At 36.9% G+C, this 72,089-nt stretch overlaps 3 protein-coding genes across 7 annotated transcripts; 2 read left to right on the top strand and 1 right to left on the bottom strand.

The window, feature by feature from the left end:
• The first annotated feature begins 4,669 nt into the window (after window positions 1-4,669).
• On the top strand, window positions 4,670-10,712 carry LOC104112172 (nuclear transcription factor Y subunit B-10-like). 2 transcript variants are annotated; one of them, XM_009622021.4, is made up of 7 exons: window positions 4,670-4,853; window positions 5,013-5,253; window positions 6,000-6,129; window positions 6,246-6,251; window positions 6,346-6,423; window positions 6,535-6,585; window positions 10,430-10,712. In XM_009622021.4, the coding sequence occupies exons 2-7, from the start codon at window positions 5,015-5,017 to the stop codon at window positions 10,466-10,468; spliced, it is 543 nt and encodes a 180-aa protein (XP_009620316.1). In that variant the 5' UTR covers window positions 4,670-4,853; window positions 5,013-5,014; the 3' UTR covers window positions 10,469-10,712. The 2 variants fall into 2 exon arrangements, 1 of the variants encoding a protein (XP_009620316.1); XR_011409931.1 differs by lacking the exon at window positions 10,430-10,712 and adding an exon at window positions 9,264-9,920 and having other exon boundaries at window positions 6,246-6,423.
• Window positions 10,713-11,544: 832 nt separating this feature from the next.
• Window positions 11,545-40,868, bottom strand: LOC104112171 (subtilisin-like protease SBT6.1). Of its 4 annotated transcripts, XM_018776307.3 has the most exons (12): window positions 40,580-40,868; window positions 38,370-39,275; window positions 36,856-36,984; window positions 34,659-34,811; window positions 17,777-17,865; window positions 16,432-16,558; window positions 15,272-15,456; window positions 14,516-14,779; window positions 13,367-14,435; window positions 12,291-12,782; window positions 11,968-12,028; window positions 11,545-11,878 (listed from the first exon to the last, which is right to left on the bottom strand). In XM_018776307.3, exons 2-12 carry the CDS (start codon window positions 38,982-38,984, stop codon window positions 11,796-11,798), a joined length of 3,267 nt encoding a protein of 1,088 aa, XP_018631823.1. In that variant the 5' UTR covers window positions 38,985-39,275; window positions 40,580-40,868; the 3' UTR covers window positions 11,545-11,795. The 4 variants fall into 4 exon arrangements, with proteins under 4 accessions (XP_018631823.1, XP_009620313.1, XP_018631824.1 ...); XM_009622018.4 differs by lacking the exon at window positions 17,777-17,865 and having other exon boundaries at window positions 16,432-16,548; window positions 40,580-40,867; XM_018776308.3 differs by lacking the exons at window positions 17,777-17,865; window positions 38,370-39,275; window positions 40,580-40,868.
• LOC138895055 (ABC transporter G family member 31-like) lies at window positions 24,850-25,658 on the top strand. Its single transcript, XM_070179788.1, has 3 exons — window positions 24,850-24,990; window positions 25,076-25,220; window positions 25,414-25,658. Exons 1-3 carry the CDS (start codon window positions 24,919-24,921, stop codon window positions 25,656-25,658), a joined length of 462 nt encoding a protein of 153 aa, XP_070035889.1. The 5' UTR covers window positions 24,850-24,918.
• Window positions 40,869-72,089: the final 31,221 nt, after the last annotated feature.

The raw sequence follows: 72,089 nt of genomic DNA on the forward strand, positions 1-72,089 counted from the left end.
CACTGAGCATGGGGAACAGAAATAGGGGTGGGAGAAGCTATTGAAAGGGGTAGTCATGTTGACAATGTTATTCGTAACTTGTACAAGTGGAACGTAGCAGATATACGGTGAAACAGTTAAGGTGCGCACAAATTGGTTAAACAGGAGAGCCATGTGATGGGAATATGCAGTTAGAATGAAACAGTCCAAACTCAGTCGGACAATTGTTATAGTAGATAGTTCACTACTCCTAGTATTATTGATCCGTGATTGACCCCATGTCCTACCATTGCTACTGTTGATAATTGCTGCAGTGTTGTACTATAGCTGATTACCCTACCTGCAATTTCTGCTACTAGAATAGTTCAGCACTACAATGGAGAAGACTAGTCAATGTACAATCCTTTTGTTGCTAACATAAACTTAAAAAAAAGAAAGACATGTAGCTACTAGAGTAAGTGGTCGTTTAGTTTATGGGATAAGGATAATAATTCCTGAATTAGATGCAAGATTATTTTTTCCCGTGTTTGCTTGAATTCTTGAATTATGGGATTACCAATCCTATGATTAATTAATTCCACAATTGGATATTATTCTATCCCATATTGAGGGTGGGATAATAATCCTGGAATTAATTAATCCCGGAATAAATACTAAAATGACAAAGAAGTCATTTTCTAAGGCTTTTTCTCCAAAGTTTTTTAAACAATCCAAGGTTAAAATTGAAAATAAAAGTTTATCTCAACTTATCTAGTATACACCAAATACATGCTTATATTATATCCTGTATATCTCATTTTTAGTCCGATGAATCAAACATCTTTCAATAAAAATATATTTACTAAATAATTCTGTCATTATTAAATACCCATATTATAATCCCATTATTATAATCTCGTGATAACTTGTTCCAAACAACCCTAAAGGATATGATCTAGTGATATTCCCTGGTCATGTGCTAATAGCCTGGTATTTATCTCATTGTAAATTGGTTTAACAAGGTAGAAATAGCGGCCACTATAACTTTTAGACTTTATCTTTGAAAAATAGTCATTGTCCTATAGAAACTGCTAAGACACGTTATCCTGCAGTTTCACCCCAAACGTCACAAACACTCACATTTACATGTTCAAAACCTGTAGAAACTTCTAATTTGTTACTCCTATATAATGTGATGTTTGGCATATTTCGATATGTGTTAATGTTACTTTACTCATGCTTTAACCACTTTTTGATGTTATTTAATCTTTAAAACACCCAACATGGTGTAATTATTGGTTTGATGACTAATTAAGTTATGTGTGACGATTTAAGGTGTTCGGAGTACAAAATATGAAGAAAAGGTGGTTTAGCTAGAGGAAGAAGGGTTGGATGCGTCGCATCCAACCTAGGAAAACATCATCCTGCATGCAACCTTAGCAGTGAAGTTGTGCCATCGCGTCCGCCATCGCGTGCGAAACTGGGAAGTAGAAGTGAAGCTGGATGCGTCGCGTCCACCATCGCATGCGAAGCTGAGAAATAGAGGACAAGGTGGATGCGTCGCATCCGCCTTCGCAGGCAAAAAATTGAAATGGAGGACAAGGTGGATGCGTCGCATCCACCTTAGCATCAATCCCTGAAGCCGAATTGGACTAGGAATGGGAGAGCTTTGGCCCACGACTTTTGTACGCAATATATAAGCTAAAAACGCCTCTTTTAGGTTATCTAACATATTGGGAAGAGGAAAAAAACCAGGAAAAAGCTGTGAAGGCCGGAATTCATCAAGTTTCATCTTTCTCCCACCAAACTTAGTAATTTTTATGTTTCTTTGTATGATTTGTTGTTTGGCTACCATGTCTATGTGGAGCTAAACTTCACGTTCTAGGGTTGTGGTTCTTTCATGACTATTGTTATTCGGATATTGATTTTGACTTCTTGATTTATCATATTAGTTTATTTATTCAATCTTGCGCTTAATTATTTAATTGCTTGATCACCAATTGAATATTATCTACGAATCTAGAATTGAACTCGAAAGTGGGAATTCTATATTGCATATAGGATTGAGTAGGGCAAGTTCTTGAACTCGGGCATCGGGGAACGGATTCGTGGTTAGGATAGACATATACCTAATTACCTTGCTTGGTTGATTTACAGGAATTATAAATGCGTTCTTGTTGATTCTAACTCCATAGACATATAGGCGTTAGGTTAGCTTGAATAGGCGAGTAAGAACTCGACAGACTCTTATGAGCAATATTAACCCTGTCAACCAATAAGCTAGATAAATTAGTCGGTCAATTCAATTGAAGAATACAATAGGATTGTTAGATAGACCATAACCCTAGATCGTTTTCATTACATTGATATCATTAAAATCTGCTCTTCCTCTGTTCAAAGTTTATTATTTATATTTTTCTTATTTAATTAGTTAGAATAAAATATTTTTAGATTTAATTCTTGTTTAGATAATTAAGATAGGCTAATTTAGTTAATAGTTAATCATAAGTCCTCGTGGGTTCGACATCCGACTTTGAGTCACTTTATTACTTGACGACCGCGTATACTTGCGTGAGTGTGTTTGGTTGCAACATAATGTAATAGCAAGAAATAACAAAGTCAATGTGTCCGATTAGCTAACAAGCAACAACTACAAGAAAGGCCTGAATATACAATAATCGAATTCCTTTGACCAAATTTCAATGGCAGTCGAAATCTCAGTTTGAATTTCAGTAATCTAACTATAATTTTTCCTTGCTTCACAACTAATAGAAAGTAAATCCCCACTCTCTACTCTCTATTATGCGGAAAATATATTTAATTGCGTTATATATATTCAGTAAGTTAGGTGGTAAAATAACATGAAAATGCAAATCAATTAACCAGAGGTGGACCTATCCTTTATGTAGGGGGTCGCCGGGCTGCGTTAATTTCGGAAAAAATATATGTAGATATATCTTTTATATATATATATATATATATATATATATATATATATATATATATGGTTGTCATTTTAAGACTCAAAGGTTAAGCAGTTATATTAGTTGATTTGGGAGGGGTAGGGGGCACAATTTGACTTTTAGTGCATTGCCAGGGTTCTATTCTCGCTCCAACATTTGTTCAATTTTTTATTCTATAATGGTGCCCCACTTTAAAACCTAAGTCCGCTCTGCAATTAACTATGGTTAGTAATATAATCGAATATGCAAAACATATGTCATGCATTTATTCGCCTAATGCAAATATTGAGTACAAATAATTATTTTCAACCACGCAACCTCATTGAGACTAACAATACCATGGTTAGGTGATAAAATAAGGCAAAACTATATAACTATCAACTATGATTTTTCAACCATGCAACCTCAATGAGACTGGAAATACCATGCTTAGGTAAGCCTCTGCATAATTTGGTAAATACCGAATTATCGCGCCGAAATCGAAAATTTTAGTATTTGGTATTCGATATTTGGTTTAAATTTTTTTTTAAAATGGTATTTGGTATTTTAAAAATAATGTCGAAATACCGATACCGATACCGTACCGAAATATATACTAAGTTACATAAACACATACTCCCTCCGTTTCAATTTACGTGAACCCATTTGATTGGACACAAAGTTTAAGAAAAGAGATAAAACTTTTGAACTTGTAGTGTAAAATGAGGCACATATATACTGTGCGGCTATAAATCATTGCATAAAGGTAAATTGTTTCAAAATAAGGAAATACGTCATTCTTTTTGGCACATGCCAAAAAGAAAATAAGTTCACGTAAATTAAAACAGAGTGAGTATTATTGAGTATAACGTATTAAGTTACATAATATTTTTCTTTGGCATTCATGATGAGGTTGACACTAAAAACCATAAACTTCTTCAGAAAAATAAAGGAACAAGTTAGTCTGCAGATTCTGACTCTTATTATTCAGGTTGCCAAGCAGGTTAACATAATGTTTTTATGATTTTAGGGTATTTCTTACTAGTGTATTGATGTTGCATTTATTAGATTAGTCCTTGTTGTATTCTCTAAGTTCAACAATTATCTCTAAGCAAGTAATAAGACACTTTCAATGATTAAATTTATTCCTTTATGTACCTTTTTTCTCGCTATGGATTAATACTTGCTAATTTTGGACAAAAATTTTGTCAACGTTAATATTCAAGTCGAACAAACCGAAGTTACTGTACCGAATAAACCAAAACCGAAAGGAGAAAAGCCGAACCATACCGAATTGAATTAGGTACGGTATTGGTATATCACTTTAACAAATCGAATATCGAAAATACTGAACTGAAATATCGAATTACCGAACCGTACCGATCGACGAACACCCCTATGGTTAGGTGATAAAATAAGGCAAAAATGTATAACTATCAACTACGATTATATGATAAAAGTTCTAATATTTGTTTAGTGCAAACACTAAGTACGATGGTGAATATACAAATACTATATATGTTAAGTATTTTTTTTTAAATTTCACTCAGTATCTAATAGTATTTAATTTAAATTCGCATCGACACGTTTAAACCGCCTCATCCAACCGCTTAACTAAAAATAAGTGGTATATATGAATCGATTGACTATTGTGTAAAGATCCTAATTCTTTTTCCAACCATGTGACCCGAATGGGACCGACCAACCAGAACACAGAATGTATGTGGAAGAGTCGAAGACGTGTCTACTTTCCCTTTTATTAATAAGCAAAAAAACCAAAAGGGAAAGAGTTAGAAGTTAGAACCAAACCAACGGTGTTGATAGGGCAAACTCCAAAACTCTGCCTTCATCTCAGTCGTCTCCCTTTTTCCCACTTTCTCCAGCGTCCGATCTTCCCTTTTCTCCTTCAATCTTTCATTCCCCTCTCCTCGCGCCCAAATTACAAATCCCCAGGTTTTAATTTTATTTTCAAAAATTCCCCCTCTCTTTTTCTCTCTCTACATTTCAATGGCAGAATTAGGGTTTTTTCTTCTCTTTCTTTTTCCTGTTCTTCATCTTCAGCTGACTTACTGTGTTTTTATTTTTTATTTTAATTTTGTTTTGTTTTTAAAGGTATGGCGGATGGTCAAGGATCGTCAAGGTCACCAGCGAGTCCAAACGGAGGAGGAAGTCACGAGAGCGGTGGAGACCAAAGCCCTAGGTCTAATGTACGTGAACAGGACAGGTTTCTTCCTATCGCTAATATTAGTCGAATCATGAAAAAGGCGCTTCCTGCTAATGGAAAAATTGCTAAAGATGCTAAGGAAACTGTTCAGGAATGTGTTTCCGAGTTCATTAGCTTCATTACCAGCGAGTATGTTTTTCAATTTCCTTAATTCCCTAATTACGAATTGATATGATCGTAACTGATTTGAATTGAGATGTTGTTTTATTGATATATTCATATATGCTACTTGCTGTGTTAAACTGTAGTCTTTTACTTTGCTTAGACTGTAAACGGTGCGATTCATTTAATTGATTATGATCAATTTTCTTTCGTGGCTTCTAGAGATTGACTTTAAATGGTAGAAATTGGTCTTGTTCTCCTTTTTTAAGAAAACCTCTCATTTTGAAGGGTGTGGCCGAGTGGTTAATGAAGTGAGTGGAGAAATATGATGTCTTAGGTTCAAGTCTCAGCGGAGACAAAAAATATTAGGTGATTTCTTTCTACCTACCTAAGCCTTGGTGGGCCTAGTACATCTGCTGCTGGGGTAGCAGTTATCCGGTGGATTTAGTCGAGGTGCACAAGCTGGCTCTTCCACCACCGTCATAAAAAAAAACATCTCAGTTTGAACTATTACCTACTTTATTAAAAAATGCATCTTATTTTTAACTTTGTGAGTTAGTATTACTGCGTTATACACAAATTTTCCATCTTCCTTTAGTGTATGTTATGTGTTGTGTCTGGATATGCTATATGCTATATGTCATGGATATTAACTATTTCTTTTCTGTTTTGTATTTTTTGGAGAAAATATTTCTGGTTAATAGGATGCATTTTTATTGTAAAATAGTTGATTTCCTTAACAACATTGTTATTTTCCTGTTGGAATTGTCTAGGGCAAGTGACAAGTGCCAGAGAGAGAAAAGAAAGACTATTAATGGTGACGATTTGCTATGGGCAATGGCAACTCTAGGTTTTGAAGATTATATTGAGCCACTCAAGGTGTACCTTGCTCGGTACAGAGAGGTAATGATTACTACATTCTTTATGTCAGCTTTCCCCTGTGACCCTTTCCAAACAGAGTATAAATTGATGGATTTGTCTTTTTGTGGTGTACCTGCTCGATGAATGGGTTGTTGCAGATGGAGGTAAGTGGATGTCTAATACAGCGGCTTTATAGTCATTTCCATTTTCTTCCTTTTTTTTGTGTTTTGCTTTGGGAGCAACTGATTCATTTGGTAGGGTGACACAAAGGGATCTGCCAAGACTGCTGATGGGTCTGCTAAAAGAGATGGGATGCAACCTAGTCCTAGTTCACAGGTACTCTTTTGTGTTCTTAGCTTTTTGTTTTTTTATCTGATTGGTGTCTCAAATTACAAAAGGAAATTGTTGAGTAAAATTCCATTAATTTGCTTGTGCATCTTGTTACAGCTTGCACATCAAGGTTCATTCTCGCAAGGAATGAATTATGGAAACTCTCAGGTACCTTTTTCTCTGTGTGTATACATGGAATTTAACTGTTGTATGTCATCTTCCAAAACACGCTACAATGCCTCAAAGTTTCAATCTTCACCTGTTATATGGGGGAAAGATGTTTCAGTCTTAACCACAAAAGGGGTTGCTTTGATGCATCAAGTTGGTTATTAGCCTCATGAATATGCAACTATAGCTTTCAGGAATTAGTCAGAGGTTTTGCTTGACAGAACAAACCATTTCTTCTCATGGGATCGACACAGATATTATTCAACTTGTAGCTAGATCTTTTATTCATCAATTGTTGCTCTTAGATCATTTTGCTAGCTTAGTGATTTTCTTGCTTTTATAATATCTCCTTATTGCTGATTTAAAAAAAAAAAAATGTTGCTCTTTGATGATCTATTTGAATGTATAAGATTGTTTTTATTACTATTCTGAGATGTGACTTACGTTATATTTTGTAAATTGAGAGAATCATGGGGGGAGGGGTTGTTAAGGTTTGGTTGCAAATGTCGTTAGAGGAGAAAGAACTAGAATTTTCGGTACATCAGTGTGTTTGGATAGAGTTACAGTACCACAACTTGTGGAACTGGGATGGACTATAGCCACATTAGGAGAAAACATGTAAAAGTGCACCCAAGGATTTGACATAGCGGTCAATGAAGTGAGAAAGGCCCTCAGAGACCAAACTACCGGCGAGACAAAAATACCGGGTTATCTTTCCTCCCTGCCTAAGGCTTGGTTGATGGTGTTTCTTGTATGTGTGCTAGTTGGGAGGTAACATGTATGCAAGTTGTTCCAAACACCACCATTATAAAATATCATATAAAAGTTGAACATGAGAAGAGTATTTTGAAGATTTTGCAATTTATCAAGTTCTTTCTAATCTTAAGAAAATAGACCCTTTAGAAACTTTTGTGGATGACCATTAGTGAGAAATGCTATTGGTAATTTGATAAGTTCAACCTAAAGAAATAAATAAAGCGGAGAGTGTGATTTCCTACTTTAAATCCAAGTATTTTGTGCCTTTATTATAATCATCCAATGATTGGTAAAGTTATGTAAGGCCTTTGAAAGATTCTGCTGGGGAGGTGTGTATATATTCTTTCAAGACTTGGGGCCTTGATGTAATTTACTACTCCCTCCGTTTCAAATTAGATGACACACTTTTCTTATTAGTCTGTTCCAAAAAGAATGATATGTTTCTACAATTGAAAATAATTCAACTTTAAACTCTTCATTTTACCCATTTTACCCTTAATGAGAAGCTTTTATAACCATGCAAACGTCATGGCCCCACAAAGCTTTTACCCCTTATGTATTTAAGAAAACAAGTTTCAAAAGTATTCTTTTTTTCTTAAACTCCGTCAATGTTGTCAAAAGCTCATTTAAGGCCCGCTTAAGCCCTGAAGCTCAGAAAAGCTCAGGGATGGCGCTTCGCCTTGCTTAAGCTGTGCTTCAGTGTCGGCAAGGCACTAAGGTGTGCGCCTCATTGCACATGAATTCTATCTTGAATTGATCGGTACTAAAACGACAAATATTATCGGCAAATAAGTGTATTAGTTGTTAACGAAAACCTTAGGGCTTTTTAGAGCTTTTCGCTTTTGACAACAGTGGACTCCGTGCTAAGTCAAACTACATCATTTAAATTGAAATGGAGGGATTACTTTAGAAGATGCCGGAATTTGGCCGAACTGCAAAAGGTATTATCATAATTTATTCATTAAGGGGCTGAATTGAAAATATTCTTCTTGAAGAGTAAAGAGTAAAAGGAGAAAAATAGGAGGCAAATCCATAGATGATTTATAGTATCTCATGGTACTCAACTAATGAAAATTACCTTATCTTCTCCAACAAAAAAGAGAAGGCAAATCCTTAGATGATGTAAAACAAGGGTGATATGATATAGCCTTTTTGCACTTGCCCTTTTTTGTTGAGAATGAAACTTAGGTATCTGTATTTGTCTTATTAAAACCATTGCAAGTAAATAGTTCAGAGTTGCGCTCATTATTTCTTCCGGCTTTAATGGTGATCATGTTGCTCTGATGGATAAAGGATGAGGGTTGTGGTAGGCTGGTAACCAGTGTAAACTAGCTAAATCACGATGAATCCTCACAGTAATGTTGGTCTGAGGTGATTTTAGATGGAGAATAATGTTCTTTGAGGACTCATAAAGCCCGCTCCTACTTGTTTGGGACTGTTATGTAGTTTTTTTAATGTCAGAATTTGCTGAATAGCTGGAGGGTTGGACATGTGTAACTGTCATATGAGTGTCAAGTGCATTGTGGGCATAAGTGGGAAAGTACAACGCTTATTGAATAGTTATCCTAGATATATGTGATGATTTGAAGATGTTGCTTTGCTACACTTGTATTGTTGATTATCTGATAATTGATAGATGGAATACATTGCTCATATATTTCTTGACAATTAATCGGTGGTAATATTTGAGACTTTAAGTATGAAATCAATCCTTCCAAAGGTATGAAGGTGGGTGATACCATTGGAAGCAAGTATGGTCCTAATTGAACATTATATCGGATGTGCACTAAGCTCGTCAACGTTGATCAAAGTACATAAACTAACTAGCTTGACCCTCAAATCATTTGCTTTTTGAGTATTTTTCTATATGTAAATAGATACAATGTATCGTTTTGAGATGGTTTGGTCATTGTCCTCTGTAGGCCTACAGATGTACCGGTTAATAAGTGCAATAACTGTGAAATGGTGAGTGATGGTGTTAAAAAGGGACGGGGTAGACCTAAAATCACATGGAAGGAAGTTGTCTGGAATGACCTATAAATCCTTGGAAACAACACAGACTTAGCTAAAGATTGGACTTCCAGGATGCATATGGTGGACCATTTGGAAAGAAAAACAGTAGGTGATTTGAAGAAAACAACAATTCCTTACAGAAGATCACGATGAACTGTCCTTTTTTTTTGGGTCTCACTTTTGGTGTAAGGAAGAGTAAGCACATGATGTTGATTCATTGCTAGGTATCATAGAATCCCTGTAGTAGGTGGCAGAAGATAGGCATGTTGCTAGTTTCCTTGGAATTTTACAGATGGCTTTAGCACAGTCAGTCTTTGTGCTGCACATATATAATATTGTTACCATTCTCAAAATCAAAGGAAGAAACAGATCCATAAAGATGATATCTACTAGTTGGGAATAGGTTTTTGGATTTGTTATAGAACTTTTTTATATACACACACATTCATAAAACTTATGTTTCATCTTTATTTTATTTGTTATGATGATAACATGAATTGAGCTTAAATTGGAAGTGAGGATTCAGATAGCCGACCTCAACTTGTTTGGGATTGAGGCATAGTTGTTATGTTGCTATGGAAGGCTCATCAGATTGCTATTCTTTTATTTTAAACCAATAAATTATGTTGGTGTTTATCAGACTTAAAATATATAGATTGGCAAGTGGTAGGTTTCTTGAAGGAATTATTTCGCAATGGTGCAATATAATGGTTCTCATATTTAGTTGTGATGACAGCAAAAGAATCAATCCATATATAATGGTTATCTGCAAAACTTATCAGTCAAAAATATGAAAAGCAGTAAAGGTTTCTGGGTGTTGAGTAATTTGTTTCTTACCTGAACTACTTGATCAATCCATATATAATGGTTATCTGCACTGGGAGGGACAGTTGCTTGTTAATTCGCCTGCTGGTTTTGTAATGTTGGCCACTTTTACCACTTGGCATGGAGTGCTCCTACTTTTACCGCTTGGCAATGTTAGACTGTTAGTTGACACATTGATTGTCGAGATTCCACCCAAAATATTGTATGTCAACCTGATGCTTATTGTCTCTCTTGAAATTGCTTTTTGCAGGGACAGCACATGATGGTCCCGATGCAAGGAACAGAGTAGAATCAGTTCTTCACTCTGCTTTTGGACTTAAAACATGTTCTATATATAGATCCTCTGCAGTAAGCTCTGTATCATGGTTGATTTATTTTAGGGCTCTCAAGTCAGGGCCATATGCTATTTAAGTTTGTAAATTTAGGAGATGTTCAAGTAAAGACCTGATTGTTTGTAGTAATAACAAGAACCATTACCTAGTATTTTAGGATATTGTTTCTCTTTGGATGAAATTAAAATTTGCCCTTTCTTATTCTCTTTCTTTTCTTTCTGAAGAAAACAAATATGCCTTTTTTTTTTTTTTTTAAAATTTACTCTATTGGTATTTTAACCTTATGCGAGAGATAGGATTATGATACTCGTCCGCGCATACACACATGCATGTTATGATATCACTTAACATGTTTTGTCCCTTTGGTCATGGAAGAAATGCAGTGGTCCACTATATTATTACTAGTCTCAAAACATTTTATAGACTTCTTTTTTCCAGTAAGAGAGGTTGGCTTTGCAATGTTTTGTTGATTCTTCATTCGCGTGAAAAATACACTGTAGGTAGGTAAAAATTTTCGGGTATGTTTACTTTTATATATTTTGACATTCCCTTAATAAAAATTCTGGCTCTGCCACTGAAGAGAAGTGAATCATTTCTTTTAACTGCGATTTTCTAGTACAGTTTCTGGTCTCTGGATACTTGAAACTATAAAGTTTTACAATAACCCAGTATAATCTCACTAGGGACAGTGTGTACGCAGACCTTACCCCTACCATGAGGTAGAGAGACTGTTTCCAATAGAAACTCGGCATCCTTCCCTCCAAGAACTCTCCACCTTGCTCTTGGGGTGACTCGAACTCACAACCTCTTGGTTGGAAGTGGAAGTGGCTTACCATCAGAACAACCACTCTTATCAATTTTAAATTCACCAAAAAATTAAAAGAAAAACTAATATTTGAATTTTCAACTTTGTACGTCAATCCTCGCCCTTGAGGGAGGACAGGAGTAACATTGAGTTCGGGAAATTTTTCTTTCTGATAATCTACTGCTGTAATCACATGATTATGCTCTCTGTATTTAGATAGATGAAAAATTATCAGGCAAACTAGTAAGCCAAAACTCCCACCAAGAGAACTAACTACAGTTCGTTGCATCTTTTCTCTAAGAGAGTTTTTGTGATTTACTGTCTACAAATCAATCTAATGAAGAAAAAACATCTTAAAGAGCTACACTACTAATACAAAACTCACCTTTTCGATGATTTAGGCATTTCTGTACGATATTACACAAAATAACCTACACGAGTATAATAAACTTAAAGAACACACCAATTCATGATTAGGACTATAAATTAGTAAACCGACCAGAACCGGAACCTCTCCTCCTCCTCCGACGCTTTTGCATGCGCCAGAATAGTATCAATAGACCTGACAGTAATGGTGATAAGTTTGTAAGAATGATGAGAAAAAACTTCTGAATTCTTCCATCAATAGGATGCATAAATGTTCACACTCACCTGTGATGGCAACAATTGCTGGAACTAACCAGTGAGTAGCTACAAGCACGGGCATGTCAATCTGCAGTCAAGTAAAATAAGATGTGTTGTTAGGATGTATACACTGACAGTTCTAAAAAATTTTACATTGTAGCACGTAACCTGTCTTATCTTTCAGGTTACAAATCTCACTTTATGGATGGTTACCTGTAGTCTATCATCTAGGTGACCTGATGGTGTTCGCAGGTAGTAATATTTTAGTCTTTTTCAATGCAGTGTACAGAAGTTAAACTCGTGTTATTAAATGAAGTTTCATAAACAAATGACTAGCAAGAGTTTCTTACATCATCTCTGTAAAAGAAGCCCCAGTACTTTCCAGGAGAGTCGTCCATGTTCTGTGTTGTGTTAGTTAATACTGAAACAGGTGTGTCAACTGTAGAATTTAAACCTCTACCCAAGTCAATAACAGGATAGCCAGGTAGTCTACGGTTCCTTCCTCTGACCTGTAAATTGTAACCCTTAGTTCCCCATACTTCAAATCTAGAATCACGCCCGCAGATCAACTCCTTTCCAACAACTCTAGAATAAGTAGAGAAATTCACATCTGTTCTACGGGTTGGTAGCTGGTTCTTATCAGCATATAATGATTTCTCCTGTCTAAGTGAATCTGAGAAAAGCACAGGATCTTTTATATTCGTGCTTGTAAAATCTAGCATTTTCTTCAGAAGCCCATAACAATTGGTAACCATATGGCTGCTGTCCAAGCAATTAGAGTCGCCGTATACTGCAATTCGACTCCCACCAACCTCCAAAAGACCAAGAATAGGTGTATCTGTCTGCATTCATCAAAATAAATTGCAAGTTAGACCAGCAGCTCAAACACCACCTAAAATATTGAAGAAACTGTCATTAGCCTAAGAGTTCTTATTGGAGTGAAATGAACATTTCTTCCAGTAGTAACTTGGGAAACTTAAAGTGATACCAAAAATTTATTCTACAAATATATTGACAAGTAAAAAACATTCCTTTACCATAGGATCACCAGTCTCCTCTCCCACAATCCCCTAAAGTAGCAGTATATCTACACTCATTTGTATTTTCCACGTATCTCTCTTTAGTTTTTAAGTGAAATGTTCATTATCATAATAAGTAGACGATTAGAAGAGCTTTGATATTGCAGTATAGAGTATACTCTTCCTCATGTTTCATTAAAGAGATTACACTTTGTGCTATATTAGACTACCATATCTCTCCTATTCTTTAAGTTCTAGGCATCAGAGATACTCGGCATTCAGGAATAAGCGAAAAGAGAAAAGCTCAAAAGTCGACTTTCTGCTTTTAGTAAAGATCTTGTTTTTATGAACTTAAAGAAGTTCAGTAGGTGGAAACAAAACTATATTATGATAGCCTTCCAACTAACCTTGGTCATGCCAGATAAAAGGAGATTCTGTGTGGCCCCACTCTCTGAGCTATCCATGAAGGGGAAGCTGTGCAAGTATCCACCTCTTGGGAACTTTAGAATATCAGTCCCAGATGCATACCGACTCTGTTCACCGTTGAGAACAAAATCGCCATTCAGAATTTTATTCCCAAATGCAATCCCAAAGGATGCCAAAAGATCATTTAAGGCGGGAATATTGGCACCTCCAGTGACTGGAGTCCACCAGCTACGTGTATTGTCATCAAAGAACCTCATTTTTACCATTGTCTCTACATTGTACCAGTCAGCAAATACAACTACACAGAGACCTGAATTAATGACATCATCTCTCAGTTTCTTGATCTCTTCAGGGAAGTATTCATCCTCAAGATCCACCAGAAGAAGTGTACCATACTGGCGAGCATCAAAGCATGTAAGAGGAGAGCCAAGAGTCTCAATATAGTATCCAGCATCTCTTAGCGTGTCAAACATTATGTGAAAATTTGTGTGCAGATGATCCCCATGCCAGTCAAGAATGTCATTCCGAACATCTAAGGAGTCCCTTGGAATATAACCAGGAGGATATTTGATACTGTGAAATTGATCCCACAATATCCGCACAGATCTTGGTGGAGTAGGAACCACTTTTAATTTCAATTGAAGGACACAGGTACTACTTCGACGACTCTTTTCACCTAGAGCAGGTGGGCTGTGGATCTTGACAGTCACATTACCTTCAATTACCCCTGAAAACTGAGCTCCTTCTTCTTTGATTTGCATGTGCAGTGCAAGATAACCAGTCCAGGGCCAAATGACATCTGAATAGGTAAAATGGATGCTAAGAAGGTTGCCTTCCTCATCAAAGGGGTGCCATGTAGGTGGGCTTTCGACATAACCAATTACACCCATTCCATTTAAAATAGTGGCATTAAATATGACTGGCATGGCACCAGCATAAAGCGGTTGACGGCAAAAAGGCCAAGAGTATGGGCAGTCGGTGAAATCAAGAACACCTGGAAAAATACTTGCTCGAGGTTCATAGCTCTTCAAAATTTCAAAGGACTCCAACCTGTCATTCAAGTTAAATATTGAGTAGAACATGATGCATGTTGATTTAATGTTCAAACTATAAGGATATAAGGAACTCACAAATTAACCCTGCCTGCACCCTGCTCGTATATGTTGGGACCAGGAAGCTTTGCAGCCCCCTCAACCAGTGCTTGTTTGACACTAGCTGGATTTAGAATGTCCTTTCGCTTGTTTTCAGGTATTATGCTAACAAGAAGGCATACTATACCAGCAACCACAGGACTCGCCACGCTTGTGCCGGATAAACTTTTACAACCTGTACTAATTTTGGATCCCATTATCTCACGTCCATACGCAACAATGTCAGGCTTTACACGACCATAACTGTTAAAGAAAACTTACATGGTTACAAGTCTATGAGAAGGCTGGAAAAGCATAAATTATCACTATAACCCAAAAAAAAAAGGACTAGTTTTTTTCTTTCATATTTACATATCATCTTTCTCTTCATTTTTTCCCCTTAGCAGAGGAAAGAATTGCATAAAATTGGCATTCTGCGCTAATTGTTTTATACCACAGCATTTATCATCAAACAGTTTTCCGTTTCTGAACTTGACTAAAAACATCAAAACCATGGACACAAAGCTCATAGACTACATATATGCTTTAGAAGAGCTGATCTTCAAGGCATATGTATTTCTTTTATTTCCTTTTCCCTATAAATGACACTTGCACATCCAATCAGACTTCTAAATATATTCGTGCTCACGCATAGAATGGTGAAAATAATTCCAAGAGGTGCAGGGAGGCTAATAATAAGGAAACCTATACTCCAGAGAAAATAAAAGTACAGAAAAACAAAGGAGGAACTGATACCCATGAGGAATCTCCCAGGTACTCATGCCACGAGAGGAAAAAGAAGCTATGTGATCACTGTAATCAATGCCACCAACACCAATAACATCACTTTGATCTGCTGGATTGTTTAGAGTACCATACAGTGGTCCATCATTCCCAATAGCTGAAACCATGATAATATTGTTTGCTGTAAGCTCCCAAACCTAGAGATATTTCAAATGTCATTAATATAAAACTAAAGCTTCCACCGCTAATCCTTAATCAGTATCCTGCTGAGAATATTGGTAAATTCGACAATATGACAAGCTTAACAACTCAAAATCTCTACAACTAAATTGCATGCTAAAGTAAAAATGCAACCGTCATGCTTGAGACCTCCGTGAACAGATGCAGTTTGCTGAACTAATAGACATGTGCACAGAATCAACTCAGGAAGAGTGCTACTCTAGCTAGTGAAGGGCCAAATATGTAAATACATAAAGGAGCATATCACATATGCAATTTGCACCTGCATTGAAGGTAACTAAACAAGACCAGAATTTACACACAAGTTATTTTTGGATCCCGATTATCCTTTACAGTAATGGCTATTCACTTCAGTCTTACATGCACTATGTCAAGCAACAATGGACACATATCATTCACATGCTGACAGTTGAAACCAAACTTCTTAATAATGAGACTACGAATGACATAAAATCTTAAACCAGAATATTATATTGATTAATGCAACAGAAGAAAAATGCATTGATTGCCTAAGGAGAGGATACACACCCCGAGCATCATACACATTTACAAGTACTAGCTCCATTTGCATTTCATAAGAGGTAGTTTAAGTGGGGGCAAAATTAAAGTTTAATTTTACATGTATATCAGTTATCATATTGGTAATAGAAGAAATGTTATTGTTGTTGTCTTGTTAAAAACATATGATAGGGAACATTGCAGCAAAATTTAAATTTGAATGGTTAGATGATTTTGAGTTATTCGTCATCAAAAGATGACTCTGAAGTATGTCCTATAACTGATTTTGAAGTCTTGATCTAAGTGAAAGTGCACAAATATTATGGTAAAAGCGTGTCAAACATTTTGAGGTGCTCCGAAATGTAATGTGCAGTATGTATTATGACAGAGAGGGTGCTAATTGCTAAAACAAGCCAAACGATCAGTGACCCCACCTTTTCCACAAAAGGGAGATCTAAATAATCAGGTCCACCGATACTCAAATTCAGCACATCCATGTTGGTTGCAATTGCGTAATTGAATGCATCAAGAAACCATGATGTGTAAGATACCTGCAATGAGCTGAAGACACAATTATCATAACCTTGCAAGTGAACTTTCAAATATTAGAACTAGAAGATCTATCTTTTTCTTTTTCCTAATTGATAAGTGATAACATAATAAAATCTATCTTTTCGACAGATTTAAGAAGTATCTAGTCAAGAAAGTGAAAATGAAGTCTTTCTCATTTTGCATATGTTTGGACTTGGCTAATTGCTTCATTTAGTTTCTCTAATTATGTGCTACCTCTAAATTATAAGCTTCCATTCAGCATGCAACTCTAACTAATGGATCATAAAAATTGGCTGTAAGGTCCAATGATTCATTCTCAGAATTTCTTTATGTATAGGTTCGGTTTTGAAGAGACTTTATCACAAGATTAATCAAACCCCGATAGTTGAACCTGAACCAACTTTTACTCAGTCCAGTGGAGCCAACTGCTTTCACACTGGAAGAACAAGAACGAAGCAATGACTCCCATCAGTTTGGAAGATATCTTGAGAAAAGGATTTTAGCACCGGCATATTTTTATATGTACAGAAGTTTAAATATTCCAATAGTATGATGCTGTCAACTTCTTAGATTTCTTCACTGAAGTAGGTAAGATACTTTATAGGAACCCTCTGTAGCCCTAAATTTTTAAAAGAACCCATGGTTGAGTTATTATAGACTTCTGTCCTTTTATAATCTTCATTCTGCTTTTTATCCTTCCTTGCATATTCTCAGTTTCTGAAGGAGTGGCAGCTTGTGTCTCTGGCTCAGGGAGAAACTTTACCAATAGTCAACCTACAAAGCTTCACTTTAAGATAGCTCAGACAGGCACCTGTTTCGGAAAAAGAGTTGCTTGCCTCAACACACCAACCGCCAGCTCATCCATGCTTAGAAACAGTTTCTTGAATCCTTTTAAATTAGTTATGGTAAAGAGTTTCGGAGAAGTATATATTATTATTGAGGAAATAGATTTTTCCATTTAAAAAGCAAGTCGTCTACTCTACCTTGAATGTCCTCAATTGAAGAAATAGACTTTCTCCAATCGCCATTTGTACTCATAAAATCAAAAGCTTCCGAAGAATGGAGGTGGACTACAATGATTTCGTTGTACAAGAACAAAGGCGACATCATTTTGAATACCACTAACATCTTCCAAAATTAAACCGACACGTATATACAAGTGAAAATTCTATACATAAAAGGAGAAGGCAAAAAAAAATTATTATTACTTTCCAGGTTTAAGAATACCATTGGCATCTTGCAAAATTGTATGACCTCCTCTTGAGATTGTTACATTCTCGTACCGGACTTCCACTGTTGATTTCTCCAATTGAACCCTTAAGGAGAAAAAAATTCCGAAATTAGCAAAAGCATAAAATTACTTAGTTATAGATACATTTATACAAATTTTATTTCTCTCCATTTTTTGGCGCAGAATAATTGCTTGTATTATTATAAACACAAGAAATTTGACTAAACAGACAATTAGTTCATATATATATATACAAACGTTACGTTGTTGCTAAATTTATAAACGTGGCGCCAACTTTCAGATCTGATCTTAGAGTTAACTTGACAATATACAAATTTTACTTTCTCGTCTTTTGGCGCAGAATTACTTACTCCTACTACAGAAGAAATTTGACTAAACAAGTTTTTTACCATATATAGAGAAGATTCACGCATGCACAGACACGTTGTTGCTAAATTTATAATAAATATTATAAACTCCAAATTTTCAGATCTAATAGTAGTAGGGTTAATTTGACAATTAATATATACATATTTTAGTTTCTCCTATTTTGGCGCAGAAATCTGACTAAACGAAAGAAAAAAAAAATCATCCAGTACTCATGAACACGTTATCTAGACATAATAAACAAATAGATACTACTCAATATATATAGAGAGAATTCAGAAACCTATGGAGGCGCGTGGCCATGGCATTTTCGTTCTCAGTATTGACCACCTTCTGATTAGCCGGTACCTCCTGAATCTCATTTTGAGTTGCGGCTGCCTCAGAGTTGTTCTACCCATGCATGGCCCCCAGATATTTGGCAGTGAGGTAAGCAACCCAGGTTTACCCATGCCGTTCAAGCTCTTCTGCATCACTAGAATTACGATACGTGGGGGGAAATATTTACCACCAAAGGATTATTACCGCGAATATTTATCACCGTCTGATTATTACCAGGAATATGTACCACCGGCTGATTTACTATATTTTCCTCAACCGGTACCTCCTCATTATCATTTACCATCTCCTCATTCGGTATCTCATCATGATTCTCATTTTCCAAGTTAATCGAAAATAAAGAGCCATCACTGTCACTTTCCCCCGCCAACTTATTGTAGAAATCAATCTTTGCACATTCCCAACCGCATTAGGGTCACCCTCAATTGAAGGAAGTCTTGTTTGAAATAGAAAAGCTAGTAGTATAACATTGTGAAGTAGTAGGTATTTTTAAGCCAGTAATGGGAGTAGTAGTAGTACTGGGCAAAGGTGAACATATAGGAAGACTTGAGGATAATATCTGATGAAATGTCTAGCTACAATATATGTGTGTCCCTTTTATATATCTGTCTTGCTATCCAAGCCAACACCCTAGCTAGGTATACAACAAGTAATGAGAGGTACAATATTGGTGGATGGCTAGGGTTGGGCGGGTGGTGTTCGAGGGGTGAGTGGGTTACCTTTGAAGAGAAGTGGAGTGTGTGGGACTGGGAGTAGTAGTACGTACTGGATTTGTAAAGTAGTTTTCGTTAGTGGTATAGCGTACATGTGCCAAAATGCTTTCTATTGTGTTTGTTTGATTTTCATCTAAATGACTAATTTAAGAGTTACCAAACTAAAAACGAAAGAATAAAGCATATATACTCCATTATATCTATAGGCCTTGTATTGTATGCATGTCGTACATCCTTTAGTTCTAAGACCGTCTGACCATACGTGTTTGTGTAAATAATACTCCATAAATAAATTGCATGTCTATTATAGTACTTCATTAATTATCAGAATTTGGTGTCAAAAACTTTGTGACGTTTCTTGATGAGATTAAATAGAAAAATTAGGTGGCATGACGGAAATATTAATTAGTAAATCATTTAGTTATAGATCTAACTATAAATATTTAGGGCTTTTAGGTGTTGCTTTATAACTAAATGATTTACTAATTAATATTTCCGTCATGCTACCTAGTTTTTCTATTTAATCTCATCAAGAGACGTCACAAAGTTTTTGACACCAAATTCTGATAATTAATGAAGTACTATAATAGACATGCAGTTTATTTATGGAGTATTATTTACACAAACACGTATGGTCAGACGGTCTTAGAACTAAAGGATGTACAACATGCATACAATACAAGGCCTATAGATATAATGGAGTATATATGCTTTATTCTTTCGTTTTTAGTTTGGTAACTCTTAAATTAGTCATTTAGATGAAAATCAAACAAACACAATAGAAAGCATTTTGGCACATGTACGCTATACCACTAACGAAAACTACTTTACAAATACAGTACGTACTACTACTCCCAGTCCCACACACTCCACTTCTCTTCAAAGGTAACCCACTCACTCCTCGAACACCACCCGCCCAACCCTAGCCATCCACCAATATTGTACCTCTCATTACTTGTTGTATACCTAGCTAGGGTGTTGGCTTGGATAGCAAGACAGATATATAAAAGGGACACACATATATTGTAGCTAGACATTTCATCAGATATTATCCTCAAGTCTTCCTATATGTTCACCTTTGCCCAGTACTACTACTACTCCCATTACTGGCTTAAAAATACCTACTACTTCACAATGTTATACTACTAGCTTTTCTATTTCAAACAAGACTTCCTTCAATGGTGGATGAGGGTGACCCTAATGCGGCTGGGAATGTGCAAAGATTGATTTCTACAATCAGTTGGTGGGGGAAAGTGACAATGATGGCTCTTTATTTTTGATTAACTTGGAAAATGAGAATCACGATGAGATACCGGATGAGGAGATGGTAAATGATAATGAGGAGGTACCGGTTGAGGAGAATATAGTAAATCAGCCGGTGGTACATATTCCTGGTAATAATCAGACGGTGATAAATATTCGCGGTAATAATTATTCGGTGGTAAATATTTCCCCCCACGTATCGTAATTCTAGTGATACAGAAGAGCTTGAACGGCATGGGTAAACCTGGGTTGCTTACCTCACTGCCAAATATCCGGGGGCCATGCATGGGTAGAACAACTCTGAGGCAGCCGCAACTCAAAATGAGATTCAGGAGGTACCGGCTAATCAGAAGGTGGTCAATACTGAGAACGAAAATGCCATGGCCACGCGCCTCCATAGGTTTCTGAATTCTCTCTATATATATTGAGTAGTATCTATTTGTTTATTATGTCTGGATAACGTGTTCATGAGTACTAGATGATTTTTTTTCTTTCGTTTAGTCAGATTTCTGCGCCAAAATAGGAGAAACTAAAATATGTATATATTAATTGTCAAATTAACCCTACTACTATTAGATCTGAAAATTTGGAGTTTATAATATTTATTATAAATTTAGCAACAACGTGTCTGTGCATGCGTGAATCTTCTCTATATATGGTAAAAAACTTGTTTAGTCAAATTTCTTCTGTAGTAGGAGTAAGTAATTCTGTGCCAAAAGACGAGAAACTAAAATTTGTATATTGTCAAGTTAACTCTAAGATCAGATCTGCAAGTTGGCGCTACGTTTATAAATTTAGCAACAACGTAACGTTTGTATACGTTTATAAATTTAGCAACAACGTAACGTTTGTATATATATATATGAACTAATTGTCTGTTTAGTCAAATTTCTTGTGTTTATAATAATACAAGCAATTATTCTGCGCCAAAATATGGAGAGAAATAAAATTTGTATAAATGTATCTATAACTAAGTAATTTTATGCTTTTGCTAATTTCGGAATTTTTTTTCCTTAAGGGTTCAATTGGAGAAACCAACAGTGGAAGTCCGGTACGAAAATGTAACAATCTCAAGAGTAGGTCATATAATTTTGCAAGATGTCAGTGGTATTCTTAAACCTGGAAGGTAATAATAATTCTTTTTTTTTTGCCTTCTCCTTCTATGTATAGAATTTTCACCTGTATATACGTGTTGGTTTAATTTTGGAACATGTTAGTGGTATTCAAAATGAGTGAACATGATGTCAATGAATTTATGCATGTTCGTGTATTGTTTGCTATACTTTAATTTGCTAGTACGAATGAAAATGAAGAAGGAAATTACTTATATAATTAATATTAATAGTTATTGGGTGTAAAAAATCTTCAGTTTTTTTTTAACTAGTTTTCTTTTCCTGCAATGATTTATTTCTTAAAGACACAACATATGTACGTTTATTATGAGATTGATCACTCTTCCAACTGAGACTATCCAAAAGTAATTGTCAGATGTAAAAGGGATTACATTATGGATTTCGGCATTTTGTTGAGGTTTAGAACACACAATAGCGCCTAGGGAATGATGATGAGAATTGCTAATCAAAAGACTAAGATTAATGGAAAATTTTCACATAAGAACTACTGGGCTCCCTACTTTTCAATTTTATAGCCCATATTTCAATTTACAACCAACTAGCCCAAAAATCATAGGCTAAGATTCAACATTCAACTCTAATAGGTTCTCGAAATTACTATTTAATTTTTAAAAAAGATTGCTCAAGCTTTTAAGTTAATTTTCGAATCAGTAACTGTGACTCAAATATTAGTTCAACAAACCAAATACATTTGGGTGGTGAAAATTAGATTTTTAACAAGTTTAATTATGTGGGTTTAAATTTCGAATTTGATTTTATGAGAAATTTGGAGTAGGTGTTATTTAGACTTATTAGAAATAGCATAAGGAGGTTGTATAGAAAATTTGAAGTCATTTAATGGAGATTTGAACTGGTTTTGAACAAGAATTGCAACTGAAAATCGTGGAAGAAGTTCGTCTACAGACGTTTGTATAAAGGTGTATAAAAGTGTATAAGATGTGTTTATACACTATTATACAAGATTATACATAATTATACAAAAAACTGACTTCTTCCTTGCGTCTTTTCTGAAATTTAATTCAAATCTTGCTCAAATCTACTCCAAATCACTTCAAATTTAAATTTTGAACTCCTTTTGATATTTTCAATCAATTGAAACAACACCCAATCCAAACAACTAACAAACTCAAAAAAAATCCTATTTTCGAAAGCAAAGCTTTGAATGGCCTTCAATGATGGACTTCTACTCTTCAATTTTCTTATATTGCAACCAAGTGATACGGGGGGGGGGAGCAGTAATGGCGGACGGCCCCTTGAAGCATATGTAGAAGATGTGAGAAGAAGAGAGAGTGAAAACAATGATTGTGAGAACACAGATTTAACTCCATAGCTTTTAGAAGCAATGGTTGTAAGAACACAGATTTTGAATTTGCTAGTGCTTTCAAAATGTGTACAATATGGGCTAGGTCGGGAAACTTAAAAACATGGGCCATTTTTTGTTATGGTGTGAAGTCACGTGTATTTTCTTGTAATTCTTTCAAGATTAATAAGGACAGGCCTATACATATTGTGGAATGAAGTGATGTTTGAGATAGTAGTATATCTAGTAGCAAGTTACACTTGTGGATTTTATGACAAGTGAATATTATATTGATTTTTAATTTGTTTGTATTTCTCTCAGTCTCTCCCTCTTTCTCTCTCACACACACACTAGGATGACACTGCTTCTGGGACCATCTGGTTCTGGAAAATCCACATTGCTTTTGGCTCTTGCTGGGAAGCTTAATAATGAACTCAAGGTACGTTAATTAGTCCTTCGAAAAATCTTCTTTTATCACTATTTTATTCTTAAGTTGTTTTGTTGATAGTCACTCTAATTTTTAGTTTAGCCAACCATATTTATTCTTAAGTTGTTTTGTTGATAGTTACTTTAAATTTTTAGTCTAGTCAATCTTATAGTATTTGTTTTGTTTGATAGTTTGCTCAAATATTTAATTAAATTTTTTGAATTGTGAGCTTTAAAATGGAAAAAAGGGAGGCTCTAGTCCTACTTTCTAGGAGAAAGTGAAATTGCCTTTTTAAGAATTGTGTTGACTTTTTCGTATGCCCTTTGTGTTAATTACAATTATAGCCTTCACTACCTTTCTTAATTTGTTTTTGTTTTAATAATCTCTACTCTGTGCTTTTTAATTTAATTCATTTGTTTGAAGAAGCTTTTAACTTCCATTGGAACTTTGTTTAGATAGAAAAAGAATACTAGCAAGTACCAGTACTTAATAGTATATAGTATAAGACTAACATAATTCTTCTTGGTTACAGCGAACTGGGAATATCACCTATAATGGTCATAGGCTGGACGAGCTTTGTGTGTAGGGGACTTCAGCTTACATTAGTCAGATGGATAATCATATCCCAGAGCTTACTGTAAGAGAAATAGTAGATTTCGCAGCTAGATGCCAACGTGCAAACACAATTTTAAAGGTAATTTGCTCTTCACTTTTTCTTCTGATCCTTAATCGATATTTATGTTTTACATAAAATGGTTTCGTCTTTTAAACTGCTTATCATCAATGATGTAATACTTGTTTTCAAAAACCTCTGATTTCCTAATGCCATAGAAATAAGCTGGCTGAGACGCTGAGTAGAGCTAGTCATGTATTGTGGGTGAGAGCAATTTCCTTTTTTTTTTCTTCTTTTTGATAAGCTAGAAATCCACACTAATGAAACCCGATGGTAATGACCAGGCTTTTAATTTTTTTGCCGCAAGAGTGCGAACCCGTGACGTGCGCCTAACCCACACATCACGCGTTCCCCTCTTACCACTTGATCAGAGCCCTAGGATCTTTATTAGTGTTACTTTATTAACCTTGTACTCTATGTTTCTATATCATAAATGAATTCATTACATTAACACGCTTAAAAAATGTTGAAGTTGAAGTAGCTAATTTGTCAATCTTTGGAAGTTAAGCCACTATCATTTCTGCATTTTCATTTGATAATGAGCTAGAAGCAGGAATAACTAGACTTTTGCAGATATAAGTAGACTAATTAAACTAGTATTGGAATTAGGCTCTTTTGGAACTTCTCTCTTTTTGTGCTTTCGAGAGTTGTTGCACCGTTGATAGAATCAGTCCGTACTTCTGATTGAAACAGGGCGATATATACCCCAAAGAAAGATGATGATAATAATAATAATAATACGGACCTAGGTATGTACGACCAATTAGGCCTACAATAATGGACAAGGGGAGGAATTCAAGATCTATAAAGAGAGTATATAGCTTAGAGATAAGGAGGACATTCTAATTTATCCCATGAGAATGTTTGCTTTCCTGAACTTGCCCTGTTATTTTTGCTGCAGACTATATGAAAGAGCTTGACCATGTAGAGAAGGAAGAAGATATACGTCAGGAGTCTGAGATAGATGCATATATGAAGGTTTCATTATGATCTTTCATGACCTTTTTATTTCTGGTTGTTTTCATGTTTGACTTTTGATCAGGAAACCAATCTAACCATTCAGGCATCTTCCGTTGTTGGAACAAAGCACAATGTGTGGACAGACTATGTCTTGAATGTTCTTGGACTTGGTATATGTTCAGACACAGTAGTTGGTAATGACACGATAAGAGGAGTTTCAGGTGGACAAAGGAAGAGAGTTACAACAGGTTTCTCTCTCTCTCTCTCGTTGAAATATATATATATATATATATATATATATATTCTAGTCGAGTTGATCGTTTGGGGATTATCCTAGAAAAAGAAATATCTTATTTTTGGAAGTTAATATGATCGGAGAAGGGCAATGGCCTCATGAAATTTAAGCTCCAGCTTTTGCACGCTAATATTTCCAACCTGCAGGAGAAATGATTGTTGGTCCCAGGAAAACACTGTTCATGGATGAGATTTCTACTGGACTTGACAGTAATACAACTTCCGAAATAGTCAAGTGCAGACAAAATTTTGTTCATATAATGGAAGGAACTGTGATGATGGCTCTTTGTCGTCCTTCACAAGAGACTTTCGAATTGTTCAATGTTCTTGTGTTACTATCTGAAGGATATGTCGTGTACCATGGCCCTCGAGAAGATGTTATTCCAACTTGACATAACTTTTGTTAGAAAGGTGGGGAGGTCGAGAACTAGAGTGGAAGGTTAGTGGATAGTACCGTATTTTTCCTTTCTTTATCGGTTGTTCTAGTATTATTCTTGTATTTCCTTATTCTTAGACTTCTATTATTATATGATGCTTCCTCTGCTTCAGTTTTGTTATTAGCCTGTCGTTGTTAACGCTTCTTTGCTCATGTCTTCTTCGCTATCGTATTTCTTTTAAACTGCTATGTTTTTGTTCCCCTAGAGCCGAGGGTCAATCGGAAACAGTCTCTCTACCAGCACAAGGTAGGGGTAAAGTTTGCATACATACTACCCTCCCCAAACCCCACTTGTGGGATTACACTGGTATGTTATTGTTTGTTGTTGTAAAATCAAAAGCTTGCACAGGGATTACCAGGCGAGTTCCTAGCTTTTGTAGCCGTAAAATAAGAAAATATCCCCCCAAGGAGCTGGAAGTCATCATAACATCCTAGAAGATATAATATTATCCCACTAAGCAAGCCAATGGTGCCCTGAAATTCAGCTTTTGAACACAACTATTTTTGAAAATTCTAATTTTTACCAAAAAATAGATTACTCTTTTCTTTCAGCTTCTGTTAAAAATTAGTTGGAAGGTATCTCAAGGCACGCCCAATTCTGTTGAAATTACCAAACTAAACAGTGAGCTATTTTGGGTTTATGACATTAACAAAAAGCTTCTTATGGCCTCAGAAAAGGATACAACGCATGCGAACATATCTAAGCCTTTCCAAATTTCAGGAGTCAAAATGCTATGAAGTTCGCCTTAGGCATCAAAACAGTGAGTTATCTTCATTGGAAGAGAAGGACAAATAACGAGCCAGATAACTTCCAGGGTTTTCAAATCGAATGATGACAAGTAAGAGCTTGCAAAAAACCAAGCTCTCATTTATACGTCTGTCACAATTCAAATCTCATCTCATAGAAGTTTCAATGAGATTTTGGTGACTGAAGTTGATCTTTCAAATAGCAACACGAGTGCAAGGATTTGCAGTATAAGATTTGCCATCCATGTCCTTATGTGAAACCTTATTTTTTTTGACACCTTATACTCTCAGAAAACTACTGGGAGATCTTAAGACGGCTAAGTCTGCTATATTCTAGCAACTGAATACTGAGAGGGCTTGCTTCATAGTCATGGGAAACCATTAGCAGCATCAATCTCCCACGAACATAAATCCAAGCTATTAGATACATAAAAGTGTTAAGTCTCTACCTGCATACATGGTTATAAACCTGGATAAGAGCTTTATCTTTCCTGTTAATAAGGTTGAAGGTTTGGACAGTCTTCTTGGTAATCTGGGATGTCATGTGGGAAAATTTTCCAACTAGTTATTTGGGTTTACTTCTTGGTGCTGCAAAGAAAGCTCTTTCAATTAGGCAAAAAATCATTGAAAAGACGGAGAAAAAACTTGCTAACTGGAAGAAACAATATCTATCTTTGGGTGGTCGAGAGGTTCTAATTAACACTGTTTTGGATGTCTTTGTTTCCTATCCCAGCTATGGACACACGACCTTAGACAAAATTAGAAGAAACTTTCTATGGAAGGAAATAAAGAAAAAGAGCATACAATAATGTTAAGAGAGGATGGTAGTATGGGGGTAAGGACCTTAAAGCTTCATAATTCTAGCTACTCACTAAGTGCATGTGGAGGTATTCTAATTGTTAGTTATATAGTAGGAGTAGAGTGACAAGAGTGGGTTGCTCTAGTGGTGAGCACCCTCCACTTCCAACCAAGACGTTGTGAGTTCGAGTCACCCCAAGAACAAGGTGGGGAGTTCTTGGAGGGAGGGAGGGAGCCGAGGGTCTATCGGAAACAGACTCTCTACCCCAGGGTAGGGGTAAGATCTGCGCACACACTACCCTCCCCAGACCCCACTAGTGAATTTATATTGGGTTGTTGTTGTTGTTGTATAGTAGGAGTAGAGTAGAATATGTCCTAGTTCTATATGTAGTAGGAGTAGAATATATCCTAATCTCATATATAGTAGGAGTAGAATATGCATTATTATAGGGCTCATTGTATCATTATTAAAAAAATAGATTTTTCTCCCGTGCATTCTCATATGGTATCAGAGCTTCAGCGAGAAAATTATCGTTGTGCGTCATTCCAGCGACATCTGGGAAGAAAGATCTCATCGCCGTGCAATTTTCCGACAACTTCGTCTTGTTCCCCGGGTTCATCACTGCTACAGTGGTACTGAGCATATACCAGTACCACCATTAGATCTGAAACCCTTGTGCGACCAAACCCTAGAAATTCCAGTCCCATCTGAACAGAAAAGTCAGCCACTGTGCGTCTTTCCGGTAGACGACTCAAGATTGATTTGCCTTATTTCCTTATCGGTAAGTATTGTGCGAAAACCAACACTACCATCTTGTTTGAAAAAATCAGGTAACAAAACCCCAGTCAATCGCTCCGGCAGAAAGTCATGCGCCTCCACGCGCCGCCAAAACTAGGGTTTCGGCGAGCTACAGTAACTTTTCCGATGCGTGTAAGCCATTCCAGCCACTTTTTAACAAAACTTCTTCAGGACAACTTACTCGTCTAGTGATTCCGAGCCTACCCATATAAAGTACATCAAATTCTGACAACTTTTTTTTTCCGGCGTGAACAGTGATTTCCCAGTGTGAATAGTAATTTCCAGAAAAATTTACGTGTTTTGGTGGTGCTTTAGAACCTATTTTGTAGTGTGGAATTCGGCTTAGTCTCGCTATTTTCAAAATTTTCCGGTAACTTTTCGGCCAATTTCTGTTTATCAGCAACCACATGGTTTTGTTGCTCATGGTGTGTCTAGTGGCCTTGTATGTCGAATAATCAGCTTGCAGATATTTTCACCAAGTCTCTCACTGGTCCTCGTATTAGTTACATATGTAACAAGCTCGGTACATATGATTTGTATGCACCAGCTTGAGGGGAGTATTAGTTATATAGGAGTAGAATATGTCCTAATCCCATATGTAGTAGGAGTAGAATATGTATTATATATAGGGCTCATTATATCATTATTAAAAAAATAGATTTTTCTCCCGTGCATTCTCACACTAACGAAGATGATGTACTGTGGAAAAGGGTGGTGATGACCAGAACAAGATCCCTGGGCAGCCAAAGAAGTTAATGGGCCCAAAGGGATCGGGATTTGAAAAACAATCAGAAGACATGGGGTTTCCTGCATAACATCACCTGGATACAAGGCATTGAAGTAGAACCAATATTTGGCATGATGTATGGATTGGAAACTCTCCTCTAAAGTTGAGATCTCCTGCTTTTAATCAGTTTTGGTGTGGACAAAGAAGCTACAGTTTCACAGCTAAGAAGAGGTAATGATTGATCTTTGAATTTTAGAAAGGGGTGTTTTGATTGGGAAGTTGAAGGTTCGCAACTTTACTACTAATTCTGGTTTCACTGGATGCTGATAATTTTGATCTTTGAATGGTATGTTCTCTGTCCATCTTGCTATAAATTTCTGGTATTATTGGATAGTTACCATTTGGCCTTTGTTAGTTAGTTAGCTGTTATGTAAATAAGTATAGTCCTACATGGAATAGGAGTAGTGTAGGTATTGTGTATTGTTATAAATAGGGGTACTTGTATTATAGTTAAGACACATGAATAATACATTTTCCCGTGCTTTCTCACATGGTATCAGAGCAACTAGTGAGAAATCCCCGTTGTGCAGTAACCAGCGAGTCCGGGACAGTCACCGTGCCTTTTTTCCGGTGAATTTCAAGCAGTTTTTTGCGTCATCCCTTCTCCGGTAGGTTTTTTACGAAAAATAACACCAGCAGGTGCAGAATTCTTAGGCGACCAAACCTCAAAAACCACACTGACAGAACACCAGCCACGCGCTCTCACGCGCCTCCACAACTTCTGACGCCGGCGGCGCGTCAGACCCACGCGATGGCGCGTGACCATTGTATCGACAACTTTTTTGAAAGGTTTCTTCAGGACAGTCTTATCGCCTAGTAATTCCGACCAGGCCCATACTGTTTTCTTTTTAATCCGAGCAGTTTGAGATTTCTCCGGTGACTACACTGATTTTCCGGCAGGTACAGTAATTTTTCCAGCAAATACAGTGTCTCGCAAATACAGTGTCTCCTTCGTCTGTTTCAGCGAGTTTCAATTGATTCTCTCTGTTATTTGGTGATAATTTTATAGACCTCTTTTCAATCCAACGATGTCTTTAGGAGTTGATGTTTTTGGGTCTAAAAACACGGGCGCTGGCAGTTCCGGTGTTATGATTACCTCAGAACCTTTAATGGGAAGTTCAAACTACTTAGCTTGGGCTTCGTCTATCGAGTTGTGGTGTAAAGGTCAAGGTGTTCAAGATCATTTAATCAAAAAGTCTAGCGAAGGAGATGAAAACGCCAAAGCACTTTGGGAGAAGATCGATGCTCAGTTATGTGGTATTCTGTGGCGATCTATTAATTCCAAGTTGATGCTCTTGTTTCGTCCATTCCAGACATGTTATTTGGTTTAGGAAAAGGCTTGCACTTTATACACTTATGACATATCTCGTTTCTAAAATGTGATATCGCGGATGACAAATTTAAAGAAACAGGAATTAGATATGTCTACTTACTTGGGCCAAGTACAGACAGTCACGGAGGAATTTGAGAAGTTGATGCCAGATTCTGCTAGTGTTGAAAAGCAACAAGAGCAGCGACATAAGATGTTTCTAGTTCTTACCCTCGTTGGACTTCCTAATGATCTTGATTTAGTACGCGACCAGATTTTGGCTAGTCCGATTATCCCCACAGTTGATGAATTATTCTCTCGATTACTTCGCCTCGCTGCAGCAACAAGTCACCTAGTGATCTCATCACAAACACTTGACTCATATGTTCTCGCATCCCAGACAGTAGACAATGCCTGAGCATCTCAAACTATGGAGAATAGACGAGGAGGAGGTCGTTTTGGAAGATCTAGACCCAAGTGTTCTAATTGTCATAAACTTGGACACACTCGTGAAGTGTGCTATTCTTTACATGGTCGTCCACCCAAAAATGCTTATGTTGCCCAGACCGAGACTATAGGTAACCAGGGATTTTCTTTATCTGAAGGGGAATATAATAAGTTCCTTAAATATTGAGCAAGTAAGCAGACATCTCCACAAGTAGCCTCGGTTACTCACACTGATACTCCTGTTGCTGGTAATTCTTTTGCTTGTGTTTCCCAATCTAGTACTCTTGGACCATGGGTCATAGACTAGAGCACTTTTGATCATATGATCATATCTCTGGTAATAAATCACTTTTGTCGAATATTATATATTCACGCTCTCTTCCCATTGTTACTTTAGCCAATGGGTGTCAAACTAAAGCAAAAGGAGTTGGACAAGCTAATCCCCTATCTTCTATCACTCTAGATTCCGTTCTGTATGTCCCTGGTTGTCCTTTTAGTCTTGCATCTATTAGTCATTTGACTCGTGCCCTCCATTGTGGTATATATTTTATTGATGATTCTTTTATTATGCAGGACCGCAGTACGGGACAGACGATTGGCATAGGGAGTGAATCAATCAGAAGGCCTTTACTACCTTAACTCACTCAATCCCTCCACAGCATGTCTAGTTACAGATCCTCCAGACATAATTCAAAGAAGTTTAGGACATCCGAGTTTATCCAAGCTTCAGAAGATGGTGCCTAGTTTGTCTAGTATGTCTACATTAGATTGTGAGTCGTGTCGGCTTGAGAAACATACTCGAGCCTCCTTTTCGCGTAGTGTTGAGAGTCATGCAGAGTCTGTTTTCTCTTTAGTTCATTATGATATATGGGGTCCTAGTAGAGTCAGTTCAACCTTGGGATTTCATTATTTTGTTAGTTTTATTGATGATTATTCAAGATGTACTTGACTATTCTTAATGAAAGATCGTTCTGAGTTGTTTTCTATATTCCAGAATTTTTGTGCTGAAATCAAAAATCAATTTGATGTTTCTATTCGCACTTTTCGCAATGATAATGCCTTAGAATATTTATCCTCTAAGTTTCAGCAATTTATGACTTCTCAAGGAATTATTCATCGGACATCTTGTCCTTATACCCCTCAGCAAAATGGGGTTGCAAAGAGAAAGAATAGGCACCTTATTGAGACTGCTCGCACACTTCTCATCGAATCTCGTGTTCCGTTGCGTTTTTGGGGCGATGCAGTTCTCATAGCATGTTATTTGATTAGTCGAATGCCTTCATCTCCCATCCAGAATCAGATTCTGTATTCAGTATTGTTTCCCCAGTCACCCGTATACTCTCTTCCCCCTCGTTTTTTGGGAGCACATGTTTTGTTCATAACTTAGCCCCTGGGAAAGATAAGTTAGCTCCTCGTGCTCTCAAGTGTGTCTTCCTTGGTTATTCTCGTGTTCAGAAGGGATATCATTGTTACTCACCTGATCTCGTAGGTACCTTATGTCAGCTAACGTCACATTTTTTGAGTCTAAACTTTCTTTACCTCTTCTGACCACCATGATATATCTAAGGTCTTACCTATACCGACCTTTGAGGAGTTTACATAGCTCCTCCTCTACCTTCAACCACAGAAGTCTTACCTATACCAATCGTTGAGGAGTCTAGTGTTGCTCCCCTAGATCCCCAGCCACAGGAACACCACTCTTGCCTTATCATCGTCGTCCGCGCCCAGCATCAGGCCCATCTGATTCTTGTCCTTCACCTAACCATGCTCCTACTGCGGACTTGTCTCTTCCCAATACACCGATTGCACTTCGGAAAGGTATACGGGCCACACTTAATCCTAATCCCCATTATGTCGGTCGGTTTAAGTTATCATCGCCTCCGTTATGCTTTTATATCTTCTTTGTCCTCTGTTTCCATCCCTAAGTCTACAGGTGAATCGTTGTCTCATCCAGGATGGCGACAGGCTATGATTGACGAGATGTCTGCTTTACATACGAGTGGTACTTGGGAGCTTGTTGCTCTTCCTTCAGGTAAATCTATTGTTGGTTGTCGTTGGGTTTATGCAGTCAAAGTTGGTCCGGATGGCCAGGTTGATCGACTTAAGGCTCGTCTCGTTGCCAAAGGATATACTCAGATATTTGGGCTCGATTACAGTGATACTTTCTCTCCCGTGGCTAAAATAGCATCAGACCGCCTTTTTTTATCCATGGTTGATGTTCGCCATTGGCCTCTCTATCCGCTGGACATTAAGAACGCTTTTCTTCACGGTGACCTTGAGGATGAAGTTTATATGGAGCAACCACCTGGTTTTGTTGCTTAAGGGGAGTCTCGTGGCATTGTATGTCGCTTGCGCTGGTCACTTTATGGTCTATAGCAATCTCCTCGAGCATGGTTTGGTAAGTTCAGCACAGTTATCCAGGAATTTGGCATGACTCGTAGTGAAGCTGATCACTCTGTGTTTTATCGGCATTCTACTTCAAGTCTCTGTATTTATCTGGTGGTCTATGTTGACGATATTGTTATTACTAGCAATGATCAAGATGGTATTACAAATCTGAAGAAGCATCTCTTTCAGCACTTCCTGAATAAGGATCTAGGCAGATTGAAGTACTTTCTAGATATTGAGTTTGCTTAGTCTAGCTCAGATATTGTTATTTCCCAAAGAAAATATGTTTTAGACATTCTTGAGGAGACAGGAATGATGGGTTGCAGACCTGTTGACACTCCGATGGATTCGAATTCTAAACTTCTGCCAGGACAGGGGAGCCGCTTAGCGATCCTGCAAGATATAGGCGGTTGGTTGGTAAATTAAATTATCTCACAATGACTAGACCCGACATTCTTTTCCTGTGAGTGTTGTAAGTCAGTTTATGGATTCTCCTTGTGATACTCATTGGGATGCAGTTGTCCGCATTCTTCGGTATATAAAATCGGCTCCGGGTAAAGGGTTATTGTTTGAGGATCGAGGTCATGAGCAAATCGTTGGATACTCAGATGTTGGCTGGGCAGGATCACCTTCTGATAGACGTTCTACGTCTGGATATTGTGTTTTAGTAGGAGGCAATTTTGTATCTTGGAAGAGCAAGAAACAGAATGTAGTTGCTCGGTCTAGTGCAGAAGCAGAATATCGAGCAATGGCTATGGCAACATGTGAGCTAGTTTGGATCAAACATTTGCTCAAGGAGTTGAAATTTGGTGAAATCAGCCAGATGGAACTTGTGTGCGATAATCAAGTTGCCCTTCATATCGCATCAAATCCGATGTTCCATGAAAGAACTAAACACATTTAGATTGACTGTCACTTTGTCAGAGAAACGATACTCTCATGAGATATTGCTACAAAGTTAAGTCGAATGATAAGCTTGCAAATATTCTCACCAAGTCCCTCACTGGTCCTCGTATTAGTTATAAATGTAACAAGCTCGGTACATATGATTTGTATGCACCGGCTTGAGGGGGAGTGTTAGTTAGCTAGCTTTTATATAAATAAGCATAGTCCTACATGAAATAGGGTAGTGTAGGTATTGTGTATTGTTATAAATAGGGGTACTTGTATTATAGTTAAGACACATGAATAATATATTTTCCCGTGCTTTCTCACAGCCTTGAAAGATGGGGATCCAAAGTGCCTTGTGAAGTTGCTTGTTGGATATTGGCTCATGATGGGTGCCAGACACAAACAAATGTGCAGAAGAGAGATCTGCAACTATGCAGCAGATGCTTTCTTTGCGGGAAAGGAATTGAGGATATGTTGTGTACCATGGCACTTGTTTTTGCGCTGTCAGTTTGCTGGTCATCTATGGCAGCTCTTTCTAAACATTTTTGGAATCAAATGTGTCATCCCAGCAACCATGAAACAATTCCTTCACAGCTGGATGTTCTTCAGAGGAACCAAGAAGTTGAAACACATACCGAGGACCATCTGTTTTTCTTTTTCCACATCCTCCAGCGAAAGGAATTTGAGGTGCTTTGAGGGAAAAGCTATCTCTCTATCTATATACATGGTAAGAGTATATAAAAGGACTCTGATACAGAATTTGGATGTTTAAAAGATAAATATCCATTACCTGAGCATCTGTGAAAACACGGAAAGCATATATCTCTGTGTCAGGAGCAAAACCAAGACATTCTTCATCCTGACCAGCAATGACACCAGCTACAAATGTCCCATGGCCTAGATTGTCGTTCAGTGTCTCTTCGTTGGTCCAATTCGTGCGTTCCTGAAATTTATCAGGTATCAATCCCAACTCATGCTAGTAAATAGGGTATCAAAATCAACCCCTGTGTATGCTGGTGATATGGGAAAGATGGCACCCAAAGATGTACATTAAAATGTACTCCCTCTGTTTCATTTTATGCACATTCTTTTCCTTTTTAGTTTGTTCCAAAAATAATGACACCCTTCTAATTTCGGGAACTCTTTAACTTTAAACTTCCCATATTACCCTTATTGGCATGGTCTTCTAGCCAAAAAAATATCATGGCATGTTTAAGACCACAAGTTTTAAGAGTACTTCTGCTATGTGTCAAAAGTCTTTTCCTTCTTTCTATTGAAGTGTATGACCATTTCATCTAAAAGATTAAGTTGTTAGAAAGAGCACACTTTTTATTTAATTAATAATGTCTTCAAAGCACCCCCTCATGTGCAAGCTTGATTCTTTCTTCTTTTTTACGAGCCTAGTACATGGAAATTCTTATGAATAATGGGTGGTGGTGAGACTCGAACTCATGACCTCTGCTTGCTTCTGATACCATGTTGAAGTGTGTGATCATCTCATCCAAAAGCTTAGGCCGTTGGATAGCACAATTTTATTTATTTAAAGCAAAATTGATTGATACACACCTCTACTTGTTCGGTTATCCCGGCACCCCCTACTTTATGAAGTTTCAACCGGACATCTCAACTTGATCAAAACATGAGAATTAAACTCCTTTGACCGTTGACTGAGTTTATGTGGCATTGATGTGCCTAAGTTGGACAAAATATGTGATAACTGATATATATGCACACAATGGGCGTGAATCAATTTAAATACCATAATAAAATAAAAATAAAAAGGCAAAAAAAAAGGGAACCTTCCAACAACACAAAAAAGGAAAAAACCCTCCTTCCTTCTTCAAGACCCAACCCACTCACCCTTCTTGAACAAATCACGCCACCCCCACCGCCACCCGTCAAGGCTCCTCCACCATGACCACCACCACTTCCAATATCAATTCAGTTTCCTTTTAATCTCACTCGCGCTCATCTTTCAAAGAGAATCACCCATCCATCAAAAATCGGACAACAAAAATTATCAGAATCGAAAGAAAAAAACTTACTCTCTCCTAAATTGAAAGCTCAGATCAGAAAAGGACTTATGTGAAATCAAAAAGAAATAATTAAGAAGTGAAGGATTATTGCTGCTAGTGATCGTCTCTTTTAACTTAACCATCATTTCAGAAGCAGAAATTGCAAAGAAATAGAGAACTACATTAGAAAATGAATCAGAACTTGAGCTCGTTCTTGATCGGAATTGTGGGTGCTGCTTTCACACTCGGTGTTTATTCTCAATTTTTTTTCTTGAGAATCAGAGGATTTCACATAAACCCATTTGATAATTTTTCTTTCCTCTACTTTATTGTTCTTCTAACAGAATCTTTTCTGGTTTTGGTTTTGTTTGTAGATTTTCTTCGTTGAATTTGTTGAAAGTACAGTGAAAGATAAGGTTAGTGGAGTGTGGGGATGGGGAAGTGTGGAGATGGAGGAAAGTGATCTCCGTTTGTAGTTATGGAGTTTAGAACATTTAGGAAGGTGGAGGAATAAGGTGAAATTCATTCTCTCTTTTTTAAGGTATTTATTATTTATTAAAATACATAGAAACTCATTGTTGTTATTAAATTAATGAGATAATTACGATGGGGCATTAATTTTTCTAGGTGGATACGACGTGTCATTGATGTCAGAGTGAGCGAGGAACACACAGTTCCGGAAGTGTTTAAAATTCATGTTTTGATTGAGTTGAGGAGTTGGTTGAAACTCCATAGAGTAGGAGACCCGGATGTCAAAACCGAACAAGTAGAGGTGTATGTATGCCAGGATATTTTGTCTTTACTTAATAATGTCTTCAACGCTTTCTTAAACTCCATGTCACTACCATATAAAATGAAACAGCAGGATTATATAAATGTAAACGATTTCGCTCAAACAACACTGAATTAAAATAAAGCATTTCTTTGATATAAACAAATAAACAAGTAAAAAAGAAAACAAACGGTACATACCTTAATATTGCGGAAATGAGGATGATCTGACCGTATACCTGTGTCAAAAATAGCCATTTTAACTTTGGCACCAGTGTACCCTCTCGACCAGAGTGACTCTGCCCCAAAAAGGGATGTGACTTGAGATTTCTGCAAAATGAAAATGCAAAGGAGACAAAATAAAGTTTATCAAGACACAAGCAATAACAACAGCTTAACCTCAAATAAATATCAAGAGAAAATATGCATTTAACAACTAATTCTTTACCATTGTACCCCCACAAAAAAAACTAAAAAAAAGGGAGAAGGAAAGTATCAAATGGCTTACTTCTCCCACCAAAAGTACCCATAGGAGCACAACAATCTCACCCATCTCTGTTAAACAATCCGAGTTTGACATAAATGTTTCTATGGACCAAGTATATGCAGCCCATGCCAATCCATTATTTTCTTGGCAAGTGTATGCGCATTACTTTTATGAATAGTGCAGCCAAATTTTAATTTTCAACTTCTTCCTTATGGAAGTACCTAACTGACCTAATAATTAACTTTCCCTAGCAACCACCCCAAGTTAAAAAAGTTTCCTTATAGCAAGAAGGACCAGGCACAAAGCAGTACACAACCCAAGCAACACCAACACCAACATATAGCCCCTGACGGAATACAATGCACAGGGAAACTATTCATCTCTTATACAGCTTTATGCATGTTTTCCTAATAAGATATCCACTTGCATTTACAACCTTAGTTTCTGCAACCAAAGGTCTTTCAAAGAGCATAACCGGAGAAAAGACAGCAGGGTGGTGACTGTCAATAAAATAGGTATGCAAAAACATGCGCCAAAATGAAAGGAGAAAGTCTTCTTCTTTTAAACATGAACCTACACGTATATCTTAGCAAAAAACAACTTTCACCAACGCACAAGACATATATCAGGGGACAGTGATATGCAATTATGCATAAGGGAACTATCCTTCAACAGAACTCTGAAACACTGTCACAAATACACTTTACGTAATGCAATAGGATAACCCAAAGCACCATTAGAATAAGGAACTTGAGCAGCAAAAAGTTCTCTTCTGTAAATTTTATGATGCTTTCAACTTCAAACGTAATGCCAATTATAGAAGAACAGATCCATGATAAGACCCAAAAAAAAGATAAAGATAACATTAAAAAAATTAAGAACGAGGAGATTGATTTCCTCTGCACGTATACAATGCAACATGGTTGATCCTACCATATGTCAATGATGAGAAAAATTATTGCAGAATGTATTCCAATACTGAGGGCTAGCCTTGACGCAAACGGCATAGCTGCTCTATTGGTGAACCTTTAGGTCACAACTTCGAGGTATAAAAATAGCCTATTTGCTGAATTGCAAGGGGAAAGCTGCGTACATATACACCCCTCTCCCTCTACCCTGCATTAGTTAGGGAGCACTTCGTGCATGGCTAAGCCCTTTAATGTATTGCAACAGCCAAAGCTAGCAGTAAATTCACACGTAACAAAATACATAATCATCGAAGTCTTACCTGCATCAATAGCTCTCTTTTCCAACTAATCTTCATGTTACTTGTGTTGGCCACTGCATAGTTTTGATCTTCGCTGAAGGACATAGCTGTAAAAATCTTTCCCGCCCTCTTATTCCCATCAATAAAAGCCCCAATCTTTTCATTCTTCTCTTCAAGAACTACCCTTTGATAGCTCAAATCCAAAGAAACATCCTTTACAAGATCTAACTTTCTGAAATTTTCTAACAGAAGTTCTTTCACTGACTCCTCAATTGCCACCAATCCAAAGTCTGTAGGAAACCTTGCAGCAGGATTTTCTCTCTCAATCCATTCCCACCCCTTCAATTTCACATAGTTCTGCAGATAATTACGAAGATCTTCAGCTTCCTTATAATGATAGAATCGGACAATATAGTTTCTGCTACAGGATTCTTGCCTCCAGAGGTGTTGGTAGTCATGAGGGCCACTGTTAGTATATAGCTCAGATGCTGTTGGTGTAGGCAATGCAAGGGTTTGGTTTTGAGGGTTATTCAAGAGGTGAAAGGAAATAGATGGATACAAGCGGAGGAGAGTATATGAGATAAGGAGGGAGATAAGAGAGAATGTGAATACAGATCTTTGAGGAGTTTGGGGCATGTTACAAGAATGAAATATCCCTCATCAAAGCACAGAGGGGACGTTTAAAGATTTTTCCCCTGTACTTAAAAACAATCAAAATCCTCCTTTCGAGTAGCAATTGTGCCGAATCAAAATTGTTTGCTTCGATGGAGATCTACAGATCCCAATTTACTGAAACCTATAATGCTCTGCACATGATCAGCCTTTAAACTGACAGTAAAATGTCCACTTCAACCAGTAATCACAACCATATGATAAATACAAGCTGATTTCCTGTCTAACAAACTTGAGATCCTGCCCTCTTTTAGGCTGAAAAGAAATATAGCATTAAGTTGAAACAAATTCAACAACGAAAATAAAAGGAATGCGGTAATGGACTGCAAATTAAGACAAAGTGATTAATTGAAAAGAAGAAACATAATTGTGGCCATAAAGTGTATCCAACTGACCTTTTTCATGCGTAAGGACCTTACTGATTTAGCGCATGTGAAAATCTTACTTTTTAGCATTATAATGCAACTAGATTCACTAACTAACATTTCTTAGAACGTGATTAGCATAAATGTCTCCGATATTTCAAAATTTCACCAAAATGACAGTTGAAAACCAAAGCCATAATCTGACATGTAATATCACAAAATCTTTTGACTTCTTTACCAATAAAGTGCTCTCAAATAAGTGCCCTGGATGCTCATAAAAGCTCGAGCATTTGAGTCCAACATAAGAAAAAAGACTGTTTTACATTATAATCCGTCATTAGATATATGGACTAGTTTTGGATAACTAACAATATAACCAATAAACCAAATGTTTATGAAATTTCCTTAATCGTGTTTTGTCACCCCAACTCTTGACAAATTTGAGCTCTCGAGCTCTCAGTCTCTCCATTTTACTTTCCTAGAGCAAAGGCCAGTACTTTACTCAATAACCAACTCTGAAATTATTAATTGCCACAATTATCAGACAAGAAACAAAGCTAATACAAACAATTTAGTAGCAGCGAGCTGATGAATTCAAGAAGATCTCGCTAGTGTCAATCAACTATGCTCGATCGCAAACTAGTTGAGGTCCGTTATTTGAAATCATCTATTTGCATTCCACTCCATTCAAGCCCATTTTTTGGATTGGAGTTGGCTACTCCCTCCGTCCCAATTTATGTGATACTCTTTCCTTGTCCGTCTGTCCTAAATAACATACATTTCCATATTTAGAAATAGTTGCAGTTAGCTACTCCCTCCGTCCCAATTTATGTGATACTCTTTCCTTGTCCTTCTGTCCCATAGAACATACATTTCAATATTTCGAAACAGCTTAACTTTAAACTTCCAATGATTTGTAGTTGTGCCCCGCCAAACAACATCACATAAATTGGGATGGAGGGAGTATATGAATTCTCCATATCCATTTCATTCCCAAAAAGACAACTTGTGATTTCACTCCCGAAAAGGCAATTTGTGATTTCACTCCCAAAAAGTAAACTTTCAGAATCTGATCAATTGTCCAAAAACAGATATAGTAAAAATATGCATATAACAAGCACAATACAATCTGATCAAGAAAACCTAGAAAGATATAGTAATTAAAATGAGATTTAAAAGGGTAACGAAAGAAACCTGAAGAAACGAATCAGTTTGTATTGTAAATCAAATGCTATCGATTTCCACAGCAGTCCAATACAATCAAATTTTCTCGAGAAGTTTTTTATTTCCAGATTTTTCCGGTGACCGGAAACGGTGACGGAATATTGGGAACCGGCAGAGTAAAACGGCCGGAAATTAAAATGGAGATTTGAATCGCTGTTTTGCTTTGCAGTTTGCTCTCTTCTCTATTTTCCTATGTTGTCTTTCCCCTTCCGAGCTTTGACTCTTATTATTGCCGGACCTATAAATTAGTAACGTTTTAAATTGTCTGATGCTTTTATTTCTATAAAACAATCATAAAATTTACTATACATTCAAGTTCATTAAATTATTTAATTATAGAGATTTTGATATAATATTTCTCTATCCAATTAATCTTTTAATCATTACTTCTATTATAAAATATCGAATCAAATTAATAATTTAAACTTGGATTTTGTTTAGATTATATGGGCTTTAGCAATTGACGGGGCGGGTCGGACTGGGCTAGCCCACAAAATGGGCCTTATAATGTTCCCCCCATTCCAACCCTATGTGGATCGTGGGCCCTCAAGGAACGGTTCATTATTTTTAAAATATAATTTTATATTTTTTTTTTATGTTCTAACCTAAAAAAAGATAAATATTTAAAAGTTAAAAAATATCTTATTGAAAAAATTTCGCAAAACTTAATTACTTTTTATATTGTTCCAATATATCATAATAAACACTAAAAAAAGTAAAAGACAAGACTATATTTTACTCACTAAAAGACTATTCAAGAGAACGTTCATGATGCTTATGTAATATCCAACACATCATCTTCATCAAAGACAATTGAATCCGCTTGTGACAAGATTGTCTTAACATTTTCACTTCCATCTACATCTACAATCCACATGCAATATTAATTAGTTAAATATTAAGAATAATTAAATTTTAAAAACTAATAATATTGAAATTCACATAAAAAAATATTACCAGTTTGAGTTTGGGAAAAACCGTGCAGCTAATTTCGAGCAGTAACAAGTGTTTGAATATTTTCATGATGGATGCAACTTTTGTACTTTGTTAGAACACGCTCACCAATGCTAAATTTTGATTCTGATGGTATAGTGGTAATAGAAATACTAAGTACATCACGCGTCATCACTGAAAGATCGGGATATATTCTAGAATGGTCCTTCCAATATATGACAACTATGGGTGTTTATGGTTCGGTTTGAGTCGATTTTTCCCTAAAAAGAAACCGAACCAAGTAAGTCGGTTTTTTATCGATTCGGTTTTTGTCGATTTTTTCGATTATTTATCGGGTTTTTTCTTAAATATGAGACACACTACCAAACGCATATTCCGGCGATCACATTTTCAACGTAAACACTATAAAATCAATTACTTTTTGAGAAATCTATCATTTATCAAGATATATTGATGATAATTGAATCAAATAGTGATGAATAATTTAAATACTCAATTAAAAATCGATTATTTTTAACATGCAAAAGAAACTATCAATCAAACTAGAATGTAAATGGAAAGAATTAGATTAATATAATAGCAAATAACTAGACTAAAAATACAAATAACTAATATGTACCATAAAATTTTAGAAACTTTATATTAAATTTTATATATATATATATATATATATATATATATATATATATATATATGTGTGTGTGTGTGTGTGTGTGTGTGTGTGATAATAAATTTAAATAGCTACTTTTTTAGTCGGTTTGGTTCGATTTTTTCGGTTATTTTTTTATTAAAACCAAAATCAAACCAAATTTGATCGATCTTTAAAATTTAAAACCAAAACCAAACCAAACCTAAAAAGTATTGGTTTTTTTGGTAGGTTTGGTTCGTTTTTTCGGGTTTTTATGAACACCCCTAATGACAACATCCATCTCTTGAAACTTCTCAAGATCAAGTTTTGGTTCCTCTAAATAAAAATTCAATTATGACTTTTCATCGCTAGAGACCGTATACTTTTTATATTTTATATATTTTAAATAAATATTTTTTTTAGGCACATGGGCCAGCCTAGTCCAGTCTCAGTTAAACCTTACGGGCTACATGCTTACTTGGGTCGGGCTTAAAAGCCTCGTTTTTAAATCCTATTAAATCTGGGCTGAACTGAACTGACCCAACGGGCCAAGCCCATATTGACAGCTCTACTTTAGATAAATATCGTCATATACACAATGAATAGAAATGAGTAAAATCAAAATGGCAAGAATAGTACTCTTCTCTTTTTAATGGGGCAGAAGTAATTTATCATGCCTCCCTGGTTCATTTTTTACTTTTTTTTTTGAAAGGGTATTAGTATAATATAAATTATGAAATTAATACTTTTATGATTTAGTGTATATGAATAACCCTCAAAATTTGTTGACAATTAAATAAGGCGAAAACGAAATGATAAAACAAGATCAAAACTATAACGTTTCAACTCCATATTAGCGCTATATACCGTACTACTTTGGAATAAATAGCACCCATATTGTTAGTCAATATCTTGCGAATAAAAACCTTATATGTACTCAATGTTTACATCAATTTAACGAATATAAGATATATACATGTTTTCATATATATTGTTATTACTAAACTATAGTTAAATAATATATATTCGCACTCTAATTTATCATTTAACCATGGTAGTATGTAATCATTAGTAAAGGCCAATAGGGTGATCCATTATACATCTTCCAAAAGGTTCTAACTCGTTCACATTGAGTGTTGTTAAAGTGGCACCATTATGTGAATATATTTTAGAGTGCACCAATATATCATTTCTCCAGCTATAATGTCTAGCATTATTGAGATTATTGATCATTTTTAAACACAAAAGCTTTCCCAAAACCTCCAGGTGTTTTACTTAATATGAAAAAAACTACCAGCATTTGGTGTTTAAATTAAACAGGGGCAGATTTATAGCTCAGATTATGGGACACGTGAACCCATATTTTTTCTGACAAATTAGGTATTTTATGTACGTATTTTCTAGAATTAGTCTAATATTATATGTTGCTCTTATGATCCAAAAAGACTAAATGGTGCACTTAGTTGAATACTAAGTTATTTATCCAAAAGAATATGGATTAATTCTTACTTCATACTTTTTTCTCTCCTTTTTTTTTTGCGGTGTACCCATACTCTAGAAATTCTAGATTTGCCTTTAATATCAAATTATATTAATTTATCATGTTAAGTGATAAAATATGTTAAGAATGTGTATTAATTGATTATAATTTAGTGATGGTATATGTGAAGACATGTGTTATGTGAAATCCAAACTACATATTAAATTTTTCGTATCGTCAATTATACAATCACATTTCAAGCTACAGTCAAACCTCTCTATAACAGCCTCGTTTGTTCCGAATATTTTTGAATGTTATAGCGAAGTGTTGTTATAAAGAGCATATATTATAACATAACATAAAAATTGATTCCGCAAAAACTTAGCTTTTATAGTGAAGTGTTGTTATATGGGGATGCTGTACAAATGGTCTGCTTACTATCTTTTGAAATTTTCAATGACAAGTATTTGTTTGGTTTCTTTTTTTTTTTCCTCTTGATAATTCATCTAGTCCATTATTTAAAAACAAAAATAAAATCGAATTATCCTGAGGAAGATCTGAAACCGCATCAGGCGTTGTGCATACCTAAATTGCATTTGATCTACTTGTTCACAAGTGTTAATAAAAATTCAGTAAGAACATGAATTAGAATCATGTACCTGTTACGCAACGGAGTAAAATTACAACCCAGAAATATTACCCCTAAGTCGAACTTTGATTCTCTTGGAATACAAAGTTTAGTTTCACGAGCTAAATGTCTTTCTTTATGTGTGTTTTGCAAAATGAAAAAGAGAAATATTCTCTGTTAAGGAAGGAGAAAATTGATGAGAAAGGTAGAGAAAATTCTCTCTTTCTGTTCGTTCATGCCCTCCTTGATAGGAATACCAAATGAGTTATTATAGAGAAAGAATTAACTGCTATGGGAAAAACTGCTCTCAACTACACCCAAACGTGTAGTAACTTCTCCAAAGAAGTTATTTTGTTCCCAAACTCTATCTCTTCCCAAATGGGTTGGGTCAGCCCGTATAGAGCGACCCGGTATCTAAATTCAAGACCCAACATCTCCCATTTCGCTCATGATGGGTTGGAACTCAAACTAGTATCATGAATAAATAACACACTTAATTCATACAGACAAGTAGTTCATGCGACCTGCGAGCATCAAGAGCTATAATATATTTCAAATCTATTAAGATTATTTTAAAGCTCTATGCAGAAATCCGATCATATTCGAAAAGGATTCACTACTAATATGAGGATCTTATTACTCGCTATACCCCAGACATCACCTGCTACTCCAGTAGCTAGTAATTCAATCCCTCATCCTCTAAAGAGGTGAACTCGAGTTTATATTTAACTTTGTATTCATAATTACATTTGATATCCCCATGGTAAGTGTAATGGTCGACCTATGAATACAAGTTAAATTACTAAATTTTTAGTTGTCTTCCCTTTCTACTTGAATCTTTCCATTCCAAATCAACTGCTTTCCTAGACATACACTGCATTGCCGAATCACTCATGGTTATTAGTGACATACTAAAGTAGCAACACTGATTGACGCTTCAAGAGACAGTAAAAGATCAAAGGGTATTCCAATAAAAGTTAATATAACTTCTTTGGGATCTCACACAATGAAGAAGCATGGATTCATTCTTCTATTATCACATGGTCGATAGCACACGTGGTATGAAATACGTGTTATGATGTTCTCATCCTATATTGACGCGTGTGTCTTATTCTTTTAATCATTCAACACCATAAAGATCTTGGTCTAGACACCTCCAAATGTCTAACCCGAGTTTCTCACTTCAATAATCCTCAAATCCAACTTATTGGAGAAACTCGCATCTGGCTTACAAAACAAGTCATAATCGAATATTAAAATTCGTAAGCCTGACTAGTTATCAAGACCAACCTTAATAAGTAAATATAACCTCGCATTATCCAAGGTTCTATAAGGTCTCATCTTTTTACGATTCTCAACATAAGAGACGATAGCTCGTGTGAGATAGCCAATCTCGCGACTTGTTCGACACACTCTTTATCAACAAAACATCTTCACATGCATACTAGATATGAACTTAAATTCAAAAGTCAAATATTGATGAGCATATTATAATAATCAAGTCATTTTACAATACATAAGTATATATTCATATCATTCGCAAACCTAGAGCCATTACATGTTTCTCAAATAGGTCTCTAGATATCGCCTTTGTAAAAGGATAAGCTATCATGCTTCGCGTAGGAATGTACTGTAAATTTATCTCTCCACTTGCTACCATGTATCTCACAAAGTTATACTTGATGTCAATGTGTTTAGTCTTGTTGTGATACTTAGGATCTTTTGTGTATGCAATAGCCGATTGATTATCACAATATAGAGTCATGGTACCCTGAGAGTTCTTTGTAGTATCTAAATGCTCAAAGAATTTCTTCAACCAAACAGCTTCTTGTACTGCAGACGCACAAGCCACAAACTCAGCTTCCATCGTCGAAGGGGCTGTACAAGTTTGTTTCTTACTTTTCCATGAAATAGCATCTCCATTAAGTAAGAAAGCATAACCGGATGTTGATTTTCTATCATTTCGGTCACCATCCCAATCAATATCCGTATATCCTCTCAAGTATAAATCATTTCCACTATAACATAGTGAATAATCTGCAGTTCCCTTCAGGTATCTGAAAATTCTCTTTACAACTTTCCAATGATCTCTTCCAGTATTGGATTGATACCTGCTAACCAAACCTACGACATAACAAATATCTAGACGAGTACATATCATAGCGTACATCAAGCTCCCGACAACACTTGAATACGAAACTCGAGACATGTCTTCCTTTTCATTTTCAATTTTGGGACACATTTCAAGGCTTAAAGTTTCACCTCTCGCTATAGGAGTATCCATGGATTTGCAATTTTTCATGCAAAAATGCTCCAAAATTTTCTTTATATAAGTTTCTTGAGATAGGCTCAATAAATTTTTGGAACATTCTCTTTGGATCTTAACTCCAAGTATATAGTCTGCTTCACCCATATCTTTCATGTCAAATGACTTTGAAAGCCATCACTTGATAGTTTTCAAATACTTCAAATTATTTCCGGCCAATAAAATATCATCCACGTAAAGAGAAAGAATTACAAACATCCCATTAGATTTCTTCACATAAATACAATGGTCTTCAATGATCATGGTGAAATCATACGAGATCACCTCCATGTGAAATCTCAAATACCATTGCCTTAAATATTGCTTCAGATCATAAATAGATCTTTTCAATTTACATACCTTCTTTTCTTGGCCTTTAACGATGAAGCCTACAGGCTGCTCCATGTAGATTTTTTTATTTATTTCTCCATTGAGAAAAGCTGTCTTCACGTCCATTTGATGTAATTCCAAATCCAAACGTGAAACAATAGCCAAAAGTAAGCGAATTGGGGTAAATTTCACAACTGGTGAAAATGTTTCCTCATAATCTATTCCAACTTCTTGAGTAAAGTCGTGCCTTGTATCTTTCTATTGACCCATACGCTTTGCATTTAACTTTAAGAACCCATTTGTTCCCAATGGCTCTTCGTCCAGGCGGAAGGTCAACTAGATCCCAAACTTTGTTGGTTTTCATGGACTCAAATTTTTCTTTCATTGCTTTCATCCACTCATCTTTTCCAGGACTCGATAAAGCCTTAGTCACAGACTTTGGCTTATCAATTTCTATGGGAGACACTAAGAAAATGTAATCTTCAATCTCATAAGTACGTTTGGGTATATTTTTCCCTGTACTCTTTCGTAATTGAAAATCAGATTCATCAGAAGGGTTTTGGGATTGAGAACTCCCACTCCCACTCGGATCAAGAACAAGATCCTGATCAATTTGATTATCAACTGTGTCAGAAGACACTTGGTGACTATCTGAGTTCAACATTTCATAAAGAGGCTCTCAATTCCTTACCTCGCCTTTCTTTGGAAAATTATTTTCCAAAAATGTGTTATCTCGTGATTCAATCTCAGTAACACTCCCATCCTCTAATTCATCAATGAACACATACCCTTTGGAGTGTTCTGAATATCTTATGAAGATACATTTCTTCCTTTTGGACCTAATTTTTCAAACTTGCTAAAAGAATCTTTTACATACGCAGCACAACCCCAAGGTCATAAATTATTTAAGTTTGGATTATGACCAGTCCATATCCCATGGGGGGGGGGGAGGGGGGAGAAACTGATTTAGAAGGTACTTTGTTCAATATGTAGGCTGCAGTAAATAACGCATCTCCCCAAAAGGAGATAGGTAAATTTGCTTATCATGGACCTTATCATATCCAACAATGTTCTATTCCTTCTTTCTACTACACCATTTTGTTGAGGCGTGTAAGGAATAGTTAACTGTCTGGTGATGCCTTTTTTATTACACAATTCTTCAAACGGATTTGATAGATATTCACTCCCTCTATCGGTTCTTAAGGTCTTAATCCTTTTATCTAATTGATTCTCAACTTCATTCAAATATTTCTTAAAGCATTTTAGTGCTTCAGATTTATGAGAAATCAAATAAACATAACCAAAGCGCGTGAAATCGTTAATAAATGTAATGAAATATAAAGCACCAGATCTAGCCCTCATATTCATTGGACCACAAATATTAGAATGGATTAGTTATAATGGAAAATCAGCTCTCTTAGCCTTTCCAAATGGTTTACGTATAATCTTTTCGGCAAGACAATTTTCACAAGTTGGCATTTCAATTTTAGAGAAAGAATCTAAATGTCCTTCCTTAGCCAATCTATTCTTTGATCCTGCCCTATGTTACCTAATCTTGCATGCCATGTAATAACATCAACACCATTATTACTAGAATAACATGCCATAACACAACGATCAACATAATAGTTATACGTAGAAGGATTACAATCTAACACAATAAAACCATTATAATGATGTCCAAAACTATAAAAAAACATTGTCTTGAGTAATTCTAAGACCATTGCGACTAAAATTCAAATTGAAATCTAAATCTAAAATAACAGACACAGAGACTAAGTTTCGTCGAATCTCTGGAACATATAGGACGTCATACAACATCAATGATCAGCCAACATGCATGTCCATTATGCACGTGCCTATCCCTTTGACTTCGAGCTTTGCATTATTTCCCACATATACATGCTTTGATCCAGGTGGAACTCGACAAAACTCTATAAATGCTTCTCTATCACGGGTCACATGGTCGGTGGCACCTGAGTCTACAATCCACAAAGGATAAGATTCAGTTAGTATAGCACTAAGAGATGCATTTTGAAATGCTACCTTTTTCGGCTCAGTGCACTCACGAGCAAAATGCCTTGGAACGTGCCAATTGTAGCACTCTATCTTACTCTTGTCTTTCTTCTTGTAGAACCGTTCTCCTTTCTTGAAATTTGGCTTGTTTCTTTTCTTGGAGGATCCTTCTCCGGTCTCCTTACCCTTTTCATTATTTTTTCAATTTCTCTTGCGCTTGAAGCTTGATCTCTTTGTACCACTTGATTTTGCTACAAAGGTATTAGGTACAACTTTAGCAGCACCAAGCCGCTCGTCTTCAAGCTCCACATGACGGGCAGCAATCAGTAAAATTTTTGATGCTATCATTGTGGGTCAAGTTAACCTTCAGATGTTCCCAATTGTTGGGAAGAGACCGAATCACTACCTGAACCTGCTGCACATCAGAGAGAACACGACCAACACTTTTGAGCTGAGCAATCATGTTTGACATCACCCTTAGATGTTGCTTGACACTGTGATCATGATGTTTTTTGTACGTGTCAAACTTGATTGTCAGATGTCAAAGGAAAGTTACAGTTGTACCCCCATATGCCTCTCTTAAATGTGCCCACATGGCTTGAGCAGTAGGATATTGCTTACATTCGTGGATTAGATCATCAACAACTGAACTTACAATAATTTCACATGCAGTGAATCTTTCTTTTTCCAAATATTGTAAATTTCGAGATCCCTCCTATGTTGGGTAGTGTTAACCTCCCCTAGATGACTCATAACATGGTTAATACTTTCAAGAGCATCTTGTTCTTCGAGTACATACCGCATTTTACGACTCCAGATGTCGTAATTTTTACCATTCAGTTTGTCACCTTTGTTCAAGTCAGCAATGATACTTTTCGATTCCATGTCTGTTATTAGAGAAAATATTACAAGTTTAACTCATCAATATATACTTCAGTCAATTTATGCATGTGATTACACACTCAAGTAAATTAATTATAACATTAATTTTACATTTAGTATAGAATCGAAAGGTCACTACGTTTTCATTCATCATCTATATCTAAATATTTTAATTATTATTAAAATCACTTCTTAGTGTGTACTTCATTACAAGTCTCAATCCCATTACAAAATAAAACAATAAATAATATATGTAACTGGCGAGACAAACAACATAATTTAAATTTTATTAAGATAAAACACATAATAATAATTTACATATTTGCTAGGACATACATATACCAATCGAATACTAACTCTTGCACATATACGCTAAAAGGTTCACTAGGCCAAATATCATGATAAATCTCAGTTAAAATTTTACCCCAAGGCTTTCGAAGAGAGTCTGCTAAAATAGCTAATGCTTTCCAATCGGTAATTTCTATGTAATTAGCCAATTCAACTCTTTTTAACCTAAAAAGGCGTACATGTTCAGGAATAGAAGCATCAAGGCCCATTTTAAATTCCTTAAGCTCCCTAAATTTCTTTTCTCCTTCCTTTCGTTCAGCCCTCTGATCCCTTAACTCATTTTGTCTCGCCCCTGGGACATTCCTGACAACTTCAGTCTCCGAGTCTGAATCATTATAGAAATAAGTCCTGAGATGACGTATCCTTCTACGTTGTCCCCTTCCTCAACTTTGAGAAATACCACTTGGAGTAATTTAAACTTGTTCCTGTTCAGCCATATCTGAAATAGGACCAAGGAAACAATAAGAATGGCTACAACCATTAAATATGACAACATATGTCACAATAACTCTGTAACGACCCGACCGGTCATTTTGAGTTCTAGCATGTTGTTCAGCGTATTGAGGCCTTGAGTAGCTTCACCTCAGGTATTATGACTTGTACGTGTGGTCGGAATCAAATCTTGGGAAGTTCGAAGTTTATTTGGAAAGAAAATTCTAATATTGGAAGCTTTAAGTTGGAAGAGTTGACTAAGATTAGACTGTTGAGTAAACGACAACGGAATTAGGATTCAAAGGTTCCAATAGGTTCGTATGATGATTTCGGACTTGGGCGTATGTTCAGGTTGAGTATCGGATCACCCGGATGTATGTTCAGGTTAAGTATCGGATCACTCGGATGTATTTCGGCGCCTATTATGAGAGGTTGGTATTTTAAAAGTTTAAGAAAATCTTAAGCTTGACTTGAAGTGGATTTTAATGTTATAAATGTCCGTTTGGGGTTTCGAGCCTCGAAATAGCTTTGTTATGTCATTTATTGATATGTGTGCAAAATTTGAGGTCAATCGGACTTGATTTGATAGGATTCGGCGTAAAATGTAGAAGTTTGAAGTTCTAAAGTTCATTAAGCTTGAATTGGGGTGCGATTCGTGGTTTTAGCATTGTTTGATGTGATTTGAAGGCTCAACTAAGTTTGTATTGTATTTTGGGACGTGTTGGTATATTTGGCTAAAGTCCCGAGTGCCTCGGGTGAATTCCGGATGGTTAACAGATTGATTTTTGGACTTAAGAAATGCTGAAGCTAGGCAGCAGCTGGTGTGATCGCTTCTACGATGTCTTGGTCGCAGAAGCGACATCGCAGAAGGGAGCTCAAGATCGCATAAGCAGAATGGAAGGGGCAGGGCAGTGGTCTCAAGTGCGAAGAAATTCCCGCACCTACAGAATCGCAGAAGCAAGAATAAAGACACAGAAGCGGCTGGTCCGCATATGCGTGTTGGCCATCGCAGAAGCGCCTGCGCAGAAGCGACAATGATTCCGCAGATGCGAGGTCTCAACCGGGCAGTGTACTCTGTAGATGCGCATTTTGGCTCGCAATGCGAGGCCACAGATGCGCAAATATATCCGCAGAAGCGAAAACTGGGCAGAACATAAAGGGATAGAACTTAGTCATTTTGTCATTTTCATTTGGGATATTTGGAGCTCGGTTCTTGGGCGATTTTGAGGAGTTTTCATCATGTAACACAAGGTAAGTAATTTTTCACTTGTTGTGAGCTTAATGTAAGGTTTATATGTGGATTTAAAGAGGAAAATTTAGGGAAATATTGGGATTTTGGTAGAAGACCTAGAATTTATAATTTTGGATTTTGGACACGATTTTGGACATGGAATTAGGAATAAATCATATATTTGAGTTCGTGGTATCATGGGTAAAGTTTATCTTCGGAAATATTTGGAATCCGGGCACGTGAGCCTGAGGGTTAGCTTTATCGACTTTTCGAGCGGAGTTGGAAATTGTTTAAATTGATTAATTATGGGTATTAGAATATATTTTGATTGGGTTGCACATTGTTTGAATAGTTTTGGATCGACATGCTTTGGTTTGAGGTGTTAGAGAGGCTTTGGAGCCGGTTGTGGAATTTCAGAGTGAGGTAAGTCTCATGTCTAACCTTATGAGGGAGAAGCTACCCCTAGGTGATATTTATTGTTATGTGCAACTAATTGTGGGTGCTACGTACGCACGAGGTGACGAGAGTCCGTACATAGCTACAACATGTTATGTCCGGGTAAACTTAGGATCTTATCATGTAATATTTGAATTATTTGAACCCATTCTGCTGGCTTAATTAATTGAAGTTATAATTGAAATTGATTTAGAAGTAATTATATGCACACTAGGCTAAGCCTTAACACTTTGAGACGTGGTCGAGTAATTTGAGAAATGGTAAAAATTATATTCAATTGATGCTCATGTGCTATATTGTAAACACTTGTCTCATAATTCAGTGATTTCCTTTCCCTTTCTTGTGGAGCGGGCCGAACGCCTCGGCAGTATATAGATGCATCTATGGATCGTGCCGCACATCCCTCGGTAGTATACACGTTATTATGAATTGGGCCGAACGACCTCGACAGTATCGTGCGTTATATCGCTAGTAGCCCGAATATTCACGAGCCAGTCTTTCCACTAATGCCCAATATTTTATGATATTTCTTATTTATTTAGTATTGACACTTGGCATGTTCGGAGATATTAAGGAAGAATACAATATTGGAAAAATTTATGCTTTAAAGGGAATATATTGGAAAATTATGAGATTTTAGATTTACTTCGCTATAGCTGTACACTTCATGTATGTTATGAACTATCATTTTATTTATTTGGACCTCTAGTAAGTGTCGATGTCGACCCCTCGTCACTACTTCTCCAGAGTTAGTCTAGATACTTACTGGGTACGCGTTGATTTACGTACTTATGTTGCACTTCTGCACTAAATGTGCAGGATCTGACAAGTTAATTGATGATCACCTTGGCGCGTAGGCGCACCTGTTGAGGAGACTTCATATGAGCTTCATTCCAGGCTACGCATCGCAGTCCACCAAGTCTCCACTGTACTAATTATTTTATTATGTCTTATTACACTGTGGACAACTGTTGTATTATTAATGTATACCTTATAAACAATGCTCATGTACTTGTGACACCGAATTTTGGGGGATTCCTACGGGTTGTTCGTTGATGTAGTTGTGTAAATATTTTTACTTACTTTGAAGAATCTATTACGTACGATTTAATTAAGGAAAATTTTGATTTCAATTACAAAAAAATAAGCAAATGAGTTGCTAGATCACCGTTGGCTTGCCTGGCGGCGGTATTAGGTGCCATCATGACCTTTAGCGGATTTTGGGTCATGACAAACTTGTAGAAGTATATCAATGCAAGGGATTAGGGCTAAACTAATTTTTTATATTAAGTTATATTAAGGCCAATGTATATTAGTTCATGGTCCACACAAAGAAAAGATATAACTGCCCGACTTATCATTTTAAGAATTTACGTTCCGTTAGGTGACTTAAGGTCTCGAGCAGCTTTGAAATGTGTATTATAACTTGCGAGGGTGGTCAAGTTTGGTTTTCAGATGATTCGGGATTTAATTGAAAGAATGGTTCTTGTTTTGGAAGCTTAAGTTGAAATAATTGACCGGATAGTGAATTATATATAAACGATCCCAAAATGGAGTTTTGATGATTTCAATAGCTCCGTATGGTGATTTTGGACTTAGGAGCGTGTCCGAAAAATTTATTTGGAAGTCCGTAGTGAAATTTTGCTTGAAATGGCGAAAGTTGAATTTTTGGGAAGTTTGACCTGTGGAGTTGACTTTTTTGATATCGAAGTCAGAATTCAGTTCTGAAAATTTTCATAGATCTGTTATGTCATTTATGACTTGTGTGCAAAATTTGAGGTCAATCGGAATTGAATTGATAGGTTTCAGCATCGAATGTAGAAGTTGGAAATTCTTAAGTTCCTTAAGCTTGAATTGGGGTATGATTCGTGGTTTTAGCATTGCTTATGTGATTTGAGGTTTAAACTAAGTTCGTATGATGTTTTAGGACTTATTGGTGTATTGTTTGAGATCCCGAGGGCCTCGGGTGAGTTTCGGAGTGGTTTCAGATCAATTTTAACTGCTGATGTTTTTTACAGCAATGTGCGAAATGTTTGATGCACAGAGCTGACTTTGGAAGCTTATATCTCGAAATCTATAAGAAATCTGGAAATTATCAAAACATGAAAGTTGTATTCCTTTGATTTTATTTTCCATAATGATAAACCATTCATCATTTGGACATTTGTATAATAAGTTATGGTCGATTGACTAAAGCTGGTACTGCAGATTTTGGCTACAGCAGTGTGCATTGCCAGAAATTTCTGCTGCACAGGGCTGACTTAGGGAGATTATATCTCGCAATCTATAAGGAGTTGGGCGATGAGTAAAACTTGAAACTTGTAGATCTTTGTAACTAGTTTGCCAGAAACTTAAGGACAAAAATGGTCATTTCCTTCATTTCATTTTAGATTTTTGGAGCACGGTTCTTGGGTGATTTTGAGGATTTCTTCAAGACTTCAACTTGGATTTGAGCTGTCCGGAGGTCAATTCAAGCAAGATGAAAATTTTAGAATATCGGCCTAACTTAAAAAAAAGTAAGTATCTTGCCTAACCTTGAGTGGGGGAATTACCTCTTAGGCATCGAGTCTTGTATGCCATTTGTGAAATGTGAAAAACTGTGTACGTGAGGTGACGAGTACGTACTCGGGCTTATATGTGCAAATTTTATTGGGTTAAAGTTTTAGGCATTATTGTGTAGTAAATTGGATAATTGTTGGCATTTATTAAATCATCTATTTGCCATGCCTCAATCCTTGTTTGTTGAATTTATTTTTATATGACAATTTGATGTGATTGTTACTTGAATATTTATGTAAATTACGTGAGTTTGGTGATTTGATATTTCCTGGAAATAATTATATTATGGACTTTTCATCTGCAAATAATTAATGAAATAAGTTTAAACTGAGGCGTTATATAATTATCAAGCATTTTGATTAATGAAGGTGTTGCCCTATACTGAGTATTTTCCATCTCTGTCGTTATTTTGAGGTGTTATACACATTGTGTGGAGCCTTGGGCTATTTGTTGTAAAATTAATTAATTTTATTATATCTTTAGAATTGGTTGTGGCCATTGAAAAAATTGTGATATGAATTGATTTTATTATGTTGCCGTGATAATATTCCGTGTAAATTGTTGTGTTATTTGAGTTATTATTTTGAGGATATAAGGGTGGCATTTCATTGTTGATATTATGTGGGTATAATGGTGGCATTTCACTGTTGTTATGTGTGTTGGGATATTGTCTGGGCGGAGCGATAAGGGTGGCTATAGGAGAGATAAGGGTGGCTATAGGAGCGATAAGGGTGGCTATTGATATTGTCAGGGCGGAGGGATAAGGGAGGCTATTATAGGAGTGATAAGAGTGGCTATAAGAGCGATAAGGGTGGCTATTGATATTGTCAGAGCAGAGGGATAAGAGAGGCTTTATAGGAGTGATAAGGGTGGCTATAGGAGAGATAAGGCTGGCTATTGTCAGGGATGATATGTGATGATGTGTGATTATTGCGTTGGTAATTTTTATGTGATGTTGTGATTATTCTTGTGTTTATTTTTATACCTTGTGCAATTTGCCTTACTATTGGTAAATTGATAATAGTCTGATCTATGTTGAAATTGGGAGTCTGTGGTTATTGCCAGGCGGATTATGAAATAAAATGTGGGCACGAGGTGCCGTGAGTAAATAATGATGATATTGACACGTGAATTGTCCGTGCAGTTGTGATATGAAATGTGGGCACGAGGTGCCGTGAGTAAATAATGATGATATTGGCACGTGAATTGTTCGTGCAACTGTGATATGAAATGTGGGGACGAGGTGTCGTGAGTAAATAATGATGATATTGGCACGTGAACTGTCCGTGCAGTTATGATATGAAATGTGGGCACGAGGTGCCGTGGTTAAATGATGATGATATTTGGCTCGTGAGTTGTCCGTGCGATTTTGATAGAGAAATTGGCATGAGGTGTCGTGGAAATATGAAAGTGGGCTGAGACCCGTATTTTATGATTTTGAAATATTGTGTCACAGGGTGACTTTTATTCGAAAGAGATTTATTTGAAAGAATTTTATTTGAAAGGTATTTATTTGAAGGAATTATATTTGAAAGAGATTTATTTGAAAGAGATTTATTTGAAAGTATTATATCCTGAAGATTTCTATTTGAAAAACATATAGGCGAAAGATTTATATTGGGAGGACATAATTAATTGGGTGTACTTGTGTATTCATTTTTTATTGCGTAATATTTATGGTATTTTTGTCGCCCTGCTGTGTATATCACTGGATGATTATTATTGACATCATTATTATTTATTTTCTATTATTTTTGTATACTATATTGCACGTGTTATTAGACTAGTGAGTGTCTCGACTGTACCTCATCACTACTCCACTGAGGTTAGTCTTGATACTTACTGGGTACCGACCGTGGTGTACTCATACTACACTTCTGTACATTTTTGTGCAGAGCCAGGTATTGGAGCTATCGGACTCGGACATAGTTAAAGTGTGATCGCAAGGATTCAAGGTAGAGCTGTTTAGTCGTCGCAGTCCCTTGAAGTCTTTTTATTTTATTATAATGTTAATTATTAATCAAACAATATTGAGTATTCGATCCTTGAGATCATTTCATGTATTCAGTTAGAGTTCGTGACTCAATATTACCAGTCTTGGGAGGTTTTCATAATTGTTTCCGCTGTTGGTTTTTGGTATTGAATTCAAAAAAAAAAATGGCTTGAATTATTATAAAATCGGCTTATCTAGTCTTAAGACTAAGTGCCATCACAATGTTTGTGGCCGGAATTTGGATCGTGACAAAAGGTCATTAAGGAAACTTATTAAGTTAACCTTAGTTCCTTATGTAATTGAACTCCATAGCACTTTAAATAAAGTATGGCCATTTGAAAAAAGAATTGTTTATATCCAATCACACTTCTCTGACCAAATTAATTATGGTCAAAATTCTATAGGTCATATCCAAACGCCTCAAAAAAAAAAAAAGAATGTAAAAGTAGTATTGTGTCGTATATTATAACAAAGAGACAGTTTAGTGAATTCATGGAACCTACGTATGTCTTTTAATATGCTCATGACACAGTCATCATTAAATTGATATGTAGAAAATTTCTACTACATGACATACTTTGTTTATAAAAGGATATCATTCTGACAAATCTATTTTCTATAGAACAACTATACATCTCAAAACAACTATACTTCTCTTGTTTTCCTTTTTAGTCGACAATCTCAAGAAAGCATTTAACATCAATTTGTTTGTTTTCTAAAGTAAAACTTGATTAGGTTATCCAGTTTGCGGCGCACAAAAAAAAAATATCAGCGCCTGTTACGCAACGATTAGGAGTAAACAACGTAGGCTCTGATATCATTGTTAATAAAAATTCAGTAAGAATATGAATTAGAATCATATACTTATTGCGCAATGGAGTAAAATCACAACCCAGAAAAATTGCCCCTAAGTTGAACTTTGATTCTCTTGGAAAATAAAGTTTAGTTTCACAAGCTAAATATCTTTCTTTATGTGTGTTTTGCAAAAGGAAGAAGAGAAATCTTCTCTGTTAAGGAAGAAGAATATTGATAAGAAAGGTATAGAGCAAATCCCCTCTTTTTGTTCGATCATGCCCTCCTTAATAGGAATACCAAATGAGTTATTATAGAGAAATAATTAACTGCAATGGGAAAAACTGCTCTCAACTACACCCAAACGTGTAGTAACTTCTCCAAAGAAGTTATTTTATTCACAAACTCTATCTCTTCCCAAATGAGTTGGGTCAACCCATATAGAGCGACCCGGTATCTAAATTCAAGACCCAACAATAAGAATTAAAAATATTATAACATTTGGTAACTGACATAAAAGATTAAAAAAATATTTTATAAATTACTAGAAAATTGGTTGCGGTCGTACAGAATAAATCCGACATAACTCCAATAAAATATAATTGTGATAAGAAATAGGTATGTTATTAATTATTCAACTCACAAAATCTCTTACTTATACAATCTTTTAAGCGACAAGGAGAGTCACTTCCGAGTTCTCTTTTGGAGAGACCAGGCCTTCTCTCTTTAGTTAGTAAGTAATTCCGATTATTCTGTTGTAGTGTTATTTCATGTCATTCTAGAAGCGTTTGTGAATTTGAAATTTTGAGCATGAATTGGCTACTGTAATTTTGGTTAATTGTTAAATTAACTAGAGATTAGAGAATTTATTTCAACATTTGCAATTTAAACTACACAAGAAATGTTATAGCAGGAATGCAAAACTATACATTTAGTACGAACGAGGCTAAATTAATCTTAATTTATAAAACTTTTACTTTACGATGATTTCTTTTTTTTTTTCCCACTAATCTTTTGCCCAGTAATAATTCTCTAACAAATGTTTTTTCAATTACAAAATTAATTCAACACTATATGCAAACTTAATTTGCCATGGAGGTTTTAAATTCTTTGAAGAACAATATTGTGCATTGGCTAAAAGATTTCACCAAATAGAAAAAACAAGTCACGAACATGTTTTCTTGTAAAAGAAATTGATACAACAACAACAAACACAGTGAAATCTCAAAAGTAGAATCTGGGAGGGTAGTGTATACGCAGACCTTACCCCTACCTTATGAAGGTAGAGAGGTTGTTTCCGAAAGATTCTTGGCTCAAAAACATTAAAAATGTAGCAATAAGGAAACAATAGCAACAACAAGGTAATGAGACAATGGAAACAAATAAAACAACGAGTAATGACAGAAATCTAGGGATACTAAACTACAAGAATAGAGCCAATCCTACTGCTAATAATGACAAACCATTTAAAAACAAGGGACTAGGAATAGGAAAACACCCGACTAGTACTACTACTACTAGTAATAAGACAAGGCGAAACTTTAGACTATCTATCAACCCACCACCCTAATTCTCGACCTCCACACTTTTCTATCGAGGGTCATGTCCTCGGTAAGATGGAGCAGAGTCATGTCCTGCCTAATCACCTCACCCCAGTTCTTCTTAGGCCTCCCTCTACCCCTCATCTGACTCGCCATGGGCAACCGCTCACACCTTCTAATGGGGGCATTAGAGTCTCTCCTCTTCACATTACCGAACCATCTCAACCTCGATTCCCACAACTTATCTTTCATAGGAGCCACACCCACTTTGTCCCTAATGTATTTATTCCTAAACTTGCTTGGTATGCCTAAACAACTATCTCAACATCCTCATTTCTGCTACTTTCATCTTCTGGGCATGAGATCAATTGATGGTCTAACACTCGGCTCCATATAACATGGCCGGTCTAATTACTGCTTTGTAGAACTTGTCCTTAAGTCTAGGTGGCATATTTTTGTTACACAAAACACCAGATGCGAGCCTCTATTTTAACCACCCCGTACCTATACGATGTGCGACAACCTCGTCAATCTCCATGTTACTCTGTCTTATAGACCCAAGATATTTGAAACTATCTCTTGGGGATGTCGCGCCCCGTTTTCTCTCGAAAGTGGGTTTCAACATGTGACAACTCTTTTAAATGGGTATTAAAAGAGAAGAGTCGCCACCTAACGATTTTGAGGTGCGTTAGGGCACCTATTTGCAAATAACTCTGTTTAATTAGTCTACGTCACCAAAGATCGGGTAAGGGCTCAAATTATCTCAATGAGAAGGTGTTAGGTACTCTTCGAGATTCACAACTGTGGGTCCCGACCAAAATTTATGCTATGTGGGATTATTGGATTATAATTATCCTATGTGATCGCGTAAGTGAGGGAAGGCATGGAATTTTAAAAGTTCTACTATGATATAAATAAGTGTAAAGAAAATCTCACAAGAATTAAACTATGTATACAAGTCTTTAGAGGTTACAAGATACAACTTAATTGTTCTAAGTTCAAGAGACAGTGCGAATAATAAACATATAAAGGAAGGGGGTCCTAAGTTTTTTAGCCTAAAGGATCACCCCGTGCAACATAAATAATACTTCACAACTCTCTTAGGGTAGGAGTTGCTAATATTATTCAGCAGGCACAGACTATCATCTCCTGCTATCCAATTACTATGTTAAAGTTGTTTACCTAAAACGCTCTAATTCAATTCTAACCTGTGTCCTATGCGTGCACTACCCGTCCCATGCCTATGGCCCAGGAGGCTTTAGACCTACTATTTAGGTGGTTCTAGACTTTACTTAAGGTTCTCAAAAGATAAAATTAGGCGCACATTCAAAACACACAGGACTACACATAAAGACAAAGATGGCTCAAGTTAGCCTCCACACATAAACAACAAATGCACACGGGCAGATTCTTATATTAGGCAGTAGACAGTTTCAGAATTAAGATGTATTAGAGTCATTAAGTCCTATAGACATGGCTTCTATGTGATTCTGATTTCAAGTGTCGTACATGCAGTGCTGCTGTTTTAGACCAACAAATTTGCAGATTACAGGTATTACAAACCCTATAGGCATGATCTCTAAATTGTTTGCGCAATGAAGCAGTAAAACTTGAATTACTAGCGTTTGATTTTATAGACATGTTTCCTAGGCGAGTAACAGTATCCTATAGGTAGAATTTCTAATAGTTGGTGTTTGAACTCGATTTTATCATGCTTGTTCCTATAGGCATGTCATCTAGGCGTGCAGTATAATAAAACAACATAAGTGGTCGATTAGTCAATTAGTTAAAGCCCTATAGTCATGGTATCTAGATGAGAATTAGTGAAGGCATGTAATAGCATCGTATATGCATATTGTCTAATAACTAAACTAGTAATTATTGGTGTTTGATTCCTACAGACAAGCTGTCTAATAGCGCGCAGTAGTAGACATGGAAACAAGTACAACAATTACTCAAACCAACATGCTTTGAATAATGTACAAGTATTAGACAAGTTAAGTGAAGTGCATGATTTCCTATAAGAATGGTTTCTATGTGTTCAAAAAGTTGAAGCACGTCAAACAAATAGTAGGCGAAGCAAATAAATTTTATGGACAGATTTTCTACCCATTTAGGTGAAAATTAAAGTATACCAGCTTCCCTAATTTCACTAACTCCCCAATCGTTTGTTTACAAATTATTACAGGTCCATATAACACATACAAGTACAAATATTACACAAGGAACCACTGCATGCCCAAGAACAGGCCCAAACGAAAGTAACCCAGTAATGACTGGGCCTTCAGCAGACTCTTTCACTCGAATAGCAGGCCCAGATCCAAACGCATCTCAAAACAGGAGAGTATGTCCATTTGCACAACCCAAAGCCACACATAGACTCATATCAAGCCAACAATTACAATATTGACCACTTAACCAAATAAGTTAATGGACCATATATGTAAATCAACTAAACAACCCTAAAGCAATACTTCATAGAGACATGATTGGGTGACATTTAGCAGGATTCATAAACACATTGGCATTTCAGAAGCAAGATTGATTAAGCAAAGAACGGGAAACTAGGAGAGTTAATCGACTTATTTCCAACATGGTAAATGCAACATAGGTCAAATCATTAAGCAGGTGACAACATGCTAAATATAGACATAACACTAGGAGAGTTAGGGAGAGATGCCCTTTGGGATTAACAGGGTAAAAATATTAGACACATACAAGATACACATTCTAAGTGAGTTCAAAATAGAGCATGATCCATAATTAGCCTAAAAAGGATTTCAAACCTAGGAGTCTAAGTCATGAAGGTCAGACATAGTGGTGGTTAGGGAATGTCAATTGCACATAACAAACAGGCAATCAATCAATCAATAAGAAGCCTAATCATGCTGAGTATAACACAAAGATCCCCAAGTCCAAAGGTGTCATAGCAGGAAGACATATTATCTTATGGTTAAATAGAACAGGCAGACTCAGAACTTAAGCCAGTCGACTATGCATGATCATGGTAACTAAATGTATTGCGATTCAATTAGAATAATAAGCAATACCAAAGAATGCAGGATTGACCAAACATCACAGTACAACTCTCAACAACAAAACAACAGGTTTGGTTAAAACATTACGACAATAATAGGGTTCATGTAATCAGGTAAAAGTAGAGTCCACATAAGGCAACTATCAGGAGAAGTTCATTAACGCAAATTCTGGGTAGGAGATAATTCCCTGAGAATTTCAATGCGAGAATCCAAGATAGGGTATGAGAAAAACTCACAATAAACAATAAGTGATCAGAATAGTAGAGCAGACTTAAAGACATACAGAATCACTCAAGCTAAACATACTGAGCATACATTGAAGTTTAAAGTCCAGCCATGTTGTGACACTAGGAGAATTAGAACTGCAGAATAGTTTTGAAGCAAGTAAAATTGCCAATGAAAACAAAACAGTACTGAAGTCATGTTGGTTCACCAAATTCAAACAATATGGATATGCAGAGCACTGAACACAAGCAAAAAAAGATAGAATTACACAAGTTAATATACTCACCATTTTGCAGATTTAACAAACAAAATAGAAGAGAAGACTAAGTGCCAGTAATAGCTTGAATATCAGCAACGAAGAGAACAACCAAAAGACCCAAATCCTAGTGTGTTAGAGTTCACCGGAGCTTCAAATGAGCCCCCAGCAGTGCTCGCACTAGGGAGGTCGATATAGAGGATTCCGGTGGCCTTGGATTTCAGCTGGCCAAGAGCCAAAAGTGCAGAAAGTATAGGAGAATGAGAGTTGAGAGAACAATAATGGTAACAGTAGTTAAGTAATAGTTGTTAAATCTTAGGAGGGGAACGCGAAGGGGGGGGGGGAGGGGGAGGGGTTATATAATAGTAATAATTGAACGAACAAACAAGGAAACATAGTTAATCAAACACAAATAAGGAAAGAAAAGCATACAAAATCAATTTAGGAGAAAAATTGGGTAAACCATTGTTCAAGAAGGAGAACATAAATAGTCAAAAATCTCACTGAATCGGACCTATATATCATGGTAGTGAATGTATCAGGTCAAGAACATGAAGATAATACAAAATCAGAGTTGAACGAACACCCACTGGCTCAACTTCCATAAATAATTGAGTACCAAACATTGTAACGTTGAGGAAATGGTAAGAACCATCGTGTGTGCGGAAAATGAGAAGGGAACATGGAAGATTTCCATGCGATATCGATTAGGGCCAGGGGTTTGAATGTAGGCAGCTAGGGTTTATTTCAGAGAAGAGAGAACATTCGAGAAGGTTTGGGGGCAGTTGTTACGTGGGAAATGAGGTAGGGTTTCCGGATTTGGGTAGTTAAAGATAGGAGATAGCTTGTGGGCCGTTGATCTTGAGAGATCAACGACCAGGATTTAATGAGAGGCAGATCGGGTTAGCGGATTGGTATGGAGTAGTGGGTCGTCTGATTTGGGCTTTGGGGTTATTGGGCTAAGGTTTTGGGGTCTGGGTTGGTGTATTGGGTTCGAAATTAACTTAGAAATTGGGCCATAGTATAAATACACGAAATTTGTTAAACATAATTTATAAAAAGTGATTAATAAATAATAAAAATATTATTTATGCAGTAAAATACTTAAAAATAATAGCTTAAAATTGTAAAAATATATTTAAAAAAAATGCTATTTTAGCATAAATAATGTAATAAATATAATTATGTATAGAATGTAGGCTATTATTGCAAAAATTATGTAAATAGTTCAAAAATACAAATGTAATTATATGTAATGAAGTAAATATTATAAAATATATATGTGGGTGTAAATAATAAATTTGGATGATTAAATCATCCCAAAGTAATTTGAAGGGATAATTAATAAATATTTGAATAATTTAAATGCAAGAAAATCAATTTTAAAGCTTTAAAATGATAGAAAATACTTATATGACTCTTGTAAATTGAGTAATAATGCAAAATGATATTATGAAAGCATATAAAATATTTTATAAAATATGAGGGCAAAATTAGGTATCAACAACTGCCCCTATTTACACGGGAATGATGAAAGAGTTGTCGGGTAAAGAAAATGATGACCAATTTTGTCTGAAATGAGCGAGGATGATGTGTATTTGAAAAAATGGGGGCCGGACCCTGGTTCTTGAGTTGCCTACATATCCATAGCATTACTAGAATCAGGCCGCGTGTAGTTCTGGATCCAACAGCGAACGAAACAGACGGAGTTGCTATTAGAGTGGTCATGTGTTTCGAAAAAGGATCTCTTGGGTATGACATTGTCGTGAGTAACAGATAATTTCAGGTGGAGCTATGAATGCGAATTTGGATGTTACGGATATTCGCGATAAATGTTTGGGAAGTTACAGAACAAAGAGTAATCAATTGTCGGTCATTGGTTACGTTTGAGATAATCAAAGTATGTGAACATTGTGAACGGAAACTAGAGCGAGAATTGCTCCCGTTTGTAGAACGGTTACCTCCCGAGTTACCTGCAAAACTTAAAACACGATGCACGCGAATATATAGTATTATTGCAAAAATTTAAATATGATGCAAATTTCCTTCGGACCATGAGAGTTGTCTTTGGATGATAAGGAAGATGTCCTTAAACTATGACATCCTGGGCCATGAAGAGTATAATAAGGGATTCTGTAATGACCCAGCCGGTCGTTTGAGTATTATAACCCCGTTCCCCCATTTACTTCTCAATTTATACTTTATAGTTATTTTATGATTTACCGGGTTAGTTGGTTCGGGTCCAGAAGGAATTCGGAATGAATTGAGACAGTTAGTCTCATAATTAAAATTTTAAGTTAGAAAAGTTGACCGAATGTGAACCTATGTGTAAAAGACCTTGGATCTAAAATTTTATGATCCGAATAGCTCCGTATGGTGATTTTGGGCTTATGAGCATGTCCGGAATTTTTTTTAGAGGTCCGTAGAGGAATTAGGCTTGAAATGTCAAAAGTTGAATTTTTGGAAAGTTTGACAAGGGAGGTTGACTTTTTGATATCGGGGTCGAAATCTGATTCTGAAAATTAAAATAGGTCTGTTATGTCATTTATGACTTGTGTGCAAAATTTGAGGTCAATCGGACGTGATTTGATAGGTTTCAGCGTTGTTTGTAGAAATGGAAAGTTTCAAAGTTCATTAGGCTTGAATCTATGTGTGATTCTTGTTTTTAGTGTTGTTGGATGTGATTTGAAGACTCGACTAAATTCGTATGATGTTTTAGGACTTGTTGGTGTATTTGGTTGAGGTCACGAGGGCCCTGGGTGAGTTTCGGATGGTTAACGGATCAAAAATTGAACTACAACAGTTGCTGCAATTTCCTTCTGATGGAAATTCCTTCTGCCAGAAATCGAGCCCAAAATCGAGCCCAAATATCGAGCCCAAAATCAAGCCATAATCGAGCCCAGGGTCGAGGGCACGATCGAAGGTAGGGTCGAGGACCAGGATCGAACCCATGATCGAAGGCCAGGGTCGAGGGCCAGGGTCGAGGGCCATGATCGAGGGTCAGAATCGAGGCCTAGAATCGAGGCCTAGGATCGAGGACCACGATCGAAGTCCAAGATCGAGGCAGGACCGAGGCTGTCTGGGAAGAATTATAAAGCAGGGGACTTCGTCCCATTCGCCACTTTTGGCAAATTGGATCTTGAGGAGAGGCAATTTTGATAGTTTTTCAAGGAAAACTTGAGGTAAGTCCCTTGTGATCATTTCTACTCCATAATATTGAATTATCATCAAATAATCCGACTAGATTACATGTTTTTGAGGTGTAAATCGGAGATTTGAACTTAGAAATTTAAAAATAAGATTTGTACATTTGAGGGTCGAGTTGAGATCGAATTTTGGTAAAATTGGTATGGGTAGACTCGTGGTTAAATCGGCTTTCGGATTTTATAATTTTTGTCGGGTTCTGAGACGTGGGCCCCACGGGCGATTTTTGAGCTAAATTTCAGATATTTATGGAAAAATGATATCTTCTTATGGAATTAATTCCAATAAATTTTATTGACTGAAATAAATTTTTTGTGACTAGATTCGAGGCTTTCGGAGACCAATTCTCGTGGCAAGGGCATAGCGAAATAAAGAATTACGCGGTTTGAGGTAAGTAACAGTTTTAAATCTGGTCCTGAGGGTATGAAACCTCAGATTTTTGTATCATATGATTACTTTGGAGGTGACGCACATGCTAGGTGACAGGCATATGGGCGTGCACCTAGGAGATTATGACTTGGTCCGTCCCGTGAAACTGTAAAGTTGAATAATTTGTTGTTAGCTATATGCTCTCTATGTGCTGTGGAAATTTGACTGTAAGACATGTTAGAAACAATGTTTAGGCTATATGTTGGTACTACTGGGACCCACAAAGGTCGTATACATGTTGAATTATCTGCTAAATTATTATTTGGTACTCAGTCACAGTTTACTTATTTATTTTATCTTAGTCTATATTGTTCATTATTGATGCATCATATCATTATTGTTTGGGCTGATTTCATGATTATTGAGAGCCCGAGAGATGGAGAGATTTATGAATGAGTGAGGCCGAGGGCCTAATTATGAGATATTGATACTATAGCACTTGAGTTGTCCGTTCAGCACGTGAGTTGGTCGTGCGGATCCAGATATTGATACTATAGCACTGAGTTGTCCGTGCAGCACGTGAGTTGGCCGTGCAGATCCAGATATTGATACTATGGCACGTGAGTTATCCGTGCAACACGTGAGTTAGCCTTGCTGATTATAGCGCTTGGGCTGTAGGAGCCCCTCCGGAGTCTGTACACCCCCAGTGAGCGCGGATACCCATTAGGTGTGAGTGTTGAGGGTTGAGAGCTGAGTGATTGAGTTGTTGTGACAAGTTTAGTATGTGTTGCCTGAGAGGCTGTACTTGCTTTTCATTTGTTGTTGCACTTAGTTGCTATCTGTCATTGTTGTTAAATTCTCTGAAAGATTTTATATCCGGATTACATGAACTTGAACTGTATAAAATTGATTTGACTTAAACTGCCGGATTTGAAAGCATGTCTATTCTTTGTTGGAATTACTATAAATGAACTGTAATTGTGTAGCTCGTCATTATCTTCAGTTCCTTATTTATTATTGTTACTTGCTGAGTTGGTTGTACTCATACTACACCCTGCACTTCGTGTGCAGATCCAGGTGTTCCAAGACATAGCGAGTGTTGATTCTCTCGCACAGTTGATTTTTCAGAGATTCCGAGGTAGTTGCCGTGTTTCGTAGACCTTGTCTCTCTTTCCCTATCTCATTGTTACTGTATTTGGCCTCAGATTATCATAGACCATATTTTCCAGACTTGTATTCATATTAGATGCTCATGTACTCAGTGACACCAAGTTTTGGGAAGTGTTCGTATCAATATTTGCGGGATTTTGTACTGTATTTAAATATTGCATTTTGAAACTTAAAGAGAAATTGTGGTTTATGGAGATTATCGGCTTGCCTAGTATTGAGATAGGCGCCATCACGACAGGTTGGGATTTTGGGTCATGACAAGTTGGTATCAAAGCCTAGGTTACATAGGTCTCACGAGTCATGATAAAGTTTTGTAGAGTCTTGCGGATCGGTATGGAGACGTCTGTATTTATCTTCGAAAGGATGCAGAACCCTTAGGAAAATTTCACTTTCTTGTATTCTATCGTGCGAATTTGTTGATTCCTAAAACTAAATTTCTGTTATTCTATTCTCTCACAGATGGTGAGGACACGTACTATCGGATCGGACGGTCAGCCACCAGTGCCACCAGTTAGGGTTGCGAGAGATCGGGGCCGTGGTAGAGGCATGTGCCGAGGTAGAGGTCGAGGTATAGCTCGTACCACAGTTGGACCAGCACCTGTAGTACCACCAGTTACTCCAGATTAGGAGCAGATTCCAGATATAACCAAGCCGACAGGATCGACTCAGGCACCAGTTGTGCCCATCGAGATTCCAGGCCTTCAGGAAACTTTGGCCCAGATTTTGGCAGCTTGCACTAGTCTGGCTCAGGTGGTTTCGGCTCAGGCCACACCTGCCACTTCTCAGGCCGGGGGAGGTACTCATACCCCTATTTCCCGTACTCCAGACCAAGTAGTATAGGGACTTCAGATACCGGGGGCACTACCAGCCCGGCCGGCTATAACTGCTTAGGCCCCGGTAGTTCCTGTTATGGCAGATGATGACCAGAGGAGACTTGAGAGATTTGAGAGGCTTCGACCTCCATCTTTTAGCGGTGCGAAGTTAGAGGATGCTCAGGGTTTTCTTGATAGGTGTCAACGGATGCTTCAGACAGCAGGTATTTTGGAGACCAGTGGGGTCTCGTTCACTACTTTTCAGTTTTCTGGGGCTGCCTTCAAATGGTGGGAGTCTTTTGAGAGGCGCATACCAGTTGGCACAGTACCACTTACATGGCAGGAATTCTCCGTTCTCTTTTTGGAGAAGTTCATGCCGCAGTCTCGCAGAGAGGAGCTGCGTAGATAGTTTGAGCAGTTACTTCAGGATGGCATGTCTGTGATGCAGTATGAGATGAGATTTTCTGAGTTGGCTCGTCACGCAGTATGGTTGGTTCCCACTGATAGGGAGAGGATTAAGAGGTTCATTGATGGCCTCACAGATCAGCTACAGTTACTTATAACTAGGGAGAGGGTGTCTGGTGCTACTTTTGATGAGGTAGTTGACATTGCTCAGCAAAGAGAGATGGTTCGTATCCAGGAACGTGGAGAGAGGGAGGCTCAGAGGCCTCGTGGTCCAGGTGATTACAACGGTGTTCCTTCAGGGGGTCAGTTTAACCGCAGTGGGGGGTTGTTCTTACAGACATGCCCAGACGGGTTGTCCAGCTCATCGTGGTGCATCAGCTAGCCACAGTTCTTACAGTGCTCACTTAGGCCAGCTTCAGTGCACTACCAGTGCAGAGTTCTCATCATGCCTCATCCGCTCAGGCTTCTATAGGTAATTCCTTGAGATATCAGGAGCAGTAGTTCCGTCAGAGGAGGGGTTGTTTCGAGTGCGAGGAATTTGTTCATCTCAAGAGAGAGTGTCCTAGGCTGTTGAGTGGGGCTCCATAGTAGAGTCCTCGACTGATAGCACCAGCACCAGCAGTTCCACCACCCGCCCAACCAGCTCAGGGTGGGGGTCAGGCAGCTAGGGGTCGCCCAAGAAGGGGAGGCCGATCTGGTGGCGGTCAGGCCCGATTCTATGCTTTTCCTGCCAGGCCAGATGCTGTTGCTTCAGATGCAATAATCACAAGTATTGTTTCAGTGTGCCAAAGGGAGGCTTCTATATTATTTGACCCTGGTTCCACTTATTCATATGTATCATCGCATTTTTCTCATTATCTGGATATGCCATGTGAGTCCTTAGTTTCACCTGTTTGAGTATCTATACCGGTGGGCGATATTATTACTGTGGACCGTGTGTATCGGTCGTGTGTGGTATCTATTGGGGAACTGGAGACTAGGGTTGATCTCTTATTACTCGGTATGGTTGATTTCGATGTAATCCTGGGTATGGATTGGTTGTCTCCATGTCATGCTATTCTGGACTTTCACACAAAAACCGTGACGTTGACGATACCGAGGTTGCCTAAGGTTGAATGGAGGGGTTCTCTAGAGTTTGTTCCTAACAGGGTAATTTCTTATTTGAAGGCCCAACGTATGGTTGGAAAGGGATGTTGGTCATATTTCGTCTTTGTGAGAGATGTTGATGCAGATACTCCTATTATTGATTCAGTACCGGTCATGCGAGACTTTCCGGATGTATTTTCTGCAGACCTGCCGGGTATGCCACCGGACATGGATATTGATTTCGGTATTGACTTGGTGCAAGGCACTCAGCCCATTTCTATTCCTCCGTATTGTATGGCACCAGCTGAGTTAAAAGAATTGAAAGAGCAACTTCAGGAACTCCTTGAAAAGGGGTTTATTAGGCCTAGTGTGTCACCTTGGGGTGCACCGGTTCTCTTTGTGAAGAAGAAAGATGGTACTATGCGGATGTGTATTGATTATAGGCAGTTGAACAAGGTTACAATCAAGAATAAATATCCTTTGCCGCGTATTGATGACTTATTATACCAGCTTCAGGGAGCGAGGGTGTTCTCCAAAATTGATTTGAGATCGGGGTATCACCAGTTGAAAATTCGGGATTCAGATATTCTAAAGACGGCATTAAGAACTCGTTATGGCCACTATGAATTTCTTGTGATGTCACTTGGGCTAACCAATGCCCCATCAATATTTATACATTTGATGAATAGTGTATTCCAGCCATATCTTGATTTATTTGTTGTAGTATTTATTGATGATATTCTGGTGTACTCACGTAGCCAGGAGGAGCATGCACAACACTGGGGTATTGTATTACAAAGGCTGAGAGAGGAGAGACTTTATGCCAAATTCTCTAAGTGTGAGTTCTGGCTTAATTCAGTGGCATTCTTGGGACATATAGTGTCCAATGAAGGAATTAAGGTGGATCCAAAGAAAATAGAGGCAGTTTAGAGTTGGCCCAGGCCATCTTCAATTACTGAGATTCAGAGTTTTCTCAGCTTGGCCAGTTATTATCGTTGCTTCGTAGAGGGTTTCTTGTCTATTACATCACCTATGACTAAATTGACCCAGAAAGGTGCTCCATTCAGGTGGTCAGATGAGTGTCAAGAGAGCTTTCAGAAGCTCAAAACAGCTTTGACTACAACTCCGGTTTTGGTGTTGCCTACAGGTTCAAAGTCTTATATTATGTATTGTGACACGCCGCGTATTGGTCTCGGCACAGTGCTGATGCAAGACGGTAGGGTGATTGTCTATGCATCCAAACAGTTAAAGGTACATGAGAAGAATTATCCAGTCCACAATCTTGAGTTATCCGCTATTGTTCATGCCCTAAAAATTTTGCGGCATTACTTGTACGGTGTCCAATGTAAGGTATATACCTACCATCAGAGTCTACAATATTTTTTTAAACAGAAGGATCTTAATTTACGGCAACGGAGGTGGTTAGAGTTGCTTAAGGATTATGACATTACCATTCTCTATCATCCCGGAAAGGCCAATATGGTGGCCGATGCCTTGAGTCGTAAGGCGGAGAGTTTGGGTAGCTTAGCATACTTACCGGTAGCAGAGAGGCATTTAGCCTTATATGTTCAGGCCTTGTTAGCAATGGTTAAATTGGCATAATGATGGCAATGATCAGCTCCTTCAGTGTGTTGGGTTATTCATGCGATTTGTGACTGTACGTGCGAGGTTTGACAATCGACGTAACCGGTCGTATTTGGAGGTTTTCGAGTATTATGGCCTGTTATGTGCAGATGGATCCCGGAAGGGTTATGGTGGTTTAGACCACTACTTGAGGATTTGTGTGTTCTACGGTTATGAGAATTCAGTCATGTGTTGCAATGATTCTCCTGAAACGAGTAAAGTGAAAGGTTTCTACAAAGTGAAGTGTATATCTTATTAGTGGTTTAGGAGCTATGATGCAATTCTTGGGCTCTCGCGTATTGGAAAGATAGGTGCGATGAGCGGCATGAAATTTGAAAGATTAGGGATTGAGGTTGCAGTTCGGTATTGTCAAGGATGTCACGAGCTCCGATGAGTAGGAAAAGGAATTTAGATGTTTAGAATAAGCTGGTATTGTCTCCAGCGTCATCTGAGATCAGTGTCCTGTGTAAGAGGCTTTGCATACTGATTTCGAATTCTTGATATGCTTTACAGCATTAGTGTGACCGGTGGTATGGATGTGCAGACTTGTTACCTAGTGCGGAAGGTCGTGGGAGCGTGTTCCACGGAAAGATTGTGTAAGAGTGGCATGTAGTCACTTGATTGGGTGAAGATTGAAACCAAGTATGAAGATTGTAGTAATATCGCTGATTCAAGAATTTATGCCTGGAGGGTGCTCGGTTCACTTGGTTGTGGACT

The sequence above is a fragment of the Nicotiana tomentosiformis genome, chromosome 7, assembly GCF_000390325.3.
Source record: "Nicotiana tomentosiformis chromosome 7, ASM39032v3, whole genome shotgun sequence".
Classification (NCBI taxonomy): Eukaryota; Viridiplantae; Streptophyta; class Magnoliopsida; order Solanales; family Solanaceae; genus Nicotiana; species Nicotiana tomentosiformis.

Coding starts and splice junctions, on each gene's coding strand:
- LOC104112172 (XM_009622021.4), top strand. CDS start 5,015: ATGGCGGATGGTCAAGGATCGTCAAGGTCACCAGCGAGTCCAAACGGA. Junction 6,424..6,534: donor AACCTAGTCCTAGTTCACAG/GTACTCTTTTGT, acceptor ATCTTGTTACAG/CTTGCACATCAAGGTTCATT. Junction 6,586..10,429: donor TGAATTATGGAAACTCTCAG/GTACCTTTTTCT, acceptor TGCTTTTTGCAG/GGACAGCACATGATGGTCCC.
- LOC138895055 (XM_070179788.1), top strand. CDS start 24,919: ATGAAAGAGCTTGACCATGTAGAGAAGGAAGAAGATATACGTCAGGAG. Junction 24,991..25,075: donor AGATAGATGCATATATGAAG/GTTTCATTATGA, acceptor CTAACCATTCAG/GCATCTTCCGTTGTTGGAAC. Junction 25,221..25,413: donor AAGGAAGAGAGTTACAACAG/GTTTCTCTCTCT, acceptor TCCAACCTGCAG/GAGAAATGATTGTTGGTCCC.
- LOC104112171 (XM_018776307.3), bottom strand. CDS start 38,984: ATGCCCCAAACTCCTCAAAGATCTGTATTCACATTCTCTCTTATCTCC. Junction 14,436..14,515: donor GGTGCAGGCAGGGTTAATTT/GTGAGTTCCTTA, acceptor CTTGAATGACAG/GTTGGAGTCCTTTGAAATTT. Junction 11,879..11,967: donor AGCAATTGTTGCCATCACAG/GTGAGTGTGAAC, acceptor CATTACTGTCAG/GTCTATTGATACTATTCTGG.